The sequence below is a fragment of the Lithobates pipiens genome, unplaced genomic scaffold, assembly GCF_037356315.1.
Source record: "Lithobates pipiens isolate NorthernLeopardFrog02 unplaced genomic scaffold, aLitPip1_a1.2 Scaffold_167, whole genome shotgun sequence".
Taxonomy (NCBI): Eukaryota; Metazoa; Chordata; class Amphibia; order Anura; family Ranidae; genus Lithobates; species Lithobates pipiens.
This window is the reverse complement of record NW_027507753.1, coordinates 851,986-910,476: the sequence shown is the minus strand read 5'-3', so window position 1 is coordinate 910,476 and position 58,491 is coordinate 851,986. Positions and strand designations below refer to the sequence as shown.

Here is a 58,491-nt window from a genome sequence, read left to right as displayed (position 1 = left end):
CCTCCCCAGAAATAAACCTCCACTGGTACTGACTCTGGTGTGTATACTGGGCCTCCCCTGAAATAAGCCTCTACTGGGACTGACTCTGGTGTGTATACTGGGCCTCCCCAGAAATAAACCTCCAATGGTACTTACTCTGGTGTGTATACTGGGCCTCCCCAGAAATAAACCTCCCCTGGTACTGACTCTGGTGTGTATACTGGGCCTCCCCAGAAATAAACCTCCACTGGTACTGACTCTGGTGTGTATACTGGGCCTCCCCAGAAATAAACCTCCACTGGTACTGACTCTGGTGTGTATATTGGGCCTCCCCAGAAATAAACCTCCCCTGGTACTGACTCTGGTGTGTATACTGGGCCTCCCCAGAAATAAAGCTCCCCTGGTACTGACTCTGGTGTGTATACTGGGCCTCCCCAGAAATAAATCTCCACTGGTACTGACTCTGGTGTGTATACTGGGCCTCCCCAGAAATAAACCTCCCCTGGTACTGACTCTGGTGTGTATACTGGGCCTCCCCAGAAATAAACCTCCCCTGGTACTGACTCTGGTGTGTATACTGGGCCTCCCCAGAAATAAACCTCCACTGGTACTGACTCTGGTGTGTGCACTGGGCCTCCCCTGAAGTAAGCCACCATTGGAGCGGTCTCTGGTGTGTGTACTGAGCCTCCTCTGAAATAAGCCTCCACTGGAACTGTATCAGGTGGGTTTTTGGCCCTCCTATGACATAGGTCTCCACTGGCACTGTCCGTGGTGGGTTTCCTTGCCCTCCTCTGACATAGACATCCACTGGCACTGTCCGTGGTGGGTTTCATTGCCCTCTTCTGACATAGACTTCCACTGGGACTGTCTCTGGTGGGTTTCCTGGCCCTCCTCTGACATAGGCCTCCACTTGCACTGTCCGCGGTGGGGTTTCCTTGCCCTGTTCTGAAATAGGCCTCCACTTGGACTGTCTCTGGTGGGTTTCCTGGCCCTCCTCTGATATAAGCCTCTACTGAAACTGTCTCTGGTGGGTTTCCTGGCCTTCCTCTGATATAAGCCTCTACTGAAACCATCTCTGGTGGGTTTCCTGGACCTCCTCTCACTTAGGCCTCCACTGGGACTGTATCTGGCGGGTTTTTGGCCCTCCTCTGACATAGAACTCCACTGGGACTGCCTCTGGTAGGTTTTCTGGCCCTCCTCTGACATAGAACTCCACTGGCACTGTCCGTGGCGGGTTTTCTGGCCCTCCTCTGACATAGTCCTGCACTGGGACTGTCTCTGATGGGTGTTCTGGCCCTCTTCTGACATAAGCTTCTACTGGAACTGTCTCTGGTGGGTTTCCTGGGCCTCCTCTGATATAACCTTCCGTTGTGGCTATCTCTTATGTGTGCATGGGCTTCCTCCATGATAAGTCTCCATTGAGACTGTCTCTGTTGTGTGCACTGAGCCTACTCTAAAGGAAGCCTCCACTGGGGTTGTGTTTCCTGGCCCTCCTCTGACTTAAGCCTCCACTGGGACTGTCTCTGGTGGGTTTCCTGGCCCTCCTCTGACATAGTCCTCCACTGGGACTGTCTCTGGTGGGTTTTCTGGCCCTCCTCTGACATAGTCCTCCACTGGGACTGTCTCTGGTGGGTTTCCTGGCCCTCCTCTGACATAGTCCTCCACTGGGACTGTCTCTGGTGGGTTTCCTGGCCCTCCTCTGACATAGTCCTCCACTGGGACTGTCTCTGGTGGGTTTCCTGGCCCTCCTCTGACTTAAGCCTCCACTGGGACTGTCTCTGGTGGGTTTTCTGGCCCTCCTCTGACATAGTCCTCCACTGGGACTGTCTCTGGTGGGTTTTCTGGCCCTCCTCTGACATAAGCTTCTACTGGAACTGTCTCTGGTGGGTTTCCTGGGCCTCCTCTGATATAACCTTACGTTGTGGCTATCTCTTATGTGTGCATGGGCTTCCTCCATGATAAGTCTCCATTGAGACTGTCTCTGTTGTGTGCACTGAGCCTACTCTAAAGGAAGCCTCCACTGGGGTTGTGTTTCCTGGCCCTCCTCTGACTTAAGCCTCCACTGGGACTGTCTCTGGTGGGTTTCCTGGCCCTCCTCTGACATAGTCCTCCACTGGGACTGTCTCTGGTGGGTTTCCTGGCCCTCCTCTGACTTAAGCCTCCACTGGGACTGTCTCTGGTGGGTTTTCTGGCCCTCCTCTGACATAGTCCTCCACTGGGACTGTCTCTGGTGGGTTTTCTGGCCCTCCTCTGACATAAGCTTCTACTGGAACTGTCTCTGGTGGGTTTCCTGGGCCTCCTCTGATATAACCTTCCATTGTGGCTATTTCTGATGTGTGCATGGGCTTCCTCCGTGATAAGTCTCCATTGAGACTGTCCCTGTTGTGTGCACTGAGCCTACTCTAAAGGAAGCCTCCACTGGGGTTGTCTCTGGTGGGTTTCCTGGGCCTCCTCTAATATAACCTTCCATTTTGGCTATTTCTGATGTGTACATGGGCATCCTCCATGATAAGTCTCCATTGAGACTCTAAAGGAAGCCTCCACTGGGGTTGTCTCTGGAGGGTTTCCTGACTCTCCTCTGACCTTTAACATTTAGTTAGATGCAAAAGATTTTCCTTGGTACATTTCCCATTGTGTTTACAGGTAGGAATGAAAATGGAAAATGATGATAGAAGATGGGGACCCCCCGAGCTATAGTCTTGCCTAGAAACATTCTCAATCTTTATTATAACTTTAATACCTTTAATGCGACTGCCCTCCACAAAACGATCTGTTGAATTGTAAACTCACTGGCCAGTAATCACACTTAAACTCCAGGGTTGGAGGGGCAGTTTAGAAGATGGGTAGGGGGTGGACAAGGGAGGCTGTGTACTGGCGGGAATGGATGGAAGAAAAGGGAAGGGGGACAAAGTTCATAGGGCAGAATGGGGGAGGAAGTAGAGTGAGGGCTGGAAACGGAAGTGGGATTGAGTTGTGGATGGAGAGGAGGGTAGACAAGGGAGGATGTCAGAGTGGGAGAAGGGGAATAGGGTTGAGCTGTGGATGCGGAGAAGGGAGTGGTGGAGTGGTAGGAAGATATGGAAGGATAGGGGAGGGTAACCAAGGTCAGAGGGGCAGAGTGTGAGAAGGAATGGAGTGGGGTAGTAAGAAGAGCGAGATTGAGTTGGGGATAAAGAGGAGAGTGGAGAAGGGTTGGGTGGAGTGGTAGGTACAGAAGAATGGATAAGGTAGGGTGATCAAGGACAAAGTAGAAAAGAGTGTGGGCTGGAAAAGAGTGTGGAAATTAGTTGTGGATGGAGAGTGGAGAAGGGTACGGTGGAGTGGTAGGTAGAGATGGATGGATAGGGAAGGGCGACTAAAGGTCAGGGGGATAGAGTGGGAGAGGAAATATAGTGGGAACTGCAAAGAAAATTGGGATTAATTTGAAAATGGAGAGGAGGGTGGAGAAGGGTTGGGTGGAGTAGTAGGGAATGGACAGGGCCGGGACAAAGGGTGGTCAGGAGGGGCGGCTGCCCTGGGCACTGTGGTATCATGTCAGGTTTGGGACACCAAAAGGAGATTGGCAGGAGAGTATTTGTGTTGGGATGGTGGTTTGGGAGAGGGGCAGGAGGTATGAATTGCTCTAGGAGAGGAAATTTGGGGAGGCGTGCTAGGAGAGGTGATTGGGGTGGGGGGAATTTGTGTTGAGAGGGGAGATAGGGGAAGGAGATCACAATTTGGCATGTTTGCCCTGGGCTCTAGATTACCTTGTCCCAGTACTGTGTATGAAGGAATGGATAGTGGATGGTGATGAAGGTCAGAGCAGTAGAGTGGTAGAGAAAATAGAGTGGGGGCTGTAAAGGAGAGTGGGATTGAGTGGGGGATGGAGAGGAAGGTGAATAAGGGTGGGGTAGAGTTGTAGGTACAGATAAATGGATAGGGGGGTGACCAAGGTCAGAGGGGTAGAGTGGGAGAGAAAATAGAGTGGGGGCTGTAAAGGAGAGTGGGATTGAGTGGGGGATGGAGAGGAAGGTGAATAAGGGTGGGGTAGAGTTGTAGGTACAGATAAATGGATAGGGGGGTGACCAAGGTCAGAGGGGTAGAGTGGGAGAGAAAATAGAGTGGGGGCTGTAAAGGAGAGTGGGATTGAGTTGGAGATGAAGAGGAAGGTGGGGAAGGGTGGGGAGGGATGGAGTGGTAGGTATGGATGGGTGGATAGGGGAGGGCAACCAAAGTTATAGGGGTAGAGTGGGAGAGAAAATAGAGTGGGTGTTGAAAAGGAGAGTGGGATTAAGTTGGGGATGGAGAGAAGGGTGGGGTGGAGTGGTAGGTACAGATAAATGGATATGGAAGGGTGACCAAGGTCAGAGGGGTAAAGTGGAAGATAAAATAGAGCGGGAGCTGGAAAGAAGAGTGGGATTGAGTTGGGGATGAAGAGGAAGGTGGGGAAGGGTGGGGAGGGATGGAGTGGTAGGTACGGATGGGTGGATAGGGGAGGACAACCAAGGTCAGAGGGGTAGAGTGGGAGAGAAAATCGAGCGGGGGCTGGAAAGAAGAGTGGGATTGAGTTGGGAATGGAGAGGAAGGTGAGGGTGGGGTAGAGTTGTAGGTACAGATAAATGGATAGGGGGGTGACCAAGGTCAGAGTGGGAGAGAAAATAGAGCAGGGGCTGGAAAGAAGAGTGGGATTGAGTTGGGGATGAAGAGGAAGGTGGAGAAGGGTGGGGAGGGATGGAGTGGAAGGTACGGATGGGTGGATAGGGGAGGACAACCAAGGTCAGAGGGGTGGATTGGGAGAGAAAATAGAGTGGGGGCTGGAAAGAAGAGTGGGATTGAGTTGGGGATGAAGAGGAAGGTGGGGAGAGATGGAGTGGTAGGTACGGATGGATAAGGGAGGGCAACCAAAGTTATAGGGGTAGAGTGGGAGAGAAAATAGAGTGAGTGTTGAAAAGGAGAGTGGGATTAAGTTGGGGATGGAGAGAAGGGGAGAGAAGGGTGCAGAAGGGTGGGGTGGAGTGGTAGGTACAGATAAATGGATATGGGAGGGTGACCAAGGTCAGAGGGGTAGAGTGGGAGATAAAATAGAGCGGGGGGCTGGAAAGAAGAGTGGGATTGAGTTGGGGATGAAGAAGAAGGTGGAGAAGGGTGGGGAGGGATGGAGTGGTAGAGAAAATCGAGTGGGGGCTGGAAAGGAGAGTGGGATTAAGTTGGGGATGAAGAGGAAGGTGGAGAAGGGTGGGGTGGATGGAGTGGTAGGTACGGATGGGTGGATAGGGGAGGACAACCAAGGTCAGAGGGGTAGAGTGGGAGAGAAAATCGAGCGGGGGCTGGAAAGAAGAGTGGGATTGAGTTGGGGATGAAGAGGAAGGTGGAGAAGGGTGGGGAGGGATGGAGTGGTAGGTACGGATGGGTGGATAGGGGAGGACAACCAAGGTCAGAGGGGTAGAGTGGGAGAGAAAATCGAGCGGGGGCTGGAAAGAAGAGTGGGATTGAGTTGGGGATGGAGAGAAGGGTGGAGAAGGGAGGAAGTGCAGTGGTAGGAAAGGGTGACCAAGGTCAGAGGAGTAGAATGGAAGAAGGAATAGAGTGGGGTGGAAAGGAGAGTGGGATTTAATGAGGGACGGAGAGCAGACTGGAGAAGGGTGGGGTGGAATGGTACGTAGGAAAGGATAGGAGAGGGTGAATAAGGTCAGAAGGATAAAGTGGGAGAGAAAATAGAATGGGGACTGGAAAGAGAATGTAGGATTGAGGTGGGATGGAGAGAAGGGCGGGGGAAAGGTGGGGTGGAGTCAGAAAAGGGGCAGAGAGGAGAGGGTATGGGCTGTGCTAAATTGTGAGGGGGAATTGTCAATCAGGACTCGTCATTTCTGTGACTGAAGTATAATGTTGGAGTTTGGAGTCAGATGTCAGCCCTAGAAGGGGTAATTGGCTATAATTTAATGGCGGTAAAACTTTGTGCCAATCTTACAGCCCCAGAAATGACCTGGCCAGATCTAGGAAGCTGCGGGTAAAGACTGCGGCCCGGGTCTCATCGCAATCCGTCTGGGTGGTAGACGACCCGCCACACCAATGCGCCCCTCTAATGGTACAAAGTCTTGCAGACCTGAGAAGCTTTGAAGTTTACATTTACGGACACAGACCAGCGTCAGAAGGCGCGGATCCTTACCAGACTCCACCCGTCATGTTTTTGGTGAAAGGTCTGATCGGCGGTGCTTCGGGGAACATATCATCACCACCACCATGTTCTCTGAAGAACTGCAGGTACTTTATTTGACTTTACTGGTGATTTTACAGTGACCACACACATGGGTACGACTGGAGACATTATCCCACCAAAGAGATTGAGGGGACCAAGCCTGAGGAACGTGTCCCTGAGTATACGGGTATACGGGTATACAGGTATACAGGCCAAGCAATGCCAATATCTGGAAGGAAATACATGGTTTCCAGACAACAGAAAGATTCTCAGAACCTCTTGTGTTTGATTGGCTGTCTTAGGTGAGGAGGCAGAAGAATTCTATGAAGATTGGAGTTCCGGGTTTGTGGACCTTCTCAGATCATCTACTTCTGGGTGAAGCCCAAGTCCAGAATCCATTGTGTCCAGTTAGTGGCTCTTCATCACATCAGTGCGGGGGAGGAACGACGATGAGCAGATGGAGCTTCTCGAAGCCGGTCACGATATTTTCTTCTCACAGATAAACGAGAAGAGGAGAGTACAGTGAATGTCGGCCCAACCGTCTTCTATCAGCTGAGCGCAATCTTCGGAACCCTGCAGACCATGGCCAAGCCAGTTATCGGGCTGACCTTCCAACCAGAACCTGCGGGAGAAGAGGAGACATCGGTGACTAAGCTTCTGCTGATACTGACCTGGACTCACTCACCCCTTCACATTTTCTAATGCCCCCGTTGGATAGTCACAGGAGGTTCTGCCCCCCGTTGGATAGTCACAGGAGGTTCTTCCCCCGTTGGAGAGTCACAGGAGGTTCTGCCCCCGTTGGATAGTCACAGGAGGTTCTGCCCCCCGTTGGATAGTCACAGGAGGTTCTGCCCCCGTTGGATAGTCACAGGAGGTTCTGCCCCCGTTGGAGAGTCACAGGAGGTTCTGCCCCCGTTGGATAGTCACAGGAGGTTCTGCCCCCCGTTGGAGAGTCACATGAGGTTCTGCCCCCGTTGGATAGTCACAGGAGGTTCTGCCCCCGTTGGATAGTCACAGGAGGTTCTGCCCCCGTTGGAGAGTCACAGGAGGTTCTGCCCCCGTTGGATAGTCACAGGAGGTTCTGCCCCCGTTGGAGAGTCACAGGAGGTTCTTGCCCCGTTGGAGAGTCACAGGAGGTTCTGCCCCCCGTTGGATAGTCACAGGAGGTTCTGCCCCCCGTTGGAGAGTCACAGGAGGTTCTGCCCCTGTTGGATAGTCACAGGAGGTTCTGCCCCCATTGGATAGTCACAGGAGGTTCTGCCCCCGTTGGATAGTCACAGGAGGTTCCTCTAAGTTTCTCTGCATAGGCCTCCCACTCCGGGGTGACAAGGACACCACCCAGTACATGAGATATATAACGTCAGAAGATAAAACGTTCTATCATCGAACTTCATAGGTTATGGGTGTGTCAGTTCTCACTGATAAGGGATGGGGGGGAAGGGATCGTATCCCTGGAATTACGGTCAGGAAAGGGGAGCGGTTGGGTGTTGAGGAGGTGGAGGTCAGTAGGACGAGGGTTATGGGTGTGTCAGTTCTCACTGATAAGGGATGGGGGGGAAGGGATGGTATCCCTGGAATTATGATCAGGAAAGGGGAGCGGTTGGGTGTTGAGGAGGTGGAGGTCAGTAGGACGAGGGTTATGGGTGTGTCAGTTCTCACTGATAAGGGATGGGGGGGAAGGGATGGTATCCCTGTAATTATGGTCAGGAAAGGGGAGCGGTTGGGTGTTGAGGAGGTGGAGGCCAGTAGGACGAGGGTTATGGGGGTGCTTCTCACCTGTGGGCACCATTTTCTCAGGTCCCTAGGATGGGATAGGGTGGGGAAGACAAAGGCCTCAATGTGAGGAATACAGGTATAAAGTCTTTATATATGACCCAACCGGCCATATATTCCTCTAGGCCGCCCCCGTCTATGGCTACAAGTTGTTCCCCATCACCTTATTTTATGGGCATTCCCCTCCAAACATGAAGGCAGACGCCCATCGCTTGCCGACAGCGCCAGATATTATACCATGTGACCCAGTCCCCGGGCCGTACACCAGGATCTCTTCTACCTCCGGACATTAGATCGGGGCGTGGTGTGAAGGAAGCGACATCGTCCTTCACAGGTTTCTTCCCACAGACACAACACAAGGAGACATTCCCCGGCACTGGGGCTCCTGGGGGCCCAAGACATTCAGATGTCTTACTTTGGATTCTCTTCATATGAAGTTCCGTCCACCCATTTCCAAGACCCCTTCTCTGAAGAAAGACCGATCCACGCGACCGACGAGTATATAATGGACTGCACGAATTTCTGTTATAAAGAACAGAATTTGTTATAATGTAATATGTTGTAATTTACATACTCCTGACCACTATACCCTGTGCTGTACATTACATACTCCTGACCACTCTACTATGTGCTGTACATTACATACTCCTGATCACTGTACCCTGTGCTGTATGTTACATACTTATGACCATTGCACTCTGTAAGCTGCTTTGTAAGTAGCATGTTTCTGATGCCTGCATTCTGTACACTATACTGCACATTACATACTCCTGTCCTCTGCACTCTGTATGCAGTGTTGTACATTACATACTTCTGCCCACTACGGTGTTTTATGTTGTACATTGCACCTGACCCCTGCACTCTGAATCCTACACTATACTGCACATTACATACTCCTGTCCACTGCATTCTGTATGCTTTGTTGTACATTACATAGTCCTGACCACTGCACTCAGTGCTCTGTGTTGTACATTACATAGACCTAGCCATAGAACTCTATATGCTATGTTGTAAATTACATATACCTTTACTCTTGCACTCTGTACTCTGCGCTGTACATTGCACACTCCTAACCACTGTACTCTGTGCTGTACATGACATACTCCTGACTACTGTACTCTATACTCTGCGCTGTACATTATATACTTCTGACCACTGCACCCTGTACTATGTATTGTACATTACATACTTCTGAATACTGCACTCTGTGCTGTACATTACATACTTCTGACCACCTCACCATGTGCTGTACATTACAAACTCCTGACTACTGCACATTATATACTCCTGACCACTGCACATTATATACTCCTGACCACTGCACTCTGTACTCTGTCCTGTACATTTTATACTCCTGACCACTGCACTCTGTACTCTGTGCTGTACATTAAATACTCCTGACCATTGCACTCTGTGCTGTTTATTATATACTCCTGACCACTGATGCTGGAGTTCATATTCAATCCCTTCCCTTCCTATCCTGTCCTCTGTGTGTGGGAAGGGGGTTCAGTGAGCCCCCCCCCCCCCCGGGGACCCCAAACTGGTAAGTTCTGATTGGCTGAGTAGGTGGGTGATTATTGCCGTCTTTATATCTATAAGTTGCCCCCGTCCCACCCTTACCATCTCCTCCTCGCTGGTGATGACCACCAGGTGACTCCTCCGGTGCTCACACTCCTTCTTGGCAAACTTCCACTGCTGGGGCACCCAGGATAAGTAATAGCAGCTCCCGTTCTTCTCCTCCCATCCGGTCCCACACAATGATGGGGGGTGTAGTTCTGATGACCCTGTGCGGGGGGGGGGGGGGGGGTAAGTAGACATGGAGAGGAGATAGAGGAAGAGGAATGAAGATAGAGAAGAAACAACCAATGAAGAGTCTGTGAAGGTTCCGACTGATCACTACTACTAAAACTACAACTACTACCGGTAATTCATCATCCACTTCATAACCACCATCATCATCACCAGAGGGTTCTCCCCCCTTCATCACCAGCACTGCACCAAATCAACTGGTAATTGTGCGACACGGAACTCTGATTACATTTATATCATTTCCCCACAAATAGAGGGGTATTTATTATAGAAACGAAAAAAAATGTCAAAAATGTCGAAAAAAAAACAGTTTTTTTTCTTTGTTTCTGTTTTGAAATGTAGCAAATAAATAATAAATAATAAATAATAAATAATATTTCTTCATGAATTTCATTGGTGAAAATTCCCCAAATCAGTGTATATTATTTATTATGTAGGGAGGTTATAGAGACCACAAACCACGGGATCCACATCTGATAATCCACCAATCCCGACCACTACTGACCACTACTGACCGATACTGACCACTACTGACCGATACTGACCGCTACTGCCCACTACTGACCACTACTGACCGATACTGACCGCTACTGACCGCTACTGACCGCTACTGACCGCTACTGACCGCTACTGACCACTACTGACCGCTACTGACCGCTACTGACCGCTACTGACCGCTACTGACCACTACTGACCGCTACTGACCGCTACTGACCACTACTGACCGCTACTGACCGCTACTGACCGCTACTGACCGCTACTGACCACTACTGACCGCTACTGACCGCTACTGCCCACTACTGACCGCTACTGACCGCTACTGACCGCTACTGACCGCTACTGCCCACTACTGACCGCTACTGACCGCTACTGACCGCTACTGACCGCTACTGCCCACTACTGACTACTACTGACCACTACTGACCGCTACTGACCGCTACTGACCGCTACTGACCACTACTGACCGCTACTGACCGCTACTGACCACTACCGACCGCTACCGACCGCTACCGACCGCGACCACTACTGATCGCTACTGACCACTACCAACCACTACCGACCGCTACCGACCGCGACCACTACTGACCGCTAGGGATGAGCTTCGTGTTCAAGTCGAACGTACATTCGACTTGAACATTGGCTGTTCGTCCGTTCTGCGAAATCCGAACTCTTGGTCCGTTCGCGTCAAAATTCGTGTGGCGCACATGGCCCACAATGCACTGCGATGGCGCAGTGCATTGCTGGTTCATGATTGGCCAAGCATGCACTGTGACCCCGCATGCTTGGCCAATCGCAGCGCCAGCAGCGAGGAGAGCCATGATTGGCCACAGGCATCCTGCCTGTGGCCAATCATAGCTCAGGCTGTGTAGTGCACGCCCCACACTATATAAGGCCGCCTTTGAGGCGGCCTCGTGTAGTGTGTTGGCATCTGAAGCAGTGGGTGTTCTGTGTACCTTCAACACAGTTACACACCAATCGTTTTTGGCTGATTTCCTATCTTGCTGCTGTGTAGTGGTTGTTGTCTGTGCCCTGACTGCAGTATACACCACTATATTCACCTCACCTATATAGCTAGTGATCTAGCTTTAATAATAGAGCTTGCAGTCAGTAGTGTCAGGAGATAGTGCGTGCTGTCTGCGTGCTCTGTACCCAGTACATACCACTATATCCACCTACATAGCTGTTCTCTATTTGAGCCCGATTGTCATCTGCAGGAGTTATTGGAAGTTGTGTGTGCCTCCAGCACAGCACAGTATACATCTGTATATACCCCTTTATCTCTGCTGTTTTCTGGTTATTGTCTGCGTGCCCTGACCGCAGTATACACCGTGATATTCACCAGTGCCTAAGGCCCAATTTTTCTGCCCCTGTTTAACAGGGACATGTAATTACAATTCTTGATATAATATTTCACAGGAGGGCCCCTTCCTGTGCCCACCCAGAGTAACGGTGAGGACTTATAGTGTTGTGGCACCAGCACCACAACCACCAAAGGTCAATTTTTCTACCACTGTTCAACAATGGCATGTAATTACAATTCTTGATATAATCGTTCACAGCAGGGCGCTCCAGCGCCCACCAAGAGTCACTTTGAGGGCTTACAATGTCGTGGCAAAACCAACACCTTGTTCCGCCATTTCTGCAGAGCATATAGGGCAGGCCCCTACTTTCAAACATCCAATTTACAAACATCTCCTACTTGCAAACGCAAGGAGACAACAGCAAGTGAGATGAAAAAAGATGGACGACAAAACAAAGTATACAGGGGTGATAACCCTTCCCTATGTTTTCCAAAAAGCTTAAAAATCGTTTTTTTGACTGGAGCTACACTTTAAAAATGTACCAGTTGAAAATTACAAACAGATTCAACTTAACACAACAAACCTGCACAGTCCCTGTCTTGTTTGCACCGCCTGTATACTGCTGTTCTGAGTATATAGGGCCTGGGGGCCACACACATTTCCTTTTTTTAATATGGGTACGGGGTTCCCCTTAATATGTGTACAAGACCCAAATAGGCTGGTAATGGGCAGGGAGGGCTACCCATGCCATTTTTCTGAATGATTTTCAACCATATTGCAGGAACCAGATATAACATTAAAACCGCAAGCAGTTTTCAATGGTGTTATTTCCGTTAAATGTCATTTTGTGCAGGGACTGTTCTAAACACGGGAAACACGTGGCACTTCACAGGCATACTACAGACACCCCCCAGGCACCATATTTAAAGGAATATTTCACTTTTTTTTTTCACTTTAATCGTCATTAAAATCAGTGCTCCCGCCAAAACGGCCGTTTTTAAAAACATTTTAGGCATTGACCCATGTCCCCTGGGGCAGGAGCCAGGTCCCCAAACCCTTTTTAGGACAGTATCTTGCATATTAGCCGTTAAAATTAGCACTTTCCATTTCGAACGTTCGAGTCCCATAGACTTCAATGGGGTTCTAACGTTCGTACGAATTTGGGGTCCGTTCGAAAGTTCTGGTGCGAACCGAACCGGGGGGTGTTCGGCTCATCCCTACTGACCGCTACTGACCGCTACTGTCCACTACTGACCGCCCATCTCATTTCTTCAGGACGGAAAATGCCAGGACAGTACAAATACCCCCAGTACAAATACCCCCCCAATCACCCCCCCCCCCCAGTACAAATACCCCTAAAATCACCCCCTCAGTACAAATACCCCTCAAATCACCCCCCCAGTACAAATCACCCCCCCAGTACAAATACCCCCCAAATCACCCCCAGTACAAATACCCCCAAATCACCCCCAATACAAATACCCCCCCCCCCCCCAAATCACCCCCCCAGTACAAATACCCCCCAAATCACCCCACTGTACAAATACCCCCCAATACAAATACCCCCAAATCACCCCTTTTTGGAAAGTATACAGTCTGAGGTCTTTAATAAGAGGCATGTCCAGTGTTTTTAAAACATAATTTTGTTTTTGTCACAATTTTTCAGAAAATGAAGAAAATAAATCTTTTAACATACTGTCACCAGTGCATTGTATATATATATATACAACATTTTTTGAACACTTTTTATCTTTTTTTTATTTTTTACAATTTTTTTATTTTTTACTTTCATCAGAGTAGTTAATTGCCACCATATTGACACTGTACTACTCTGGGGGGGGGTATTGATTTTCACACTTTGATTGCTGTTACAGTAATGCCACGTACACACGTAGCCGTCTATCCGACGGACTTAGTCTGGCGGACTTCCCGAACGGGCTACTTGCCCACACACGGCACTTTTTCAGCAGACTAATACGGCGGACTTAGTACTATCCGCCCTACTGAACGGACTCGCCCACGCACGCGGAGGAAAGTCCGCTCATTTCGAGCGCGTCTCCAGGTAGGCGGGGCCCGCGAAGGAGACGTCGCTGGCCCCGCCACCTGGTATGGACTTAAAGGGGAACCCCAACGCCAAAAAAAAATTGTCCCCCCCCCAAGTCCACAACAGACCCTTGTCCGAGCACGCTACCCGGCCGGCCAGGAAAGGAAGGGCGAGCGAGCGCCCCCCCCCCCTCCTGAGCCATACCAGGCCGTGTGCCCTCAACCTGGGGGTGCCTTGGGGAAGGGGGGGCCGCGCGCTCCCCCACCCCAAAGCACCTGGTCCCCATGTTGATGAGGACAAGGGCCTCTTCCTGACAACCCTGGCCGTTGGTTGTCGGGGTCTGCAGGCGGGGGGCTTATCGGAATCCGGGAGCCCCCTTTAAAAAGGGGGCCCCCGGATAACCGGCCCCCCACCCTATGTGAATGAGTATGGGGTACAATGTACCCCTACCCATTCACCTGGCCCGGTCTTCTGTCACCGCTGCTGCCTTCCGTTCTTCTTCTTCTTCTTCTCCTTCTTCTCCTGCAGATGTTGACTCGAAGCTCTCTCCGGCCGCAATCCATGGACGCGCTGCGCTGCCACTTATATAGGGACAAGGGGCGGGGTCATAGGTTGATGTCACATGAGTTGATGTCACATGGGTTGATGTCACATGGCGACAGTCCCAGCATCCTCTGGGACTGTGACATCGTAAGGGGGCGGGGTCACCATGTGACATCAACCCATGTGACATCAACCGATGACCCCGCCCCTTGTCCCTATATAAGTCCCCGCACAGTGCGTCCCTGGCATTGCGGCCGGAGAGAACGTCGAGTCAACATCTCGTGGAGAAGAAGAAGAAGAAGAAGAACGGAAGGCGGCAGCGGCGACAGAAGACCTGGCCACCGCCTGTAGAAGAGCTATAAGAAGGCCCGGTGGCCCGGCAGAAGAACCGAAGAGGGGGACAAGACCCCCGAAGTCGGAAAAAGAGGCCGCGGCGAGGAAGAATGCCGGGCTCCTCCGCTAGCAAAAGAGCTACAAGAAGATAGAGGAGAAGTCCGGCGAGAAGACCCCCGAAGATGGAAGACCCCCGGAGCTGTGCAATAAATTATTTTATCTTGTGTGTTGTGTTTTTTTTGTACTTTATTTTACAGGTGAATGGGTAGGGGTACATTGTACCCCATAGTCATTCACATAGGGTGGGGGGCGGTATCCTGGGGCCCCCTTATTAAAGGGGGCTCCCGGATTCCGATAAGCCCCTCGCCCGCAGACCCAGGCAACCAACGGCCAGGGTTGTCGGGAAGAGGCCCTTGTCCTCATCAACATGGGGACAAGGTGCTTTGGGGTGGGGGGGCCGCACGGCCCCCACTTCCCCAAGGCACCCCCATGTTGAGGGCACACGGCCTGGTACGGCTCAGGAGGGGGGGGGGGGGGGGGCGCTCGCTCGCCCCTCCTTTCCTGGCTGGCCAGGTAGCGTGCTCGGACAAGGGTCTTTTATGGACTTGGGGGCGACCCCCACGCCGATTTTTTTCGGCGTTGGGGTTCCCCTTTAAGTCCATACCAGGTGGCGGGGCCAGCGACGTCTCCTTCGCAGGCCCCGTCTACCTGGAGACCCGCTCGAAATGAGCGGACTTTTCTCCGGGCGGGAAAAGTCCGCTCATTTCAAAAGTACGGCGGACTGGCGCACACACGGCCGGATTGTCCGCCGAAATGTGAGTCCGGCGGGAAGATTGGAGTGTAAAACTACTTTCTAAGTCCCCGTACTTTCTGGTCAAAAAAGTATGCCGGAGGCTACACACGGGGGGGGATTGTCTGGCGGACTTGAGTTTGCCGGACTTTTCCACCCGATTGTTTGATCGTGTGTACGCGGCATTATAGTCATAACAGCTGTGATTTACTATTGTGTGCTGTGATTGGCCCACAGCTAATCACATGGTACAGGGTACTGTGATTGGCCCAAGTACCATGTGATAGCTGTTACCATGTGGGCCAATCACAGCATAACTTTAGGAGTCACGGCTCTTATTAATTCGTTCATATCAGCGTTGTAGACATTATATAGCGATCACATGATCCCCCAGCCGCAGGAAGCGGGAGCGGCGTGCTTCACGCCCCTAACCCGGAACCGACTGGTTGACATACATGTGATCCAGCCTGCCCCTCATGAAATGTGCTGGGGGCAGGGAGTGGGTTACATTTTTTTGCCCATTGGGTTAATGTGTTTACTAATTCCAATTATTATGACATTTTATTATATTCTTACATTTCCAATGTTCTAATCTTGACCCACCTACCCCCCATCCACCTACCATCCACATATCTGAATCAGCGACATTTGGGTCTCTTCTCCTCTCCTCCATGTATAGGAATGCTATATGGAGAGACTCAGGTGAGTCCGTGGCACAGCCATGAAGAAGAAGTTCCCCCCATGTGCTGGAAACAGGTATTGATGAAGCAAAGGTCCCCAAGGAACATAGGTGGTCTGTCCTGAAGTCTGTTCAGCTGTCCCAGACGTTCCCTCAGAACTTCTGCAGATGGTTTACAGGTGAAAAGGGACATCATTGTCCCCCATTGTCTCTTCTGGATCTCACCTCAACCCACCTACCTTCTTCATGAATTCTTTATATCTGGATCTAGTGTACCATATCGGAGAGGAGCCGGGGGCTATCAGTGTTCTATGGGGCAGAGCTGATGCTGCTGACAAGGACCACCTTGCTGGTGTATCATAGGGAGTCCATAAAGCCATGGGGTATCTCCCCGGGATAGGGGTACCAGGTCCAAATAATGGCTTCCATCTTTTCTATCAGTGTAAACAGTCTATCAAGTTTTCTCTTGTAACACCTATTGGAGTCCTTCACTTCACCCCTCTCTGCCAGACCCTCCTCTGGCCTCCACTCAGTGTCCTCCACCCCTCTCTGAACATCCCTTCACTGGCCTCCACTCAGTGTCCTCCACTCCTCTCTCCACCAATCCCTCCCCTGGCCTCCACTTAGTGTCCTCCACCCCTCTCTACCAATCCCTCCACTGACCTCCATTCAGTGTCCTCCACCCCTCTCTACCAATCCCTCCACTGACCTCCATTCAGTGTCCTCCACCCCTCTCTACCAATCCCTCCACTGACCTCCATTCAGTGTCCTCCACCCCTCTCCACCAATCCCTCCACTGGTCTCCATTCAGTGTCCTCCACCCCTCTCTACCAATCCCTCCACTGACCTCCATTCAGTGTCCTCCACCCCTCTCTACCAATCCCTCCACTGACCTCCATTCAGTGTCCTCCACCCCTCTCTACCACTCCCTCCACTGACCTCCATTCAGTGTCCTCCACCCCTCTCTACCAATCCCTCCACTGACCTCCATTCAGTGTCCTCCACCCCTCTCTACCAATCCCTCCACTGACCTCCATTCAGTGTCCTCCACCCCTCTCTACCAATCCTTCCACTGGTCTCCATTCAGTGTCCTCCACCCCTCTCTACCAATCCCTCCACTGGCCTCCATTCAGTGTCCTCCACCCCTCTCCACCAATCCCTCCACTGACCTCCATTCAGTGTCCTCCACCCCTCTCCACCAATCCCTCCACTGACCTCCATTCAGTGTCCTCCACCCCTCTCTACCAATCCCTCCACTGGTCTCCATTCAGTGTCCTCCACCCCTCTCTACCAATCCCTCCACTGACCTCCATTCAGTGTCCTCCATCCCTCTCTACCAATCCCTCCACTGGTCTCCATTCAGTGTCCTCCACCCCTCTCCACCAATCCCTCCACTGACCTCCATTCAGTGTCCTCCACCTCTCTCTACCAATCCCTCCACTGGCCTCCATTCAGTGTCCTCCATCCCTCTCTACCAATCCCTCCACTGGTCTCCATTCAGTGTCCTCCATCCCTCTCTACCAATCCCTCCACTGGTCTCCATTCAGTGTCCTCCACCCCTCTCCACCAATCCCTCCACTGACCTCCATTCAGTGTCCTCCACCTCTCTCTACCAATCCCTCCACTGGCCTCCATTCAGTGTCCTCCATCCCTCTCTACCAATCCCTCCACTGGTCTCCATTCAGTGTCCTCCACCCCTCTCTACCAATCCCTCCACTGACCTCCATTCAGTGTCCTCCACCCCTCTCTACCAATCCCTCCAATGGTCTCCATTCAGTGCCCTCCACCCCTCTCTACCAATCCCTCCACTGACCTCCATTCAGTGTCCTCCACCCCTCTCTACCAATCCCTCCAATGGTCTCCATTCAGTGCCCTCCACCCCTCTCTACCAATCCCTCCACTGACCTCCATTCAGTGCCCTCCACCCCTCTCTACCAATCCCTCCACTGGTCTCCATTCAGTGTCCTCCACCCCTCTCTACCAATCCCTCCACTGACCTCCATTCAGTGCCCTCCACCCCTCTCTACCAATCCCTCCACTGACCTCCATTCAGTGTCCTCCACCCCTCTCTACCAATCCCTCCACTGGCCTCCATTCAGTGCCCTCCACCCCTCTCTACCAATCCCTCCACTGACCTCCATTCAGTGTCCTCCACCCCTCTCTGCCAATCCCTCCACTGGCCTCCATTCAGTGTCCTCCACCCCTCTCTACCAATCCCTCCACTGGTCTCCATTCAGTGTCCTCCACCCCCCTCTACCAATCCCTCCACTGACCTCCATTCAGTGTCCTCCACCCCTCTCTACCAATCCCTCCACTGGCCTCCATTCAGTGCCCTCCACCCCTCTCTACCAATCCCTCCACTGGTCTCCATTCAGTGTCCTCCACCTCTCTCTACCAATCCCTCCACTGGCCTCTATTCAGTGTCCCCACCATTCTCTGAAAATCCCTTCACTGGTCTCCATTCAGTGTCCTCCACCCCTCTCTACCAATCTCTCCACTGGTCTCCATTCAGTATCCTCCACCCCTCTCTACCAATTCCTCCACTGACCTCCATTCAGTATCCTCCACCCCTCTCTGCCAGACCCTCCCCTGGCCTCCATTCAGTGTCCCCAACCCCTCTCTGAAAATCCCTTCACTGGTCTCCAATCCATGTCCTCCACCCCTCCCTGCCAATCCCTCTACTGGCCTCCAGTGTCCTCCACCCCTCTCTACCAATCTCTCCACTGGTCTCTATTCAGTATCCTCCACCCCTCTCTGCCAATCCCTCTACTGGCCTCCAGTGTCCTCCACCCCTCTCTGAAAATCCCTTCACTGGCCTCCATTCAGTGTCCTCCACCTCTCTCTGCCAATCCCTCCACTGGTCTCCATTCAGTGTCCTCCACCCCTCTCTACCAATCCCTCCACTGACCTCCATTCAGTGTCCTCCACCCCTCTCCACCAGACCCTCCCCTGGCCTCCACTCAATGTCCTCCACCCCTCTCTGCCAATCTCTCCACTGACCTCCATTCAGTGTCCCCCACCCCTCTCTGAAAATCCCTTCACTGGTCTCCACTCAGTGTCCTCCACTCCTCTCTCCACCAATCCCTCCCCTGGCCTCCACTCAGTGTCCTCCACCCCTCACTGCCAATCCCTCTACTGGCCTCCATTCAGTATCCTCCACCCCTCTCTACCAATCCCTCCACTGGCCTCCATTCAGTGTCCTCCACCCCTCTCTACCAATCCCTCCACTGGCCTCCATTCAGTGTCCCCCACCCCTCTCTACCAATCTCTCCACTGGTCTCCATTCAGTGTCCTCCACCCCTCTCTACCAATCCCTCCACTGGCCTCCATTCAGTGTCCTCCACCCCTCTCTACCAATCCCTCCACTAACCTCCATTCAGTGTCCTCCACCCCTTTCTACCAATCCCTCCACTGACCTCCATTCAGTGTCCTCCACCCCTCTCTACCAATCCCTCCACTGACCTCCATTCAGTGTCCTCCACCCCTCTCTACCAATCTCTCCACTGGTCTCCATTCAGTATCCTCCACCCCTCTCTGCCAGACCCTCCCCTGGCCTCCACTCAGTGTCCTCCACCCCTCTCTGACAATCCCTCCACTGGCCTCCATTCAGTGTCCCCCACCCCTCTCTGAAAATCCCTCCACTGGTCTCCAATCCATGTCCTCCACCCCTCCCTGCCAATCCCTCTACTGGCCTCCAGTGTCCTCCACCCCTCTCTGAAAATCCCTTCACTGGCCTCCATTCAGTGTCCTCCACCTCTCTCTGCCAATCCCTCCACTGGCCTCCATTCAGTGTCCTCCACCCCTCTCCACCAATCCCTCCACTGGTCTCCATTCAGTGTCCTCCACCCCTCTCCACCAATCCCTCCACTGACCTCCATTCAGTGTCCTCCACCTCTCTCCGCCAATCCCTCCACTGGCCTCCATTCAGTGTCCTCCACCCCTCACTACTAATCCCTCCACTGGCCTCCATTTAGTGTCCTCCACCTCTCTCCTCCAATCCCTCCACTGGCCTCCATTCAGTGTCCTCCACCCCTCTCTACCAATCCCTCCACTGACCTCCATTCAGTGTCCTCCACCCTTCTCTGCCAATCCCTCCACTGGCCTCTATTCAGTGTCCTCCACCCCTCTCTACCAATCTCTCCACTGGCCTCTATTCAGTGTCCTCCACCCCTCTCTACCAATCCCTCCACTGGTCTCCATTCAGTGTCCTCCATCCCTCTCTGCCAATCCCTCCACTGACCTCCATTCAGTGTCCTCCATCCCTCTCTGCCAATCCCTCCACTGACCTCCATTCAGTGTCCTCCACCCCTCTCTGCCAATCCCTCCACTGGTCTCCATTCAGTGTCCTCCACCCCTCTCTGCCAATCCCTCCACTGACCTCCATTCAGTGTCCTCCATCCCTCTCTACCAATCCCTCCACTGACCTCCATTCAGTGTCCTCCACCCCTCTCTACCAATCCCTCCACTGACCTCCATTCAGTGTCCTCCACCCCTCTCTGCCAATCCCTCCACTGACCTCCATTCAGTGTCCTCCATCCCTCTCTGCCAATCCCTCCACTGACCTCCATTCAGTGTCCTCCACCCCTCTCTACCAATCCCTCCACTGACCTCCATTCAGTGTCCTCCACCCCTCTCTACCAATCCCTCCACTGACCTCCATTCAGTGTCCTCCACCCCTCTCTACCAATCCCTCCACTGGTCTCCATTCAGTGTCGTCCACCCCTCTCTACCAATCCCTCCACTGGCCTCCACTCAGACCCCCCCCCTCCACATTTACAACTAACTGATGTGCACACTGACCCCCTGGTGTTCTTTATTCTATTTTCTGATTGGACACTTCCCTCGGTCACAGCAGTAGCTCTTCTCCCCGTCTTCATCTTCTCTGCCAGTGAGTGGGACCACTCCTTATCTGCAGGGTGGGTGACATCAATTTCCGATGGCCCCCATCCTGGCAGATTTATGCCCAGAGTCCCCTTCCGGAGTACTTCTGTTTCTAAAGCCTTTTGGGCCACTCGCCCATCGAAACGTATTCAGGTCGTTGGAAACTTACTGTTGTCTCTGCTCTCCAACTCTGAGAACAAAATTCCCAAAATCTTCTGAATGCCGTTGGACAGAGAATCTGAAATGGAAGAAGAAGGCAGGTTTGTATTGATCGATATTCTATTGGATCGATTAGTGAGGTGATGAGAGGAAGGAGAGAGACGTCTCTGCGTTCTTCCTTCAATGGAGTGTCCCATGACCAGCCCCCTTACATCAGAGTGTCCCATCACCACCCCCTTACATCAGAGTGTCCCATCACCAGCCCCCTTACATCAGAGTGTCCCATCATCACCCCCTTACATCAGAGTGTCCCATCACCAGCCCCTTACATCAGAGTGTCCCATCACCAGCCCCCTTACATCAGAGTGTCCCATCACCAGCCCCCTTACATCAGAGTGTCCCATCACCACCCCCTTACATCAGAGTGTCCCATCACCACCCCCTTACATCAGAGTGTCCCATCACCAGCCCCCTTACATCAGAGTGTCCCATCACCAGCCCCTTACATCAGAGTGTCCCATCACCAGCCCCCTTACATCAGAGTGTCCCATAACCACCCCCTTACATCAGAGTGTCCCATCACCACCCCCTTACATCAGAGTGTCCCATCACCAGCCCCCTTACATCAGAGTGTCCCATCACCAGCCCCCTTACATCAGAGTGTCCCATCAGCAGCCCCCTTACATCAGAGTGTCCCATCACCACCCCCTTACATCAGAGTGTCCCATCACCAGCCCCCTTACATCAGAGTGTCCCATCACCAGCCCCCTTACATCAGAGTGTCCCATCAGCAGCCCCCTTACATCAGAGTGTCCCATCACCAGCCCCCTTACATCAGAGTGTCCCATCACCAGCCCCCTTACATCAGAGTGTCCCATCAGCAGCCCCCTTACATCAGAGTGTCCCATCACCAGCCCCCTTACATCAGAGTGTCCCATCACCAGCCCCCTTACATCAGAGTGTCCCATCACCAGCCCCCTTACATCAGAGTGTCCCATCACCAGCCCCCTTACATCAGAGTGTCCCATCACCAGCCCCCTTACATCAGAGTGTCCCATCACCAGCCCCCTTACACCAGAGTGTCCCATCACCAGCCCCCTTACACCAGAGTGTCCCATCACCAGCCCCCTTACATCAGAGTGTCCCATCACCAGCCCCCTTACATCAGAGTGTCCCATCATCAGCCCCCTTACATCAGAGTGTCCCATCACCAGCCCCCTTACATCAGAGTGTCCCATCACCAGCCCCCTTACATCAGAGTGTCCCATCACCAGCCCCCTTACATCAGAGTGTCCCATCACCAGCCCCCTTACATCAGAGTGTCCCATCACCAGCCCCCTTACATCAGAGTGTCCCATCACCATCCCCCTTACATCAGAGTGTCCCATCACCAGCCCCCTTACATCAGAGTGTCCCATCATCACCCCCTTACATCAGAGTGTCCCATCACCAGCCCCCTTACATCAGAGTGTCCCATCACCAGCCCCCTTACATCAGAGTGTCCCATCACCAGCCCCCTTACATCAGAGTGTCCCATCACCAGCCCCCTTACATCAGAGTGTCCCATCATCAGCCCCCTTACATCAGAGTGTCCCATCACCAGCCCCCTTACATCAGAGTGTCCCATCACCAGCCCCCTTACATCAGAGTGTCCCATCACCAGCCCCCTTACATCAGAGTGTCCCATCACCAGCCCCCTTACATCAGAGTGTCCCATCACCAGCCCCCTTACATCAGAGTGTCCCATCACCATCCCCCTTACATCAGAGTGTCCCATCACCAGCCCCCTTACATCAGAGTGTCCCATCATCACCCCCTTACATCAGAGTGTCCCATCACCAGCCCCCTTACATCAGAGTGTCCCATCACCAGCCCCCTTACATCAGAGTGTCCCATCACCAGCCCCCTTACATCAGAGTGTCCCATCACCAGTCCCCTTACATCAGAGTGTCCCATCAGCACCCCCTTACATCAGAGTGTCCCATCACCAGCCCCCTTACACCAGAGTGTCCCATCAGCACCCCCTTACATCAGAGTGTCCCATCACCAGCCCCCTTACACCAGAGTGTCCCATCACCAGCCCCCTTACATCAGAGTGTCCCATCAGCAGCCCCCTTACATCAGTGTGTCCCATCACCAGCCCCCTTACATCAGAGTGTCCCATCACCAGCCCCCTTACATCAGTGTGTCCCATCACCAGCCCCCTTACATCAGAGTGTCCCATCACCAGCCCCCTTACATCAGAGTGTCCCATCAGGAGCCCCCTTACACCAGAGTGTCCCATCACCAGCCTCCTTACACCAGAGTGTCCCATCACCAGCCCCCTTACATCAGAGTGTCCCATCACCAGCCTCCTTACATCAGAGTGTCCCATCAGCACCCCCTTACATCAGAGTGTCCCATCACCAGCCTCCTTACATCAGAGTGTCCCATCACCAGCCCCCTTACATCAGAGTGTCCCATCACCACCCCCTTACATCAGATTGTCCCATCACCACCCCCTTACATCAGAGTGTCCCATCACCAGTCCCCTTACATCAGAGTGTCCCATCACCAGCCCCCTTACATCAGAGTGTCCCATCAGCAGCCCCCTTACATCAGAGTGTCCCATCAGCAGCCCCCTTACATCAGAGTGTCCCATCACCACCCCCTTACATCAGAGTGTCCCATCACCACCCCCTTACATCAGAGTGTCCCATCACCAGCCCCCTTACATCAGAGTGTCCCATCACCAGCCCCCTTACATCAGAGTGTCCCATCAGCAGCCCCCTTACATCAGAGTGTCCCATCACCACCCCCTTACATCAGAGTGTCCCATCACCAGCCCCCTTACATCAGAGTGTCCCATCACCAGCCCCCTTACATCAGAGTGTCCCATCAGGAGCCCCCTTACATCAGAGTGTCCCATCACCAGCCCCCTTACATCAGAGTGTCCCATCACCAGCCCCCTTACATCAGAGTGTCCCATCAGTACCCCCTTACATCAGAGTGTCCCATCACCAGCCCCCTTACATCAGAGTGTCCCATCACCAGCCCCCTTACATCAGAGTGTCCCATCACCAGCCCCCTTACATCAGAGTGTCCCATCAGCAGCCCCCTTACATCAGAGTGTCCCATCACCACCCCCTTACTTCAGAGTGTCCCATCACCAGCCCCCTTACATCAGAGTGTCCCATCACCAGCCCCCTTACATCAGAGTGTCCCATCACCAGCCCCCTTACATCAGAGTGTCCCATCACCAGCCCCCTTACATCAAAGTGTCCCATCATCAGCCCCCTTACATCAGAGTGTCCCATCAGCATCCCCCTTACATCAGAGTGTCCCATCACCAGCCCCCTTACATCAAAGTGTCCCATCATCAGCCCCCTTACATCAGAGTGTCCCATCAGCATCCCCCTTACATCAGAGTGTCCCATCACCAGTCCCCTTACATCAGAGTGTCCCATCACCAGCCCCCTTACATCAGAGTGTCCCATCATCACCCCCTTACATCAGAGTGTCCCATCATCACCCCCTTACATCAGAGTGTCTCATCACCACCCCCTTACATCAGAGTGTCCCATCACCAGCCCCCTTACATCAGAGTGTCCCATCAGTACCCCCTTACATCAGAGTGTCCCATCACCAGCCCCCTTACATCAGAGTGTCCCATCACCAGCCCCCTTACATCAGAGTGTCCCATCACCAGCCCCCTTACATCAGAGTGTCCCATCAGCAGCCCCCTTACATCAGAGTGTCCCATCACCACCCCCTTACATCAGAGTGTCCCATCACCAGCCCCCTTACATCAGAGTGTCCCATCACCAGCCCCCTTACATCAGAGTGTCCCATCAGGAGCCCCCTTACATCAGAGTGTCCCATCACCAGCCCCCTTACATCAGAGTGTCCCATCACCAGCCCCCTTACATCAGAGTGTCCCATCAGTACCCCCTTACATCAGAGTGTCCCATCACCAGCCCCCTTACATCAGAGTGTCCCATCACCAGCCCCCTTACATCAGAGTGTCCCATCAGGAGCCCCCTTACATCAGAGTGTCCCATCACCACCCCCCTTACATCAGAGTGTCCCATCACCAGCCCCCTTACATCAGAGTGTCCCATCACCAGCCCCTTACATCAGAGTGTCCCATCACCACCCCCTTACATCAGAGTGTTCCATGACCAGCCCCCTTACATCAGAGTGTCCCATCAGGAGCCCCCTTACATCAGAGTGTCCCATCACCAGCCCCCTTACATCAGAGTGTCCCATCACCACCCCCTTACATCAGAGTGTTCCATGACCAGCCCCCTTACATCAGAGTGTCCCATCACCAGCCCCCTTACATCAGAGTGTCCCATCACCACCCCCTTACATCAGAGTGTCCCATCACCAGCCCCTTACATCAGAGTGTCCCATCACCACCCCCTTACATCAGAGTGTTCCATGACCAGCCCCCTTACATCAGAGTGTCCCATCACCAGCCCCCTTACATCAGAGTGTCCCATCACCAGCCCCCTTACATCAGAGTGTCCCATCACCAGCCCCCTTACATCAAAGTGTCCCATCAGCACCCCCTTAAATCAGAGTGTCCCATCACCACCCCCTTACATCAGAGTGTCCCATCACCAGCCCCTTACATCAGAGTGTCCCATCACCACCCCCCTTACATCAGAGTGTCCCATCACCAGCCCCCTTACATCAGAGTGTCCCATCACCAGCCCCCTTACATCAAAGTGTCCCATCAGCACCCCCTTAAATCAGAGTGTCCCATCACCAGCCCCCTTACATCAGAGTGTCCCATCACCAGCCCCTTACATCAGAGTGTCCCATGACCAGCCCCCTCACATCAGAGTGTCCCATGACCAGCCCCCTTACATCAGAGTGTCCCATCAGCACCCCCTTACATCAGAGTGTCCCATCACCAGCCCCCTTACATCAGAGTGTCCCATCACCAGCCCCCTTACATCAGAGTGTCCCATCACCAGCCCTCTCACATCAGAGTGTCCCATGACCAGCCCCCTTACATCAGAGTGTCCCATCACCAGCCCCCTTACATCAGAGTGTCCCATCACCAGCCCCCTTACATCAGAGTGTCCCTTCACCACCCCCTTACATCAGAGTGTCCCATCACCACCCCCTTACATCAGAGTGTCCCATCACCAGCCACCTTACATCAGAGTGTCCCATCACCAGCCCCCTTACATCAGAGTGTCCCATCACCAGCCCCCTTACATCAGAGTGTCCCATCACCACCCCCTTACATCAGAGTGTCCCATCACCACCCCCTTACATCAGAGTGTCCCATCACCACCCCCCTTACATCAGAGTGTCCCATCACCAGCCCCCTTACATCAGTGTGTCCCATCACCAGCCCCCTTACATCAGAGTGTCCCATCACCAGCCCCCTTACATCAGAGTGTCCCATCACCAGCCCCCTTACATCAGAGTGTCCCATCACCACCCCCTTACATCAGAGTGTCCCATCACCACCCCCTTACATCAGAGTGTCCCACTGAGCCATCGGCCCACCGGGAAACTCCTAGTAGTCCCAATGGCCAGTACATGCCTGTACATTGATGAATGTGACACCTACTCCTCCCCCCTCCCCCCCATTACATAAACAAAGTTACTGGGAGGGACCCGCCATGACAGATTATTGCATGGTAACCTCTGAGGAAAGCGACTCACACACAGTGCAGGAAACCACACAAAGGCGAAACGCGACCACAAGGAGGAACTTCAGCCACAAGGAGGAACAGATACCATCACACAACGTATTACAATAAAACCGTAAATCTGGCCAGCATACCCCCCACAACTGCTCAGCTATACTGTGCATAGAGACAACGATTCGGGGAGTATGTACCCCTTTCATCAGGTCCAATCCCACCACGGTCCCCATCTCCATCTATATCCACTTGCCTGCTGGGCACTTAAACCCCCCTCCTGCCCAGACCAATTTTCAGCTTTCGGTGCTCTCACACTTTGAATGACAATTACTCAGTCATGCAACACTGTACCCAAATGAATTTTTTGTCCTTTTTTTCCCACAAATATAGCTTTCTTTTGGTGGTATTTGATCACCTCTGGGGTTTTTATTTTTTGCGTTATAAATGAAAAAAGACCGAAAATTTAGAAAAAAACGAATTTTTCTTTGTTTCTGTGATAAAATTATGCAAATTATTAATTTTTTTCCATAAATTTTGGCCACAATTTATACCGTTACATATCTTTGGTAAAAATAACCCAAATTAGTGGATATTATTTGGTCTTTGTGAAAGTTAGAGAGTCTACAAGCTGTGGTGCGAATCGCACAAAATTGATCACATCTGATGTACTGGTGGCCGATCTCATTTCTTGTGACCCGAACAAGTCAGAAAAGTACAAATACCCCCCAAATGACCCCTTTTTGGAAAGTAGACATTCCAAGGTATTTAGTAAGAGGCATGGTGAGCTTTTTTGTGTTGTAATTTTTTCCCTCAATTCTTTGCAAAATTAAGATTTTTTTGTTTTTAATTTTTTCCCCACAAAATTGTCATTGTAATAGGTTATTTCTCTCACATGGCATGTGTATACCACAAATGACACCCCTAAAAAAATTCTGCTACTCCTCCTGAGTATTACAATACCACATGTGTGGGACTTTTCAACAGCCTGGACACTATGCCCTTGTACACACGGTCGGAGAATCTGTCGGAATGTGTCCTATCGGACCGTGTTGTCGGATAATCCGACTGTGTGTGGTATGCATCTGACTGATTCCGTCGGAATATCCGTCGGACCCAATTTTCCAACTTGTTGGAAATATTTCCCGACCAACTGGGCCGATCGGACTCCGATCATGTGTAGAGAATTTTGATCGGACCAAGTGCCACGCATGCTCAGATCAAATTCCTACATCAAAGCTATTGGCTACTAGCCTGAATGTAGTCCCATCGTAACAAAATTACGTCATCACGTTCTGAAAGATCGGATTTTTCAACAACTTAGTCCGACCGTGTGTATGCAAGAGTTTCGGACAAGATCCGACGGACAAAATCCAACGGACAAAATCTGATGGATTTGGTTGGCAGAATGTCCGACCGTGTGTACAGGGGCTTAGAGAGGCCCAACATGCAGGGAGCGCCGTCACGTGTTCTAGGAGCATAAATTACACATCTAACTTGTTGACTACCTATTACACTTTTGAAGGCCCTGGAGCACCAGGATAATGACACGTGACACCGACGTGGCACTGATGACAGATGGCACTGATACGTGGTACTGATACAACACTGATGACAGATGGCACTGATGACACTTGACACCGATGACAGATGGAACTAATATGTGGCACTGATGACACGTGACACTGATGTGGCACTGATGACACGTGTCACTGATGTGGCACTGATGACATGTGACACTGATGTGGCACTGATGACAGATGGCACTAATACGTGGCACTGATGACAGATGGCGCTAATACGTGGCACTGATGACACCTGACACTGATGACAGATGGCACCAATACGTGGCACTGATGACACGTGACACTGACAGATGGCACCAATACGTGGCACTGATGACACGTGACACTGACAGGTGGCACTGATGACACGTGACACTGACAGGTGGCACTGGGGACACATGGCACTAGGGACAGGTGGCACTGGGGACACGTGGCACTAGGGATGGGTGGCACTGGGGACAGGTGGCACAGATAGGTGGCACTGGGGACAGGTGGTACTGGGGACAGATGACACTTTTAGATGGCACTGGGGACAGGTGGCATTGATAGGTGGCACTGAAGACACATGGCACGGACAGGTGGCTCTGCGGACAGATGGCACTGATAGATGGCACCGTGGACAGGTGGGCATGTGTGTGTGTTTTACTGTGTGTGTACTCACAGTCACAGACGCTGCAGCTGCAGCGGTTCATCTCTCCCTCCTCACACGCTGTCTGTGTGAGGAGGGAGCCGGCGATGAGAGATGATCTCATATGTTTACATATGAGATCACCTCTCATTGGACAGCCTGATCGAGTGCTAAATGGCCGTTGTGATTGGCCATTTAGCACGATCTGTGATTGGCTGTGTTCGAGGGACACGGCCAACACAGAACTTCCCCGATGCACGCCTGTAGTGGCGCGCATTAGGGAAGTAAACAGGAAGACGTCCAGGGACGGCCTCCCAGCAGTAAGCGTCCGCTCTGCAGCCATCCTTTGGCTATAGGGCGGGCGCAAAGCGGATATTGGGTGTCCGCTTTGGTGGCTCCATGTTGCCTAATGGAATTGTTTTTCCGTGTCTCCTCCCTGCCTCCTCAGGCTATACCAGTCTTCTAGCAGCCTCGGGTAGCAGTCTATGGACAGTAGAGCTGAGCAGTCGTGGGGGACGTTGTTGGCAGATTCATGTATTTATGGGCATTTGATGTAAAGCCATATTTGAGAAGTCTCGGTCAGGAGTCACATTATATAACCAACCCACCCATATACAATGTACCTCTTTCAATTTACCTTAGACCTTCTCTGATTTAACAGATGACCGCACCCAGAAGCTTCATATTTTGAAGCAAACCTGAATGGTAACCTCAAGTCTCTGGGAAAAGAATAAATGCTCCTACTAATGCCGCGTACACACAGTCGGACTTTCCAACGAGAAATGTAGGATGTGAGGTTGCTCTCGGAAAGTCCAACCGTGTGTATGCTCCATCCCACATTTGCCGTGGAATTTTCCGCCAACAAATGTTTAAGAACTGGTTCTCAAATTTTCCACCAACCAAACTTTGTCCGATCGCGTGTACACAAGTCCGTCGCACAAAAGTCCACGCATGCTCGGAATCAAGCAGAAGGACCGGCTATTGAACTGCCTTTTCCTCGGCTCGTCGTACGTCTTGTATGTCACCTCGTTCCCACGTTCGTAATTGTTGGCCAACATTTGTGTGACCATGTGTATGCAAGGCAAGTTTGAGCCAACAACCTTCGAACACAAATCCACGGATTTGTTGGCGGAAAATCCGATCGTGTGTCTGCGGGGCATTAGACTCACTGGCACCAGACAATTTAACCTAGAAAGATTGCACTTTTGCTGTATGTGACTGGAGGAGAAGATGTGGGAGGGTATTGGGTGGTCTGGCAGATGGTGGAACACACTTGCTGTCTGAAATGGTTCTAGATACTCAGTCTGGTCACCTACTACAACCCTGACCACCTGAGGATGGGTTTTGTACCCAATATTTATGTTCTCTATCAACCTTTTACCTAGTTCTGTGACCCTTGTCTTCATTTACACTCAGTGAGATGACCACTCATGTACAGATGACCCCGGATCTTTCTAACTTACCTACCGGGCAACCCAGACCAATGTAGAAGCACAACTTCTAAAGACAGCCCTCAATGTTCGGTTCCTGGCCATCCAACAGATATGGATGAGCTCATAGCTACACAATCATCTCTTTGAAATGCTCCATCTTTAGCCTTCCCGGGTTTATTCTATCAGCCAGACATTTCTACACAAATTGGGCCACCAAGAAGTTTCTTCAGGCTTAGCTGATTTTCTGCAGTCCTGGGCTATTGGTGGGCCAAAGCCAGGAGTTCTAACCCCTCCTGTGACAAATCCTCAGCCTTGATTTATACGTTGTCCAGCGAAGAGACTGTAGATATTGAGATGATGTTCTAAACCTGAGGGGTCCTCTCAGAGGAGCAACTAAAATAATGATGGCGCATGGTGACTGTACGATATAGATGCTGGATTCATGGTACTGGCTCATATAAACTGCAATTTTAAGGCTCTGAAGGTGTATAAGGATTTATGCGTTTTGTATACAAAGTTGACCATGAGAAGGTCTTGGAGGGTTTCCTACAAACTTCTATGGATCCCTCGTGGTCTATTACCAGTCTGTGGCTCCAGGAGACCCTGACCACAAAAAGCCCCCTGCAACAAGCCTTACACAAGTCTTCGCCACTGCCATCTGGGTTCAGAAGGTCCGAACCATAATAGGTCCCCTGCAACATGTCCAACACAAGTCTTTGGCACTAACTAATCTGAATACAGAAGGCCCTGACCATAAGAGCCCCCCCCCCCCCGCAACATGTCCAACACAAGTCTTTGGCACTGCCATCTAGATCTAGAAGGCCCTGACCATAAGAGCCCCCCCCCCCCGCAACATGTCCAACACAAGTCTTTGGCACTGCCATCTAGATCTAGAAGGCCCTGACCATAACAGGCCCACAGCAATTTGCCCAACACAAATTTTTTAAACCAGTATCTGGATCCAGACAACCCGGATCATAACAAGCCCCCTGCAACTGGCCTAACACAAGCCTTCACCACTGTCACCTGGATCCAGAGGTGCCCTGACTATAACAAGCCCCATGCAACTTGTGCAGCAAAAGTCTTCATCACCAATGTCTGAATCCCGAAGGTTCTGACCATTATAGGTCTTTACAACATGTCTGACACAAGTTTTTACCATCGACATCTAGATCCTGAAAGACCCGACCATAATAGGCCCCCAGCAACAAGTCCACCACAAGTCTTTACCACCAGTACCTGGCTCCAGAAGACCCCGACCATAACAACCCCCCTGCATCATATCCAACACAAGTCTTTACCACCAGTACCTGGCTCCAGAAGACCCCGACCATAACAACCCCCCTGTATCATATCCAACACAAGTCTTTACCACCAGTACCTGGCTCCAGAAGACCCCGACCATAACAGCCCCCCTGTATCATATCCACCACAAGTCTTTACCACCAGTACCTGGCTCCAGAAGACCCCGACCATAACAGTCCCCCTGCATCATATCCAACACAAGTCTTTACCACCAGTACCTGGCTCCAGAAGACCCCGACCATAACAACCCCCCTGCATCATATCCAACACAAGTCTTTGCCACCAGTACCTGGCTCCAGAAGACCCCGACCATAACAACCCCCCTGTAACACAAGTATTTACCACCAGTACCTGGCTTCAGAAGACCCTGACCATAACAGCCCCCCTGCATCATATCCAACACAAGTCTTTACCACCAGTACCTGGCTCCAGAAGACCCCGACCATAACAGCCCCCCCTGCATCATATCCAACACAAGTCTTTACCACCAGTACCTGGCTCCAGAAGACCCCGACCATAACAACCCCCCTGCATCATATCCAACACAAATCTTTACCACCAGTACCTGGCTCCAGAAGACCCCGACCATAACAACCCTCCTGTACCATATCCAACACAAGTCTTTACCACCAGTACCTGGTTCCAGAAGACCCCGACCATAACAACCCCCCTGCATCATATCCAACACAAGTCTTTGTCCCCAGTGTCAGGATCCAGAAGGTACTTATCATAATAGGCCTCCTGCAACATGTCCACCACATGTCTTTACCACCAGCTTCTAGATCCAGAAAGCCCTGACTATAACAGACCCACTACAACATGCCCACCAGAAGTCTTCATCACTAGTGTCTGGCTCCAGAAAGCAATGAGCATAACAGGCCCTCTGCAACATATCCACCACAAAACTTTACCACCAGTATCTGGATCCAGGAAGCACTTACGATAACAGGCCCTCTGCAACATATCCAACACAAGTCTTAATCACCAGTGTTTAGATCAAGAAGACCCTGACCATAACAGGCCCCCTGCCCCATGTCCAACACTAGTGTCTTCATCACCAGTGTTGGGATTCAGAAGGCTCTGACCATAACAGGTCCCTACAACATCATGTCCATCACAAGTCTTTAGCACTAACTAATCTGAATCCAGAAGGCCCTGACCATAAGAGCCCCCTCCCCTTGCAACATGCCCAACACAAGTCTCCACCACCAATATCCTAATCCAGAAGACACTGACCACACTGGGCCCCTAAAACATGTCTGACCCATGTCTTCACCACCAGCATCTAGATCCAGAAGGACCTGACAATACCAGGTCAGCTACAATGTGTCCAGTACCAGTTTTATTTTTCTCTGGGGTCTGAATCCAGAAGGTCCCGCCCATCACAGGTTCCCCTTTAACATGTTGCTCAGCCGGAGCTTTTTATAAACAGAAAACTCCCCCGCACGCCCGATAATAAAATATAGGAAGTAAAACTCATGTTGCCTAAGAATATTGGGACCGCAGGGAGGGGTTCCCCTCCCCGATGTGAGTACGAGTCGTCTCAGAATTTTCCAAACATTCTGACGTTCAATACAACACTATCCGAGCAATGGAAGCTCTGCGGACTCTGTGAAGAAGACTCCCCTAAGGGGAAGGCCTCCACCCTATAGATACTACAATGAAATCACTGCACTACTCTGGTGCAAATATTCCAAAATATAAATCTCATATCTGTAAAAATATAAATGAATGCTGGGGTGCCGCTATATACTGACCTGTGTTCCCGTACCCCAAAACAAAATGAAAAAAGGGAAAAAATGCAGCCCCACCAAAAAGGTAAAGTAACATACACTATATGACCAAAAGTATTGGGACACCTGCCTTTACACACACATGAACTTTAATGGCTTCCCAGTCTCAGTCCGGAGGGTTGAATATTGAGTTGGCCCTTTGCAGCTATAACAGCTTCACCTCTTCTGGGAAGGCCGTCCACAAGGTTTAGGAGGGTGTCTATGGGAATGTTTGACCATTCTTCCAGAAGAGCATTTGTGAGGTCAGGCACTGATGTTGGATTAGAAGGCCTGGCTCGCAGTCTCCGCTCTAATTAATCCCAAAGGTGTTCTATCGAGTTGAGGTCAGGACTCTGTGAAGGCCAGTCACGTTCCTCCACCCCAAACTGGCTCATCCATGTCTTTATGGACCTTGCTTTGTGCTCTGGTGGGCCGTCATGTTGGAACAGGAAGGGGCCGCCCTCAAACTGTTCCCACAAAGTTGGGAGCATGAAATTGTCCAAAATGTCTTGGTATGCTGACACCTTAAGAGTTCCCTTCACTGGAAATAAGGGGCCAACCCCTGAGGGGCCAAGCCCAACCCTTGAGGAGCAAAGCCCAACCCTTGAGGGGCCAAGCCCAACCCTTGAGGGGCCAAGCCCAACCTTTGAGGGGCCAAGCCCAACCTTTGAGGGGCCAAGCCCAACCCTTGAGGGGCAAAGCCCAATCCTTGAGGAGCAAAGCCCAACCCTTGAGGAGCAAAGCCCAATCCTTGAGGGGCCAAGCCCAACCCCTAAGGGGCCAAGTCCAAACCATGTTCCTCCACCCCAAACTCACTCATCCATGTCTTTATGGACCTTGCTTTGTGCACTGGTGGGCAGTCATGTTGGAACAGGAAGGGGCCGTCCCCAAACTGTTCCCACAAAGTTGAGAGCATGAAATTGTCCAAAATGTCTTGGTGTGCTGACGCCTTAAGAGTTCCCTTCACTGGAACTAAGGGGCCAATCCCTGAGGGGCCAAGCCCAATCCCTTGAGGGGCCAAGCCCAACCCTTGAGGAGCAAAGCCCAACCTTTGAGAGGCCAAGCCCAACCCCTTGAGGAGCAAAGCCCAACCCTTGAGGAGCAAAGCCCAACCCTTGAGGAGCAAAGCCCAATCCTTGAGGGGCCAAGCCCAACCCCTAAGGGGCCAAGTCCAAACCATGTTCCTCCACCCCAAACTCACTCATCCATGTCTTTATGGACCTTGCTTTGTGCGCTGGTGGGCAGTCATGTTGGAACAGGAAGGGGCCGTCCCCAAACTGTTCCCACAAAGTTGAGAGCATGAAATTGTCCAAAATGTCTTGGTGTGCTGACGCCTTAAGAGTTCCCTTCACTGGAACTAAGGGGCCAATCCCTGAGGGGCCAAGCCCAACCCCTTGAGGGGCCAAGCCCAACTCTTGAGGAGCAAAGCCCAACCTTTGAGAGGCCAAGCCCAACCCCTTGAGGGGCCAAGCCAAACCCTTGAGGAGCAAAGCCCAACCCTTGAGGAGCAAAGCCCAACACTTGAGGGGCCAAGCCCAACCCCTTGAGGGGCCAAGCCCAACCCTTGAGGAGCCAAGCCCAACCCTTGAGGAGCCAAGCCCAACACCTTGAGGAGCCAAGTCCAACCACTGAGGGGCCAAGCCCAACCCTTGAGGGGCCAAGCGCAACCCCTGAGGGGCCATTCCAACCCCTGAGGGGCCAAGTCCAACCCATGTTCCTCCACCCCAAACTCGCTCATCCATGTCTTTATGGACCTTGCTTTGTGCGCTGGTGGGCAGTCATGTTGGAACAGGAAGGGGCCGTCCTCAAACTGTTCCCACAAAGTTGGGAGCATGAAATTGTCTAAAATGTCTTGGTATGCTGAGGCCTTTAAGGCCCCTACACACGATCTGACTTTTTGGCAACAAACATGCAAATTAGCTGTTTTAAGGCAACATGCGACCGTGTGTACGTTCCATCGGACAAACTTTTTCGGTTTTCATCGGACAAAAGTTCGCTCTGCAAACGCCCTTTGTACAGAAATCCACGGAAAAGTTTGTCCGAAGTCTGATCGTGTGTATGAGGCTAAAGAGTCCCCTTTAGTGGAACTAAGGAGCCAAGCCCAACCCCTGAGGGGCCAAGCCCAACCCTTGAGGGGCCAAGCCCAACCCCTGAAAAACAAACCCACACCATAATACTGACCCTACTATTTGAATGTCAAAGCTGAAATCTAGACTCCACAGACCAGGCAATCTTCTATTGCCCCATTTTGGTGAACCTGTGCCAATTGTAGCCTCAGTTCCTGTTTTTAGCTGACAGGAGTGGCACTGGTGTGATCTTCTGCTGCTGTAGCCCATCTGGTTCAAGGTTGGATGTGTTGTGAGTTCAGAGATGGTATTCTGTATACCTTGAGTGTAACGAGAGGTTATTTGAGTTACTGTTGTCTTTCTATCATCTAGAACCAGTCTGCCCATTCTCCTCTGACACCAACAATGCATTTTACTCCACACAACCGCCGCACACTGGATATTTTCTCTTTTTTTCCCACCATTCTCTGCAATCCCGAGAGATGTTTGTGTGCGAAAATCCCAGAAATACTCAGACCGGCCCGTCTGCCACCAATAACCACGCCACATTCACAAGTCACTTCAATTCCCGTTTCTTCCCCCATTCTGATTGAACTTCAGCAAGTCGTCTTCACCATGTTTAGATGTCTAAATGCATTGAGTTTCTGCCATGTGATTGGCTGATTGGCAATTTGTGTTACCAAGCAACTGAAAGGGTAAACCTAATGTAGTGGTAGGTGAGTATGTCCATCCTCTTACAGTGACTACCATAAAAAATCCCACATCGACCCCCCTAAAAAAATAAAATAAAACTTGATTTATCGAATTCATCAAAACTAGTGAAAAAAAAAAAAACGGCAACCCGTCTTATAATGGATGAAAAGGATCCCGTCTCCCTAAACAACCAATAGAAAACCAAGACTAGATAAAATGGAAAAGGATTTATGCCATCTAGTGGACAAAAACTGAAATGCTTCACCAAACCCAAATTGTGACTTTTCTTGAGTTTATTTCACTTAACATTCTGATATTTCTCCATCATTTATGTTTTTGGCATAATTAGTGATTGTGCGTTTACATGGAATGTGGAAATATGAAGCACGTTTAGGGAAATGTCTTTATACATTATTCTCGGCCTTATAGCATACCTCCCAACCGTCCCGGATATCGAGGGACTGTCCCGGATTTGGAACAGCGCCCCCTCTGTCCCTCTTTCCTCCTCATTTTGGCCTGATCTCTATAGTTGGATATAAAAATGCACTACTTATCCAGCAAAAAAGACCATTTAAAATGAATCGTAAAGCTAAAAAAAAGCACTGGTGGGTTTAACCAATCGTTTTTTTTTGTACAGTTCTTCTTTAAGGGGAGGAGTGGCAGGGGGCGTGTCCTATGGCTGCATACTTTTTCTAATAGGTGTCCCTCATTCCCCTCTCGGATATTTGGGAGGTGCGCCTTATAGTGCTCTTCGGTTGCTCTGTGTGGAAGGCTGAGGAAAGGATCTCTGCAGAGGTGTGCGCAGCAGGAGGGGAAGCTGCCCCGGGCACTGTGGTATCAAGTGAGGTAGGGAGGCACCACAAGGAGACTGGGGGGGAGCGGATTAGAGTTGGGAGGGGGGATTTGGGGGGTGGCAGGGAGTAAGAATTGTTCTAGGAGGGGAGATTTGGGGAGGTGTGATTTAGGTGATTTGGGATTTGCGTTGGGAGGAGGGATGGGGGAAGACGATTTGTGCTGGGAGGTGGGATTAGGGGTTAGTACTAGAAAATGTGATATGCTAGAGGTGGCTGGTAATGCTATTTGGGGGGGATTTGTGCTGGGAGGGGGAGTCTGGAATTGGGAGGGTGGGTGTGCTGGGAAGGGGGAATTGGGAAGAGAGGATTTGTGCTCTAAGGGGAAATTTGAGGAGTAGAGGATTTGTGGTGGACGGGAGCTTTGTACTGGGAGGGGGGAATCTGGAATAGGGAGTAGAGGATTTGTGCTTGAAGGGGAAATTTGAGGAGTAGAGGATTTGTGCTAGGGGGAGGTACCTTTTTTTTGGGGGGGGGGATTTGTACTGGGAGCATACTGGGAGAGAAAGGATGAGCTGGAGGGATGGGGTAGAAAAATTGTGTGCTGAGAGGGGGGGTTCAGCAGGGGGGGATTTGTGCTGGGAGGGGGGAATCTGGAATTGGGAGGAGAGGATTTGTGCTTGAAGGGGAAATTTGAGGAGTAGAGGATTTGTGCTGGGGGGAGGGACCTTTTTTTTGGGGGGGGGGGGGGATTTGTACTGGGAGCATACTGGGAGAGAAAGGATGAGCTGGAGGGATGGGGGTAGAAAAATTGTGTGCTGAGAGGGGGGGTTCAGCAGGGGGGGATTTGTGCTGGGAGGGGGTAATCTGGAATTGGGAGGAGAGGATTTGTGCTTGAAGGGGAAATTTGAGGAGTAGAGGATTTGTGCTGGGGGGGGGGGGCTTTGTACTGGGAGGGGGAATCTGGATTTGGGAGGAGAGGAGTAGTGCTCAAAAGGGAAATTTGAGTAGTGAATTTGTGCTGGTTAGAGGGACCTTTTTTTGTGGTGGGGGGATTTTTACTGGGCATCCTGGGAGAGAAAAGATGTGTGCTGGAGGGATGGGGTTGGGCAAAATTGTGTGCTGAGTGGGGGGATTTCAGCAGGGGGGATTTGTGCTTGGAGAAGGGAAAAGGGGTCTGGAATTAGGAGGAAAGCTTTGTGCTCTAAGGGTAAATCTGAGCAGTAGAGGATTTATGCTAGGGGGGAGACTTTTTTGGATGGGGGGTTGTACTTGGGGCATCCTGGGAGAGAAGGATGTGAGCTGGAGGGATGGGGGCAAAATTGTGCGCTGGGAGGAGGATTTCAGCGGGGGGGAGGGGTTGTGCTGGAAGGGGGAATCTAGAATTGGGAGGAGAGGATTTGTGCTTGAAGGGGAAATTTGAGGAGTAGAGGATTTGTGCTGGGGGGGGGGGGGCTTTGTACTGGGAGGGGGATCTGGATTTGGGAGGAGAGGAGTAGTCCTCAAAGGGGAAATTTGAGTAGAGGATTTGTGCTGGGGGAGGGAATTTTTTTGGGGGGGGGGATTTTTACTGGGGGCATGCTGGGAGAGAAAGGATGTGAGCTGGAGGGATGGGTTTGGGCAAAATTGTGTGCTGGGTGGGGAGATTTCAGCAGGGGGGATTTGTGCTTGGAGAAGGGATCTGGAATTGGGAGGAAAGATTTGTGCTCTAAGGGGAAATCTGAGCAGTAGAGGATTTATGCTGGGGGGAGACTTTTTTTGGGGGGGTTGTACTTGGGGCATCCTGGGAGAGAAAGGATGTGAGCTCGGGGGGATGGGGGGGGGGGCAACTTTTTTTTTGCTGGGAGGGGGGATTTGTGCTGGGAGAGGGCAATCTGGAATTGGGAGGAGAGGAGCCATGCTCTAAGGGGAAATTTGAGGAGTAGAGGATTTGTGCTAGTAGTACTGGGGGCATACTGGGAGAAAAAGGATATGAGCTGGGGGGATGGGGGGGCAACATTTGTGCTGGGGGGATTTGTGCTGGTAGGGGGAAATCTGGAATTGGGAGGAGAGGATCTGTGCTTTAAGGGGAAATGTTGTCAGGGCTGGGCTCAGCCCTTCCTTCTCTGAGCTGGCCACTCAGCTGTCGGCTAATTGCCTGCTCCTATCTCTCTCCAAGTGACTCACCTGTTGATGATCCTGCTCGTCAGTCCTGCCTACTTAAGCCGTCCAGTCCAGAGGGTCTCTGCCTTCACCTTGGTCAACATCACAGAAACTCTCCTGCGATCCTGTTCAAGACTTGCTTTGCTGACATCCCTTCTGGCTCCAGATCCTGCTTGCTGTTCTACTACATTGATCCCTGACTTCTGGCTTGTCTGACCATCCATTCCGGTTACTGAACTCTGGCTATGTATGACAACATTTGTTCTTTTTACTTTTATTATTAAACAAGTGTGATTTACCTGTACTTCTGTCTCGGCCTGATTTCGTGGCTTCTGACAAATTTGAGGAGTAGAGGATTTGTGCTGGGGGGGGGGGAGCTTTTTGAGGGAGGGAAGGAATTGGTACTGGGGGCATACTTGGAGAGGGAGGATGTGAGCCTGGGGGATGGGTGGGCAAATATTTGTGCTGGGCAGCAGGGGGGGGTGTACTGGGAGGAGGGGGAATTTTTGCTTAGGGGGAAAGCATGCAGATTGGTCCTCAATTTTATTTTGGGGGTGGAGGAGATTTGAGGGGGGGTGGCACAATTTGGCATGCTTGCCCTCCAGATGACCTTGTCCCGAGCCTATTGCACTAGGGTGCGCACCCCAAAGCTCAAACACACATCCGTGTGTGTTTACACGACACAGTTTACTATGCTTCAGTTATGTATGGACACAGTGAATGATCGGTACCAATCGCTCTCTCTCTCTGTGTTCATTCAGAAAAGGAAAGGGTTGGTAAATGACATAGGGGCCTGGGCAGCAGGGGAAATCTGCACCACGTGGGTTGGTCCCTATGGATCTCTGTAGGCCTTGCTCCTAATAAACTCCGATACCACCCAGCCAGCAGCAGTCAGACATTTTGCCAAACCACCCCCATTCCCAGCCAATCCCCGCCCCTTTTTCCGGGTCTCAGGATTGGAAGGATGCGAGTGGGTTAAGGATGGTTGGGTTCATGTAATGAAGATTTGACGTTCCTCAGAGGAGTTCGCAGTTACCTGATACTTCATCCGATACGATTCGGTTCATGGAGGCCTTCACCTCCGTCACGTCCGCCGTCACTTTGGCCTCTGCAGAAAGAAAGGAACCCAAATTGACTCCACTTATAATTACTCGGGTCCCTTTCACATCCCCCCCTCCCCCCTCATTTCCAGTGCTGTGTCCTCCCTCCCCTTCATGGTTTGTCAGTCAGGGGTTGGGTGGGCCAGTGGGCTTCCATCTAATCTAGAAAATGGCCCACGGCATCCATAGTGCCAAACACGGCTTTACCATATAGAAGAAACACCAACTGGGCCACTCATTCACTCGATGGAAACCATTACGCTGGATGGGCGCTCCCCTTTGATGGCAATGTCACCGCAATCTCACCGCAATCTCACCACAATCTCACCGTAATGTCACCGTCACCGTAATGTCACCGCAATGTCACCGCAATGTCACCGCAATGTCACCGTAATGTCACCGTAATGTCACCGTAATGTCACCGTCTTCTAAAGAACGACATATGCTAAAATGAGGAACAGGACCTGCAGGTGGAGTTGGATCTTGAGGATTGGCACAAACTAGAGGGACATGCATCTGGCACATATATTAACACCTCGCCTATAGAAGAAAACTACAAAGTGTCTCTTCCATGGTATGTGGTCCCAATGAGACCGACCTCTTATGGGCCTCCCCGTACTGCTTTAGAGGATGTTCCCAAGAGGCTTCGTTCCTCCGTATTTGATGGGAATGTTCAAATGTCCGTAGATTCTGGATTTGGGTCTACAGATGTCTCTACTCTTTAAACGGGGATGAATCCTAAATCGGGCCGGTCCCGATTCTAGAAGCTCCGCGATGGGTGAGGAGACTGATCTCTTTCGTCTACTAGGTGGCCCTCATCGCGATAGCGAAGTGGTGGAAACCCCCCGCTAAACTGTTTGACCTGATTAAGACCAAGTGATCAACAAGATGCTCTCAGTCATCCTCCGCGATACAATTCCACAGGTCGAAAAGATGGGGGAGCCTTGGATTACCTACTTTTGCGGGGAATTTTTTTTAGAGTCCTTACACTTGTGGTCAGTGTGAAGAATGGTCCTTATACTTGTGGTCATTGGGAAGAATGGTCCCCATACTTGTGGTCATTGGGAAGAATGGTCCTTACACTTGTGGTCATTGGGAAGAATGGTCCCCATACTTGTGGTCATTGGGAAGAATGGTCCTTACACTTGTGGTCATTGGGAAGAATGGTCCTTATACTTGTGGTCAGTGGGAAGAATGGTCCTTACACTTGTGGTCAGTGGGAAGAATGGTCCTTACACTTGTGGTCATTGGGAAGAATGGTCCTCACACTTGTGGTCATTGGGAAGAATGGTCCTTATACTTGTGGTCATTGGGAAGAATGGTCCTTACACTTGTGGTCAGTGGGAAGAATGGTCCTTACACTTGTGGTCATTGGGAAGAATGGTCCTTACACTTGTGGTCAGTGGGAAGAATGGTCCTTACACTTGTGGTCATTGGGAAGAATGGTCCTTACACTTGTGGTCATTGGGAAGAATGGTCCTCACACTTGTGGTCATCGGGAAGAATGGTCCTTACACTTGTGGTCATTGGGAAGAATGGTCCTTACACTTGTGGTCAGTGGGAAGAATGGTCCTCACACTTGTGGTCATTGAGAAGAATGGTCCTTACACTGGTGGTCATTGGGAAGAATGGTCCTTACACTGGTGGTCATTGGGAAGAATGGTCCTTACACTTGTGGTCATTGGGAAGAATGGTCCTTACACTTGTGGTCAGTGGGAAGAATGGTCCTTACACTTGTGGTCATTAGGAAGAATGGTCCTTACACTTGTGGTCAGTGGGAAGAATGGTCCTTACACTTGTGGTCATTGGGAAGAATGGTCCTCATACTTGTGGTCATTGGGAAGAATGGTCCTTACACTTGTGGTCAGTGGGGAAGAATGGTCCTTACACTTGTGGTCATTGGGAAGAATGGTCCTCACACTTGTGGTCATTGGGAAGAATGGTCCTCATACTTGTGGTCATTGGGAAGAATGGTCCTTACACTTGTGGTCATCGGGAAGAATGGTCCTCATACTTGTGGTCATTGGGAAGAATGGTCCTCACACTTGTGGTCAGTGGGAAGAATGGTCCTCATACTTGTGGTCATTGGGAAGAATGGTCCTTACACTTGTGGTCATCGGGAAGAATGGTCCTCATACTTGTGGTCATTGGGAAGAATGGTCCTCACACTTGTGGTCATTGGGAAGAATGGTCCTTACACTTGTGGTCATTGGGAAGAATGGTCCTCGCGCTTGTGGTCAGTGAGAAGAATGGCCCTCACACTTGTGGTCAGTGGGAAGAATGGTCCTCACACTTGTGGTCATTGGGAAGAATGGTCCTCACACTTGTGGTCATTGGGAAGAATGGTCCTCACACTTGTAGTCATTGGGAAGAATGGTCCTTACACTTGTGGTCAGTGGGAAGAATGGTCCTTACACTTGTGGTCATTGGGAAGAATGGTCCTCGCGCTTGTGGTCAGTGAGAAGAATGGCCCTCACACTTGTGGTCAGTGGGAAGAATGGTCCTCACACTTGTGGTCATTGGGAAGAATGGTCCTCACACTTGTGGTCAGTGGGAAGAATGGTCCTCACACTTGTGGTCAGTGGGAAGAATGGTCCTCACACTTGTGGTCAGTGGGAAGAATGGTCCTCACGCTTGTGGTCAGTGGGAAGAATTGTCCTCACGCTTGTGGTCATTGGGAAGAATGGTCCTCGCGCTTGTGGTCAGTGAGAAGAATGGCCCTCACACTTGTGGTCAGTGGGAAGAATGCTCCTTACACTTGTGGTCATTGGGAAGAATTACCCCCTTACAGATAGCAAAAAAGATCAATGGTGTCGGTGGAAACTCATCTGAGGAGGCAGAAATTACCCAATGCTGAAGGAACCCGTACAACCTCTGGAGGAACCCTAGTGTTCCACGGAAACCCTGGTTGAGAATCGCTGGTCTAGTGAATAGACGTAATTTCTCAGCCAATCATATTTGTGGCTAAGCACGCTGGGATAGTCTATTTAAGGGGAATGAGGGAGGTGATCAGTGTTCTTTTAGCCCCAGGCCAAGGCCTGGGGGGCTGTATGTAAAGCAGCAGATGAAGGTTAGGCCTAGCTACGTGTGTAGAGGCTCAGCCCGAGAGGAGCCTGATCGTTGCAGAGGTTCAGCCGGACGGTGAACCGAGTGTCGCCAGAGCTGAAGGAGAAGCCTTTGCCACATGGGACCACCACTCCTGTTACCAGAGACAAGTGAGAACCAGAGGTCAAAGATGAAGGGGGTCATTGTCGCCAGTAAGGGACTACTCGTGTTATCAGAGACCAGGTTTGGGAAGTCTGAAGAAGCACCAGATCAGCCTTTTTCACTAGCGGTAGCCGGGGACGGTGAACAAGTTGGGAAATCTTCAGCGTTCAAGTCAGGGACCCAGCGGGTGAGCGCGGGTGACACTTGAAGAGGATTCGGCAAGGCTTAGCTGAGAGCCAAGCCAGGGACCCAGCGGGTATGGTGGGTGACCCTTGGAGTATACAGAAGCTTAGCTACGGAAGAGCTCAGGGGATCCAGAGGGCGGCTGGGATCTGAAGGTGTGGTGAGAAGACTGGGAGCTCAGTGAGAAAAGCTACAGCAGGAGGCTGTGAGATGGAGGCCAGGTCCTACACAACGGGGATACCAAGTCTGGTATGTGTACAGATCTGTGCTGAAGTCAACCTACAAGTTGAGTTGCCATAGGAGACAGCGGGTTCTACAAATACAGTTGCTGCAACCAGCTTAAAGGCCCTCAACCTGTATAGCTGTCTGCTTATTCTGTCTCGGAGTCTGTCAATTGCTATTGCATCTGCCTAAGGGTGTTCAGGCCCTAACCCTCTCTCCCCCAGTTCTTGTTAGGTGACAATAAATCTCTTTTGTTCGCATTCAAAAAGTGACTGGCGCCCAATCATTCTATCTTGCATTACACACACTATGCCTAGTAACTCAGCTCTCCCTGACTCTGGAGGTCACCATTAGGCCTCTAGGGGCCGGGGGCCCTTGCTATAAAGACTATTGGGAACGAAATAGAGACATTACCCAGAAAGCCTTCCGAAAGGCACTTTGACCAACAGTTCACTTGGCAGCGATCGGGTTGCCACCTCATCCCTTTAAATTCGAACACATAATAATTACACGGATTCTGTGGCTAATTAAGGTGGTAATTAAACTCACTCGGTGCCTCATCTGCATTAAATTAGCCTCAGAACCCGAGTAATTAGTATGTGTTCGGGTATAAAGGGATGAGGTGGCAACCCTAGGCAGCAGAGTCACCTCCATGAAGGCCAACGTTGGGTCAGCATGCAACGTTGGGTCAGCACTGACACCAAACAGCAGACAGTGATGTCACCAGCGCATGCGCTCTGAATGACCAGCATACCCGTGCCGTTCCTTCAGAGCATGCGTGGGAGTGACCTCATCACGGCTTGGCAATTCGATTGGCCACATCCTGCGAACCCGGAGGGAAGACCAAGTGAAGATGGAAGCCTCCGCAGTGCGCCCCTGGAGGGCTTTGTTTCAAGGTAAGTGCTAGTATGCCAAGCGCTTCACCTGAGTGCTGAGAGTCAGCGGGGGAGGACTCACGTGTGATGATGATGGTGAGGAAGAAGATGGTGAGGAGGAATCCAAGTAAGAGAGTCAGTGGGGAGCAGTTCAGTCTGGAGAGAGGATGAGGGATCCATTTCTTCACAAGGAGTCCTGAGGGGGAACAAAGAGGACAATTAAATTCACTGAGGACTGAGATCATATGACTTACTAAGGACTGAGATCCCATGACTTACTAAGGACTGAGATCACATGACATACTAAGGACTGAGATCACATGACATACTAAGGACTGAGATCACATGACTTACTAAGGACTGAGATCACATGACATACTAAGGACTGAGAGCCCATGACTTACTAAGGACTGAGATCATATGACTTACTAAGGACTGAAATCACATGACTTACTAAGGACTGAGATCCCATGACTTACTAAGGACTGAGATCATATGACTTACTAAGGACTGAAATCACATGACTTACTAAGGACTGAGATGCCATGACTTACTAAGGACTGAGATCACATGACTTACTAAGGACTGAGATCACATGACTTACTAAGGACTGAGATCACATGACATACTAAGGACTGAGATCCCATGACTTACTAAGGACTGAGATCACATGACATACTAAGGACGGTGGTTACATGAGGTACTAAGGACTGAGATTCCATGACTTACTAAGGACTGAGATCACATGACTTACTAAGGACTGAGATCACATGACATACTAAGGACTGAGATCACATGACTTACTAAGGACTGAGAGCCCATGACTTACTAAGGACTGAGATCATATGACTTACTAAGGACTGAAATCACATGACTTACTAAGGACTGAGATCCCATGACTTACTAAGGACGGAGGTTACATGACTTACTAAGGACTGAGATTCCATGACTTACTAAGGACTGAGATCACATGACTTACTAAAGACTGAGATCACATGACTTACTAAGAACGGAGGTTACATGACTTACAAAGGACTGAGATCACATGACATACTAAGGACTGAGATCACATGACTTACTAAGGACTGAGAGCCCATGACTTACTAAGGACTGAGATCATATGACTTACTAAGGACTGAAATCACATGACTTACTAAGGACTGAGATCCCATGATTTACTAAGGACGGAGCTTACATGACTTACTAAGGACTGAGATTCCATGACTTACTAAGGACTGAGATCACATGACTTACTAAGGACTGAGATCACATGACTTACTAAGAACGGAGGTTACATGACTTACAAAGGACTGAGATCACATGACTTACTAAGGACTGAGATCACATGATTTACTAAGGACTGAGATCACATGACATACTAAGGACTGAGATCACATGACTTACTAAGGACTGAGAGCCCATGACTTACTAAGGACTGAGATCATATGACTTACTAAGGACTGAGATCATATGACTTACTAAGGACTGAAATCACATGACTTACTAAGGACTGAGATCCCATGACTTACTAAGGACGGAGGTTACATGACTTACTAAGGACTGAGATTCCATGACTTACTAAGGACTGAGATCACATGACTTACTAAGGACTGAGATCACATGACTTACTAAGGACTGAGATCACATGACTTACTAAGAACGGAGGTTACATGACTTACAAAGGACTGAGATCACATGACTTACTAAGGACTGAGATTCCATGACTTACTAAGGACTGAGATTCCATGACTTACTAAGGACTGAGATCACATGACTTACTAAGGACTGAGATCACATGACTTACTAAGGACTGAGATCACATGACTTACTAAGGACTGAGATCACATGACTTACTAAGGACTGAGATCACATGACTTACTAAGGACGGAGGTTACATGACTTACTAAGGACTGAGATTCCATGACTTACTAAGGACTGAGATCACATGACTTACTAAGAACGGAGGTTACATGACTTACAAAGGACTGAGATCACATGACTTACTAAGGACTGAGATCACATGACTTACTAAGGACTGAGATCCCATGACTTACTAAGGACTGAGATCTCATGACTTACTAAGGACTGAGAGCCCATGACTTACTAAGGACAGAGATCACATGATTTACTAAGGACTGAGATCACATGACTTACTAAGGACTGAGATTCCATGACTTACTAAGGACTGAGATCACATGACTTACTAAGGACTGAGATCACATGACTTACTAAGGACGGAGGTCACATGTCTTACTAAGGACTGAGATCCTATGACTTACTAAGGACGGAGATCACATGACTTACTAAGGACTGAGATCACAAGACTAACTAAGGACTGAGATTCCATGACTTACTAAAGACTGAGATCATATGACTTGCTAAGGACTGAGATCCCATGACTTACTAAGGACTGAGATCATATAACTTACTAAGGACTGAGATCACATGACTTACTAAGGACTGAGATCCCATGACTTACTAAGGACTGAGATCATATGACTTACTAAGGACTGAGATCACATGAATTACTAAGGACTGAGATCCCATGACTTACTAAGGACTGAGATCACATGACTTACTAAGGACTGAGATTCCATGACTTACTAAGGACTGAGATCACATGAATTACTAAGGACTGAGATCCCATGACTTACTAAGGACTGAGATCATATAACTTACTAAGGACTGAGATCACATGACTTACTAAGGACTGAGATCCCATGACTTACTAAGGACTGAGATCATATGACTTACTAAGGACTGAGATCACATGAATTACTAAGGACTGAGATCTCATGACTTACTAAGGACTGAGATCACATGACTAACTAAGGACTGAGATCATATGACTTACTAAGGACTGAGATCACATGACTTACTAAGGACTGAGATCACATGACTTACTAAGGACTGAGATCACATGACTTACCGAGGACTGAGATCACATGACTTACCAAGGACTGAGATCACATGACTTACCGAGGACTGAGATCACTTGACTTACCGAGGACTGAGATCACATGACTTACTAAGGACTGAGATCACATGACTTACTAAGGACTGAGATCACATGACTTACTAAGGAATGAGATTCCATGACTTACTAAGGACTGAGATCACATGACTAACTAAGGATTGAGATCACATGACTTACCGAGGACTGAGATCACATGACTTACTAAGGACTGAGATCACATGACTTATCAAGGACTGAGATCACATGACTTACTAAGGACTGAGATCACATGACTTACTAAGGACTGAGATCACATGACTCCATTACTTATAATAATCACCTACTGACTGAGATTTATGAGAAAGAACAATCCAACCAATCCTGAGAACACCCCTCCCCCACCTACCTACACCCATCCACACTGCACAGTACCCCCTCCCTTGTCCTGTAGTTCTCGGTCTCTGATTGGTTGTCTCCTCCATGACCCGTACCTTGTGGGATCCACCTGTGTGCCGCGGCTCCGTCTCTGGGGGTCCCGTCCTCATGGAGTCCCTGTAAGTCGTCATATTTCACCGACATGACCTGGAAGAGGAGAAGACGGGGATTATCCTCATTTCATATTTTAGGAGGGGGGGAGGGGGGCAGGGATGTGGGGGCGGGGTCTGTGTTTACACCTGGTGATCAATAATAAAGAAATACAGAATATCCTGTATACAGGAGCAATGGATCAATAAATATGGTGTATTCTGCAGGGCCGTCTTTAAGGCAGGACAAAAGGGGGCAGCTGCCCTGGGCCTAATCATTGTTGTGGGGCCCAAAGCAGCTGCCCCATACTTGCCAACTATCCCAGTTTAAATTCCCTCGTCCCTTAAAGTTTTAGTCCTGTGCTGTGTCCCGATATCTCAGTGTGAAGTTCTGTTACTCATGCTGCCCGCCTCTGCCCTATTGCTGTGTACAGAGGACCCCGTGTTTACATGTAAATAACCGGCATTCATATGTGTATGACGCCCCCCTCAGGTCACACCCACCGTTACTTCTACTGAATGCTGCCCACTGGGGAGGTAAAGGGGCAGCTTGAAGTCCCGCCTACAAACTCTGCTCCTTCCACCTACCATTTAGCCCTTTAGCGCTTGAAAAAAAACGCCTCCAGTGTAAAAGGGGTCTAAAAGATAAAAAAAAGGGTCCCTGTTGTACACCCTACCCATTCACATAGTGGGGGGGCGGGGCCTCGGGGCCCCTTGTTAAAGGAGGCTTCCAGATTCTGATAAGCCCCCCCATCCGCCCGCAGACCCCCACAGCCCAGGGTTGTCGGGAAGAGGCCCTTGTCCTCATCAACATGGCCACAAGGTGCTTTGGGATGGACCCCCCACCCCAAAGCACCCACCCACCCCCCCCCCCACCATGTTGAGGGCATGTGCCCTGGTATGGTTCAGGAGGGGGGGGAGGTGAGGGGCACACGCTCGCTTGTCCCCTCCCCTTTACTGACCCGCTGGGCTACATGCTAGGATAAGGGCCTTGTATGAACTGGGGGGGGACCCTACACCATTTTTTTCCAAATTTTTCTATTGCCAGCATTCTTTACCTCTACATTTATCTGTAAGTGACAAGTGTAATGTACAGAGTGCAGGGGTCAGGAGTGTGTAATATACAAAGCACAGGGGTCAGGAATGTGTATAGTGCAGAGTGCAGGGGTCAGGGGTACGTAATGTGCAGGGGTCAGGGGTGTATAATATAGAAAGTGCAGGGGTCAGGAGTGTGTAATGTACAGAGTGTAGGGGTCAGAAGTGTGTAATATACAGAATGCAGGGTTCAGAAGTGTGTAATATGTAAAGCGCAAGGGTCAGGACTGTATATAGTGCAGAGTGTAGGGGTCAGAAGTATGTAATGCGCAGGGGTCAGGAGTGTGTAATATACAGAGTTTGGGGGTCAGGAGTGTGTATTGTACAAAGTGTAGGGGTCACGAGTGTGTATAGTGCAGAGTGAAGGAGTCAGGAGTACGTAATGTGCAGGGGTCAGGAGTGTGTAATGTACAGAGTGCAGGGTTTAGAAGTATATAATGTAAAGAGTGCAGGGGTCATGTGTATATAAGGTACAGAGTGCAGGGTTTAAGAGTATATAATGTACAGAGTGCCGGGGTCAGGAATGTGTATTGTGTAGAGTGTAGGGATCAGGTGTGTGGAATGTACAGGGGTTAGGAGTCTAATGTACAGAGTGCATTGGTCAGGAGTAGAGATGGGCCGAACCCGCCCCTGTTTGGGAGTTCTAATGCAAACGGCAAACCCCATTGAAGTCTATGGGAGCTGAACAGGAAAAAAATCAAAAGTGCCCCTTTTGAAAGCTTAAATGCAAGTAATTGGCCATAAAAGGGGTATGGGGGGGGGGGTTTGGGTACTGCCCTGGGGGACATGTATCAATAATAATAAAAAAAAACAATTGTTGTTTCAGGCGCAGTGTTTTTAATGATGCTTACATTAAAAATTAAAAATGAATTGAAATATAGTGCGGGGGGGGGGGGTCCCTTAGTCTGCCTGTAACATGGTGCATCTGTACCATGTATAGAACCTGCTGCAGCAAAACTGAAAAAAAAAAAACGAGTCAAATCCCATTTAAAATAACTTGCGGTTACAGTTGCCAACACCCCCCTCCCAAAATCCATACCAGACCCCTATCTGGGTGTGCAGCCTGGCAGGTCAGGAAGGGGGGACAAGTGGGTGCCCCACCCCCTCCTAAACCATACTAGGCCACATGCCCTCAACATGAGGGGGTGGTTTGTGGCAGGGGAGGCTTTGCCCCCTTTCACCTACCCCAAAGCACCTTGTCCCCATGTTGATGATCAGGGGTCAGGAGTGTGTAATGTACAGAGTACAGGGGTCAGGAGTGTGTAATGTACAGAGTACAGGGGTCAGGAGTGTGTAATGAACAGAGTACAGGGGTCAGGAGTGTGTAATGTACAGAGTGCAGGGGTGAGGGGTGTGTAATGTACAGAGTGCAGGGGTGTGTAATGTTCAGGGGTCAGGGGTGTGTAATGTACAGGGTGCAGGGGCCAGGGGTGTGTAATGTACAGAGTGCAGGGGTCAGGGTTGTGCAAGGTACAGAGTGCAGGGGTGTGTAATGTACTGAGTGCAGGGGTCAGGGGTGTGTAATGTACAGGGTGCAGGGGTCAGGTGTGTATAATGTACAGCGTACAGGGGTGTGTAATGTACAGGGTGCAGGGGTCAGGGGTGTGTAATGTACAGGGTGCAGGGTCAGAGGTGTCTAATGTGCAGAGTACAGGGGTCAGGGTCCCCACCCCCTCCTAAACCATACTAGGCCACATGCCCTCAACATGGGGGGGTGGTTTGTGGCAGGGGGGGCTTTGCCCCCTCCACCTACCCAAAAGCACCTTGTCCCCATGTTGATGATCAGGGGTCAGGAATGTGTAGTGTACAGAGTACAGGGGTCAGGAGTGTGCAATGTACAGAGTACAGGGGTCAGGAGTGTGTAATGTGCAGAGTACAGGGGTGAGGAGTGTGTAATGTACAGAGTACAGGGATGAGGAGTGTGTAATGTACAGAGTACAGGGGTCAGGAGTGTGTAATGTACAGAGTACAGGGTCAGGAGTGTGTAATGTACAGAGTACAGGGGTCAGGGGTGTGTAATGTACAGGGTGCAGGGGTCAGGAGTGTGTAATGTACAGAGTACAGGGTCAGGAGTGTGTAATGTACAGAGTACAGGGGTCAGGAGTGTGTAATGTACAGAGTGCAGGGGTCAGGAATGTGTAATGTACAGAGTACAGGGGTCAGGAGTGTGTAATGTACAGAGTACAGGGTTCAGGGGTGTATAATGTACAGAGTGCAGGGGTCAGGGTTGTGTAATGTACAGGAAGCAGGGGTCAGGGGTGTGTAATGTACAGGGTGCAGGGGTCAGGGGTGTGTAATGTACAGGGTGCAGGGGTCAGGGGTGTATAAAGTACAGGGTGCAGAGGTCAAGAGTAAAAGTAACTGTTACTGAGTAAACATGTTTGCAGGATGCCTCTAGCTGAGCCAGAGACCCCCCCCCCCCGCCCCCCCCCCACACACACACACCAATCTGTCCCCAATCCCTACAATACTAAGCACAGACAGAGTCGGCGTCTCCACACAGTGCACCAATCACCACCTGTGTGATGTCACATGGGGGGTGTGTCAGTCCATAAAAGAGAAGGAAAGAAGAGGATTGCCCACCTGGCAGTGTCCCGGCAGAGAATATCTGGAAGGTTCGGAGTTCTCTGGTCCTAATAGAAGAATTTCGGATTGCTTCAGTTTTTGCTCTCCGTGTCCCCTCCCCCCTCCACTCCTTCCTATTATCCTTTCCAGAAAACATTTCCTCATCCCCGAGGACAGACGAGTGGTGATAACCAGTCCGCTCACGTGTCACCATACCACAAATATACCTACTATACAATATATACAATATTCTCACCGCAACCTCCACCTTCACCGCAACCTTCTACTCCAAGAAGTTCTATCTCACCCCCGTCTGCCCCCGCCAGACCTACACCACCCCTACCAACCCCTGTGCCACCATCACCACCCCTACCAACCCCTGTGCCACTATCAACACCCCTACCAACCCCTGTGCCACTATCACCACCCCTACCAACCCCTGTGCCACTATCACCACCCCTACCAACCCCTGTGCCACTATCACCACCCCTACCAACCCCTGTGCCACTATCACCACCCCTACCAACACCTGTGCCACTATCACCACCCCTACCAACCCCTGTGCCACTACCACCACCCCTACCAACCCCTGTGCCACTATCAACACCCCTACCAACCCCTGTGCCACTATCACCACCCCTACCAACCCCTGTGCCACTATCACCACCCCTACCAACCCCTGTGCCACTATCACCACCCCTACCAACCCCTGTGCCACTATCACCACCCCTACCAACCCCTGTGCCACTACCACCACCCCTACCAACCCCTGTGCCACTATCACCACCCCTACCCAACCCCTGTGCCACTATCACCACCCCTACCAACCCCTGTGCCACTATCACCACCCCTACCCAACCCCTGTGCCACTATCACCACCCCTACCAACACCTGTGCCACTATTACCACCCTACCAACCCCTGTGCCACTATCACCACCCCTACCAACTCTTGTGCCACTACCACCACCCCTACCTACCCCTGTGCCACTATCAACACCCCTACAAACCCCTGTGCCACTATTACCACCCCTACCAACCCCTGTGCCACTATCACCACCCCTACCCAACCCCTGTGCCACTATCACCACCCCTACCAACCCCTGTGCCACTATCACCACCCCTACCAACCCCTGTGCCACTATCACCACCCCTACCCAACCCCTGTGCCACTATCACCACCCCTACCAACCCCTGTGCCACTATCACCACCCCTACCAACCCCTGTGCCACTATCACCACCCCTACCAACCCCTGTGCCACTATCACCACCCCTACCAACCCCTGTGCCACTATCACCACCCCTACCAACCCCTGTGCCACTATCACCACCCCTACCCAACCCCTGTGCCACTATCACCACCCCTACCAACCCCTGTACCACTATCACCACCCCTACCAACCCATGTGCCATTATCACCACCCCTACCAACCCCTGTGCCACTATCACCACCCCTACCAACCCCTGTGCCACTATCACCACCCCTACCAACCACCTTCCTAAAGCTTCAATTCCTTTAGCCAGCCCCTGTGTCACTATCACCACCCTTCGTCCTTGGTCCCACTTTCCACTCCCTAGGAGACCTCTGCCACTGTCCCATCCCTACACTCCCTGCCAGAGCTACACCTTCCCTAGTACGCCCCCTGTGCCACTATCACCACCCCTGGTGTTTGGACCCACCTTCCTCTTCTAGGGACCCAGGAGCTCTGCCACTGCTCATTCTGAACCTACACCCCCTTCCAGAGTTACATGTTCCCTAGTCAATCACGGTGCCACTATCACCACCCCTACCAACCCCTGTGCCACTATCAACACCCCTACCCAACCCCTGTGCCACTATCACCACCCCTACCCAACTCCTGTGCCACTATCACCACCCCTACCAACCCCTGTGCCACTATCACCACCCCTACCAACCCCTGTGCCACTATCACCACTCCTACCAACCCCTGTGCCACTACCACCACCCCTATCAACCCCTGTGCCACTATCACCACCCCTACCAGCCCCTGTGCCACTATCACCACCCCTACCAACCCCTGCCAGAGCTACACCACCCCTACCAACCCCTGTTCCACTATCACCACCCCTACCCAACCCCTGTGCCACTATCACCACCCCTACCAACCCCTGTGCCACTATCACCACCCCTACCAACCCCTGTGCCACTATCACCACCCCTACCAACCCCTGCCAGAGCTACACCACCCCTACCAACCCCTGTGCCACTATCACCACCCCTACCCAACCCCTGTGCCACTATCACCACCCCTACCAACCCCTGTGCCACTATCACCACCCCTACCAACCCTTGTGCCACTATCACCACCCCTACCAACCCCTGTGCCCCTATCACCACCCCTACCAACCCCTGTGCCACTATCACCACCCCTACCAACCCCTGTGCCCCTATCACCACCCCTACCAACCCCTGTGCCACTATCACCACCCCTACCAACCCCTGTGCCACTATCACCACCCCCTACCAACCCCTGTGCCACTATCACCACCCCTACCAACCCCTGTGCCACTATCACCACCCCTACCAACCCCTGTGCCACTATCACCACCCCTATCAACCCCTGTGCCACTATCACCACCCCTACCAACCCCTGTGCCACTATCACCACCCCTACCAACCCCTGTGCCACTATCACCACCCCTACCAACCCCTGCCAGACCTACACCACCCCTACCAACTCCTGTGCCACTATCACCACCCCTACCCAACCCCTGTGCCACTATCACCACCCCTACCAACCCCTGTGCCACTATCACCACCCCTACCAACCCCTGTGCCACTATCACCACCCCTACCAACACCTGTGCCACTATCACCACCCCTACCAACCCCTGTGCCACTACCACCACCCCTACCAACCCCTGTGCCACTATCACCACACCCACCCAACCCCTGTGCCACTATCACCACCCCTACCCAACCCCTGTGCCACTATCACCACCCCTACCAACCCTTGTGCCACTATCACCACCCCTACCAACCCCTGTGCCACTATCACCACCCCTACCAACCCCTGTGCCACTATCACCACCCCTACCCAACCCCTGTGCCACTACCACCCCCCTACCAACCCCTGTACCACTATCACCACCCCTACCAACCCCTGTGCCATTATCACCACCCCTACCAACCACCTTCCTAAAGCTTCAATTCCTTTAGCCAGCCCCTGTGTCACTATTACCACCCTTCGTCCTTGGTCCCACTTTCCACTCCCTAGGAGACCTCTGCCACTGTCCCATCCCTACACTCCCTGTCAGAGCTACACCTTCCCTAGTACGCTCCCTGTGCCACTATCACCACCCCTAGTGTTTGGACCCACCTTCCTCTTCTAGGGACCCAGGAGCTCTGCCACTGCTCATTCTGAACCTACACCCCCTTCCAGAGTTACATGTCCCCTAGTCAATCACGGTGCCACTATCACCACCCCTACCAACACCTGTGCCACTATCAACACCCCTACCCAACCCCTGTGCCACTATCACCACCCCTACCCAACTCCTGTGCCACTATCACCACCCCTACCAACCCCTGCCAGAGCTACACCACCCCTACCAACCCCTGTGCCACTATCACCACCCCTACCCAACCCCTGTGCCACTATCACCACCCCTACCAACCCCTGTGCCACTATCACCACCCCTACCAACCCTTGTGCCACTATCACCACCCCTACCAACCCCTGTGCCCCTATCACCACCCCTACCAGCCCCTGTGCCACTATCACCACCCCTACCAACCCCTGTGCCCCTATCAACACCCCTACCAACCCCTGTGCCACTATCACCACCCCTACCAACCCCTGTGCCACTATCACCACCCCTACCAACCCCTGTGCCACTATCACCACCCCTACCAACCCCTGTGCCACTATCACCACCCCCTACCAACCCCTGTGCCACTATCACCACCCCTACCAACCCCTGTGCCACTATCACCACCCCTACCAACCCCTGTGCCACTATCACCACCCCTACCAACACCTGTGCCATTATCACCACCCCTACCAACCCCTGTGCCACTACCACCACCCCTACCAACCCCTGTGCCACTATCACCACCCCTACCCAACCCCTGTGCCACTATCACCACCCCTACCAACCCCTGTGCCACTATCACCACCCCTACCAACCCCTGTGCCACTATCACCACCCCTATCAACCCCTGTGCCACTATCACCACCCCTACCAACCCCTGTGCCACTATGACCACCCCTACCAACCCCTGCCAGACCTACACCACCCCTACCAACTCCTGTGCCACTATCACCACCCCTACCCAACCCCTGTGCCACTATCACCACCCCTACCAACCCCTGTGCCACTATCACCACCCCTACCAACCCCTGTGCCACTATCACCACCCCTACCAACCCCTGTGCCACTATCACCACCCCTACCAACACCTGTGCCACTATCACCACCCCTACCAACCCCTGTGCCACTACCACCACCCCTACCAACCCCTGTGCCACTATCACCACCCCCACCCAACCCCTGTGCCACTATCACCACCCCTACCCAACCCCTGTGCCACTATCACCACCCCTACCCAACCCCTGTGCCACTATCACCACCCCTACCAACCCTTGTGCCACTATCACCACCCCTACCAACCCCTGTGCCACTATCACCACCCCTACCAACCCCTGTACCACTATCACCACCCCTACCAACCCCTGTGCCATTATCACCACCCCTACCAACCACCTTCCTAAAGCTTCAATTCCTTTAGCCAGCCCCTGTGTCACTATTACCACCCTTCGTCCTTGGTCCCACTTTTCACTCCCTAGGAGACCTCTGCCACTGTCCCATCCCTACACTCCCTGTCAGAGCTACACCTTCCCTAGTACGCTCCCTGTGCCACTATCACCACCCCTAGTGTTTGGACCCACCTTCCTCTTCTAGGGACCCAGGAGCTCTGCCACTGCTCATTCTGAACCTACACCCCCTTCCAGAGTTACATGTCCCCTAGTCAATCACGGTGCCACTATCACCACCCCCGGTCCCTCCCAGGACCCACTTCCCTCTCCTGGGATCCCTGGACCTCTGGCTCTGTCCATTCCTACACTCATTGCCAGAGCTACACCTTCCCTAGTACCACCCCCCCCCCCCCCCCGTGCTACTATCAGCACCCCTGGTGTTTGGACCCACCTTCCTCACCTAGGAGCTCAGCCACTGCTCAACCTGAACCTACACCCCCTTCCTAAAGCTTCAATTGCCTCACCTAACCCCAGTGTCGCTATCATCTCCCCTGGTCCCACCTTCTTTATATAGGAGCCCAGGACCTCTGACACTGCTCATCCTGTACCTATGTCCCCTCCCAGATCCCCTGTGTCGCAATCACCTCCCCTGCACCCTGGACCACCTTATTATTATTCCAGGACTTCCGCCACTGCTCATTGCCTGCCTACAGTATCTCACAAAAGTAAGTACACCCCTCAGTGACATTTCTTCTCTCTTTTCATGTGACAACACTGAAGAAATGACACTTGTCTACAATGTAAAGTAGTGAGTGTACAGCTTGTATAACAGTGTAAATTTCCTGTCCCCTCAAAATAACTCAACACACAGCCATTAATGTCTAAACCGCTGGCAACAAAAGTCAGTACACCCCTAAGTGAAAATATCCAAATTGGTCCCAAAGTGTCAATATTTTGTGTGGCCGCCATTATTTTCCAGCACTGCCTTCACCCTCTTGGGCATGGAGGTCAGCAGAGCTTCACAGGTCACCACTGGAGTCCTCTTCCCCTCCCCCATGATGACATCACAGAGCTGGTGGATGTTGGAGACCTTCCCCTCCTCCACCTTCCCTCTGAGGATCCCCCACAGATGATCAATAGGGTTTAGGTCTGGAGACATGCTTGGCCAGTCCATCACCTTTACCCTCAGCTTCTTTAGAAAGACAGTGGTGGTGTTGGAGGTGTGTTTGGGGTGGTTATCATGTTGGAATACTGCCCTGCGGCCCAGTCTCTGAAGGGAGGGGATCATGCTCTGCTTCAGTATGTCACAGTACATGTTGGCATTCATGGTCCCCTCAATGATCTGTAGCCCCCCAGTGCCGGCAGCACTCATGCAGCCCCAGACCATGACACCCCCACCACCATGCCTGACTGTAGACAAGACACACTTGTCTTTGTCCTCCTCACCTGGTTGCCCCCACACACGCTTGTCACCATCTGACACCAAATACCTTTATCTTGGTCTCATCAGACCACAGGACATGGTTCCAGTAATCCATCTCCTTAGTCTGCTTGTCTTCAGCAAACTGTTTGTGGTCTTTCTTGTACATCATCTTTAGAAGAGGCTTCCTTCTGGGAGGACAGCCATGCAGACCAATTTGATGCAGTGTGCGGCGTATGGTCTGAGCACTGACAGGCTGACCCCCCCCACCCCTACAACCTCTGCAGCAATGCTGGCAGCACTCATACATCTATTTCCCACAGACAACCTCTGGATATGACGCTGAGCACGTGACCTCAACTTCTTTGGTGGACCATGGCGAGGCCTGTTCTGAGGGGAGCCTGTCCTGTTATACCGCTGTATGGTCTTGTCCACCGTGCTGCAGCTCAGTTTCAGGGTCTTTGCAATCTTCTTATAGCCTAGACCATCTTTATGTAGAGCAACAATTCTTATCTTCAGATCCTCAGAGAGTTCTTTGCCATGAGGTGCCATGTTGTACTTCCAGTGACCAGTATGAGAGAGTGAGAGCGATAACACCAAATGTAACACACCTGCTC

General features: G+C 51.4%; 1 protein-coding gene across 1 annotated transcript; it reads right to left on the bottom strand.

The window, feature by feature from the left end:
- Positions 1 to 6,201: 6,201 nt before the first annotated feature.
- On the bottom strand, positions 6,202 to 51,899 carry LOC143986523 (C-type lectin domain family 10 member A-like). The gene is made up of 8 exons (XM_077484875.1): positions 51,753 to 51,899; positions 48,042 to 48,132; positions 44,677 to 44,790; positions 40,044 to 40,115; positions 20,978 to 21,046; positions 9,548 to 9,711; positions 8,343 to 8,449; positions 6,202 to 6,776 (listed from the first exon to the last, which is right to left on the bottom strand). The coding sequence occupies exons 1-8, from the start codon at positions 51,897 to 51,899 to the stop codon at positions 6,632 to 6,634; spliced, it is 909 nt and encodes a 302-aa protein (XP_077341001.1). The 3' UTR covers positions 6,202 to 6,631.
- Between the last annotated feature and the right edge of the window lie 6,592 nt (positions 51,900 to 58,491).

What these genes read in the sequence shown, in the direction of transcription:
- LOC143986523 (XM_077484875.1), bottom strand. Translation starts at nt 51,899, where the DNA reads ATGAGGAAATGTTTTCTGGAAAGGATAATAGGAAGGAGTGGAGGGGGG. An exon ending in CGTATCGGATGAAGTATCAG is followed by an intron (nt 21,047 to 40,043) that starts GTAACTGCGAAC and finishes CTTCCATTTCAG; the next exon opens with ATTCTCTGTCCAACGGCATT. An exon ending in GTTGGAGAGCAGAGACAACA is followed by an intron (nt 9,712 to 20,977) that starts GTAAGTTTCCAA and finishes CCCCCCGCACAG; the next exon opens with GGTCATCAGAACTACACCCC.